The sequence below is a fragment of the Myiozetetes cayanensis genome, unplaced genomic scaffold (assembly GCF_022539395.1).
Source record: "Myiozetetes cayanensis isolate MyiCay16 unplaced genomic scaffold, myiCay2020 scf16, whole genome shotgun sequence".
NCBI lineage: Eukaryota > Metazoa > Chordata > Aves > Passeriformes > Tyrannidae > Myiozetetes > Myiozetetes cayanensis.
The window spans coordinates 15,005,683-15,077,771 of NW_026087270.1; the positions used below are offsets into that span (position 1 = coordinate 15,005,683).

General features: G+C 42.0%; 3 long non-coding RNA genes across 4 annotated transcripts; 2 read left to right on the top strand and 1 right to left on the bottom strand.

The window, feature by feature from the left end:
- The first annotated feature begins 4,446 nt into the window (after positions 1-4,446).
- Positions 4,447-12,971, top strand: LOC126637928 (uncharacterized). The gene is made up of 3 exons (XR_007628469.1): positions 4,447-4,683; positions 9,282-9,341; positions 10,757-12,971. It is a non-coding gene; the product is annotated as an uncharacterized LOC126637928 (long non-coding RNA).
- Positions 10,328-22,095, bottom strand: LOC126637927 (uncharacterized). 2 transcript variants are annotated; one of them, XR_007628468.1, is made up of 5 exons: positions 21,918-22,095; positions 16,163-16,243; positions 15,399-15,637; positions 11,114-11,179; positions 10,328-10,809 (listed from the first exon to the last, which is right to left on the bottom strand). It is a non-coding gene; the product is annotated as an uncharacterized LOC126637927 (long non-coding RNA). The 2 variants fall into 2 exon arrangements; XR_007628467.1 differs by having other exon boundaries at positions 16,163-16,254.
- LOC126637924 (uncharacterized) lies at positions 16,175-41,459 on the top strand. The gene is made up of 7 exons (XR_007628465.1): positions 16,175-16,811; positions 24,701-24,885; positions 29,052-29,131; positions 32,046-32,179; positions 34,214-34,373; positions 36,352-36,540; positions 37,166-41,459. It is a non-coding gene; the product is annotated as an uncharacterized LOC126637924 (long non-coding RNA).
- The last annotated feature ends 30,630 nt before the right edge of the window (positions 41,460-72,089 follow it).

Genomic DNA, 72,089 nt, shown 5'->3' on the forward strand with positions numbered 1-72,089 from the left:
CCTGTATTATTTATTTTACTATTATTAGCATTTCTGAGACACCAATCACTATGGTAACTCTGTGCCCGTAATAACTTTGCATTTATGTGATTTTCTTCACCAACAGTTTCTCTGTACTTCACAGTTCCTGATTACTTTCACCCTGCACGAATGGCCCATTGCACTCTCTAGGTTATTAAACCTGAGGACTTTTTAGAGATGGGAAGGCTGAGGTGCAGAGGTTTTAAGGGATGAGTCCTTATGGGTCTCCTCACTCCTGGACCTTCCTCTCCAGGATAAATCTGCATTTCAGCTTCTTTCCCTGGATTCCTAGAGGTGCATTGCGATAGGGACTTAAGCCATCAACCCCTTGTAGGCTTCATCTTTCTCTTTAAATTGTGCCTATCGCTTTTCTGCTGCTTGCTGAGCCTTTGAGACCCAGTGCTGGGAGCCAGGGAAGGCTTTGGCTGACTGATCTTGATGAAAATGTTTCTCACAGCTCTTCAAGACTGCATTTTGCCCCAGCCTTGCATAGACTGACATAGCGAGCATCGTGACCCCATGGCAAATGTAAAGAAGGACTGTGGGAGGACTTCAGTGGTCGTGCAGCTCAGCTGTGCCCCCTGCCAGCCTCAGAGATGCAGCCAGGCCCGGCTCCGTGGCATTCAGCATCGGAGAGGTTTGCTGAGGGACCACAGTGATGATCCACACAAACCTGCTGGCAGGTTAGCTGGGAACACCTCGGAGGAGAAACCCCACGCACGGCCAGATCGCAGGGCAGAAATCTCATCCTTGTGTTTCGCTTCAGTTTGTAGCAGCAGCCGGGACTCTGTGGTTGCAGACACCCACTGGCACAATAGTGTCATTTTTAATCCTTTTAATATTTCTCTTTTTAAGAGCATCTTAGCTCGGGGGCCACATGGAGGCTGAATGGCAGGAGGCCTGTAAGCTCTGGGGTTGTGGGAGGGGGAAAGACACAGTCTGCAGCAGTGCCAGTATGCACATCACAGGAAGAATTATAGTTGATTTTCACATATATCTATAACATCTGTGTGGCTAATAAAATTGATGGAGTTTGTCATAATCAGCCTGTACTCTCCAGTGAGAGAATTATGTCTGAGCATTTGGAAATCTCATGCACAGGCAGTTACTGAGGGAATGCTGTGAAGATTAAGTTGTTTCTGCGTGGCAATGGATACTCAGGCTGAAATGCGGTGCTCGCTTCTGAGCTGCTGAATGGGTTCTCAGGAAGAGCATGTTGTTAAAGGTATTTGCTAAAAAAACCTGTGTTTGTGTGGGTGCCTGATGTCACAAGTGTGTATTTACAGGCATGCAGTTGCACTGGGGTAGTAGGTTTCCAGTGCAACCAAAACTAATCCCAGAAATGCTGCATGGAACAGCCCAGCTCCCCAGAAGGGCAAAGTCCCTCCAGAACAACATAAAGGCACTGCTCTCATCTCCAACCAAACCCTCACCCTGGCTTTGTAGAAAATCACACAGTAACATTTTGTAAAAGGTTACTTAGTGTGCTACTTGACATGGTTTTTTTTTGGTTTTGTGATGAAGAGTTGGTAAAATCCACGTTCTGTTGCTGGATCAAATGTAATCAGGAAAAAAATGGACAAATAATGCTGCGATGACAAATTCCGATCACATTTGTTTTATAAGCAGAGATAGTTGAAATTTCATATGTGATGGATTGAAAAACAGTACTCAAGAGGGATTCATACATTCTGTATTTATTTACTGCATTTTGTTGGCTATGGGCTTAAACAAAATTGGTTTTGCATCCAAAATGTAATCTGAATGCCTGTGAACACAAGAAGGCAGATGAACACAAGTCATTTGGGCATCCAATTCCTTTCCATGTGCATGTAAACACTTCTTGAAATATCAGAGTGGGCAACATTTAAGCAGTCTGTTAAAAATACCACCTCTGATTTTTCAAGATAATGACTTGATTTGCTATAAATCTGGAAAATGTGTATTTCTGACTGTGGCAGTTCTGTATCTTCTGCCTCTTCATCGCCTTGTCAGTGCTGTGGCTTAGAAAACCTCCTGGAGCAGAGTGTGATATTGCTCATTTGGGTTCGGAAGGAATCCAAACCAGATGAACCTCTTTCGTAACTCCCCTGTCTTTCTGGGATGGATATAGCCATTCCTGCCCCACCTTTTGAGAGACTTTTGGGGTCTGACCCAAAACACATAAATTTCTGAGGATTTCAGCTCAAAATCACATTGCTGTAAGAAACAAGCACTGAACTACCATTTAAAAGTGAGTGTAAGACTTTTATTGTTTTAGATCCAGTGATAATAAAGGCAAAAAAATGCATTGGATTAATAATGTTCCTACCTTGAAATTTAATTTAAAATCTCTTGTAATGTAATCACATTTGGGTGTGCCATTACCCAGATGGAGAGAAATTTGTTTTGTTGAGAAATTGCTTTAGCATAAGAATGACTTGAGTTTATTAACAGGGAAAAAAAAACATGACTCCCCTCCCCAGCCACTCCCCATGCATTCCAAAAATAAGAAACTCATTTCAACATGGACATTACTGGTTAAAAAATAATTACACATAATGAAATGTCATATTTCACACATACTCCCTGCAACCCATGCTTCTTAGTCTTCCCCAAAACACTGCAGGGTGTAACCGGCTCTTTCTTCCTCCTCCATGAAAAGAATATTTCACAATGGAATTGTGCGATGACAAAAAATGGTGCTGGAAAAGCATCACTACCCAGAGAGACATAAGGAATTGCCACAGGCCACTGCCTATAATCCCACACAATATTAAGTAGTCATTGTATCTCTTTCCAAGGCTTCATTCTTCTTTTGTGACCTACAGCCTCAATGAGAGTTTTTTACAGAAATAGAACGCCACGGAACAGCAAATTTGGGATCCCTGTCATTTGACAAAAAAAAATGTTTGGCTTAGAATGGTGTTTTCTTTTAAATGTATCTTTCAGCCGCTGTCATTAAAATTGTTAAACGGCATTAGAAACGTGTTTTGTCAATTACCTTGGGGACAAGTATGAAATACAGGGCTGTTAAACGTGTGCCACAAAAAATAAACTGCACAGTGCGAGTGCTGCAGGAGGAACGTCCGCAGGGCTGGACTCGTGTCGGCTCACCTCAGCTCCTTGTGGATCCTTCCCACTGCTGGAGCAGCTCTAATTAGTTGGGATTAGATATTCCCAACTCGGGGAGATGCTCTCCATAAATATTTGTTTGCATTTAAAAGCAGATTCCTGCAAAGATTCTGGTGCTGACAGTTCCCCTCCAGCAGCACTGGCAAAGCGTGGATGTGGTGCCCAGACGAGCGCAATGTGTGCGGCCCGCGTTGTGCACTGAGGCCCCTTAATCAGCTAAGTTTTGGGTTATTACTCTAAGTAGGCATTTGGTGGGACTGATCCTTACATTATTAAATATATTTCATATGTGAAGAAATGTGTGCATCGTTCTGCATTCGCGTGAATTGCACAAATTAATTTTGTGCCCGAGAACAGGAATATTTGGTGTGTAGATTAATGCTATCTCATGTCTAACTGCGTGTTTCTGAATATGGGCAATGCTGCATATCTCTGGAGGAGAGGTATTGTAGTTCTATAAGCTTAGGTTTGGAGGGATACAAGCATTTTATTTCTACAATATTCCTTTTAAAATAAACATATAGAGATAAGCCTGTGATGTTACTAAGAAAAGAGACTGGCAGAGATTAGGATTATCGTGACTGCACTAGACTGGAATAATGGTGCTGAGTTAAAAGTTTCTGTGGGAAGATTTTTGCAAATTCCAGGGATTTTTGCAGATATCAAGAGGGAAATCAAAGATGTTTGTGGGTTTTTACTCCTTAAAGCCCCATCCTGAAATAAAATAGGTAGAAATGAAAGGAATAAAATAGGCAGGTAAAGAACTGATTGGAAATCCCAGGAACAAAATAAAGATAGGGAAGGAAATCTGACAAAACATTTTTAATTCTCCTTAAATGAAAGAGTTATATGGGGGAAAAGAATGCTCATTTTAATACTGAAGTTTTTAAAGTCCTCTGATCTTAATGCCCCAACCTACTCCTGTAATTAACGGTAGTCAAAGGTAGCACCTATTAACCTCAGTAACACTTGGCTTAAAAAAATCTTTTGCACAATTGCAGTCTGTATTTTATTGCTGGATGTCTGGGAGAGGTTATACAGCCACCCATAACCCACTCCATCCTCAAATCCAGGCATGTTTTACATTCAGAGCTTTGAAAACCAGCTAAATTTACACCCAGCTTGCTCTGGAAATAAATCTGCTCATTTAGATGAGGTCTCATTTGAAATGAGCTTAGCCCAATAATTAATCATTTCATTCTCTTTATATATTTGTGGGTATTTGAAAGAAGTTTGATTAGTTACCAGTGATTACACTTCCCAACACCCTGCAAAGGAAATAATAAAATAAAACCCGTCAGGCTTTTGGAAGAATTGCTGGGGCTGAATTTGGGCTGAATTTAATAGCGACTTACTAACCGGCAATTATTTGTCTGCCTTTAACAGGAACTCCATAATGAAAGAGGTTATCACCCAGGAGTTATACCCAGCTTGTTTTTCAACCCTGCAAAGGGAAGATACTGTGCTGTGAACAAAGCAGTGATGGCTCATGAGTCCTCCCTGGGCATGAGGAGAGCGGTGGAGCTGTTTTGGACGGCACATGCACAGGTACCCACTGGCCCATGGGACACATCCTCCTCCTGCTCCATCTCTTGGGGATGTTCAGTAAAGGCAAGCAGACAAGCTTCCATTTGCTGATCTGTTGTTTCTAAAGGCACTAAATTATTTTAAGAAGTCTTGAGATTCAGGTCTGAAGATATTTGTTTAATTCAAGGGTTTTTTTCCTTGTGAGGAGCTGCAGAGGGTAAAAGATTGTGTCTGTCTGAGTAGATGTTACACCTCTAATGCTGCCCGTTGTCTCCTATCTGTGTTGTGGCCAAAGTGGATGGGTGTCAGAGTTCAACATACCCATGCTGTTTAACCTGGTGTTATTATCACAGTGACCTTAACCAGCTAGGCAGTTCACAGAGCAGGCACTAAACAGAGCATGAGATGAATTTAATGGATTACTAGGGAGTATGTTATTGCAAGGAGAAGCACCTGTGGAGCAACATATTTACCTCAGTTCCACTGAATGAGCATGTTGAAAGTGAATTGGCACAGCCTTCTGCTTTATGAAAGGAAGTATTTTGTCATTCTTCATGCTTTCATTAAGAGGATTTAAGGCAGAGGATGCTGAAATGGTACTGTGTTGGCACCAAAAAAAAAAAAAAATCACAGATTAATAGTGAAACTTGAAAATAGTAAAGCATCTGATTTTTGCTTTTTCATCAACAAGCCTAATAAACCAGGATGAAACTATTAACATACAAATAGACAACATTCTGATTAAAACAGCAGCAGCCAGCCCAGCCTGAAAAAGACCTCTTCATGCAGAAAGCAATTATGATGGCAAGTGTTGTCCGATTCACTTCCCTCTGCAACAAACCTAGGAAATCAAAATCATAATTTTGCAGAAAACACCGGTGTTATTTAAAGACTAAGATGCCATTGATTTTTATGATCATGATTAGCATTTTAGAAGCCCCCAAATGTACTGCAAGGTTGTATTCCTTTGAATTTCTACTCCAGGCATATACTGTAAATAGGGAAAAGGAAGCCCTCAGGATCAAGTATTGTGGGAAACCTCTCCAGAGGAAGGGCAGATATTATCCTAGATTATACTTCTATAGTGTACTTACCTTCCTTTCCTGCATCTCCCCTAAGATGATCTGTGGAAAGAATATACTTCCTGACTAAACCATCATTTAACAATCTACCTCCTGATGATGGTAATCTAGTAAAAAGAAGCTTCCCGATGTTAAAGTCAAGCCATGACAACTGAGCTGCTTCATCTTAGAATCTTAGAAATTTTGTTTTGTCACGAAATGAATCACTGGCACAGGAGGGTTCTCCCTCATGACAAAGCAAACCTGGTTTCCTGTTTACACGGACTGAGCGTTCCACGCACAAACCATCGCGGGAAGCCCGTCCAGTTTTGTTTGCTCCTCTGAGCAGGGAGGCCTTTCAGTAACACTCTGCTGCCTAATTCCAGTTTATGCAGGTGGAGTATAAGTGGTACCAAGCCCTCCTTAATTTCCTCTTTCCCCCATTCAGAAAGGGTGTAAATATGTGCCCAAATCCCTCCTCATTCAGCAGAGTGCAGAAGCTCCTCTGTAATTTAAAGCATGTGCTTGAGATTGGTTGTTTACTGAGGTGAACACATGGGTTTGTTGAGATTTATTTTTTTTTCCATATCTTGAACCTCGATACACCCTGCTCATTTTGGAGAAAAGAGTCAAGATGCACTTTTCCAGGTGGAGGTAGGAGTGGCTATGGAATTATCTGAAGGAATCCACTTCATTTCACCTGAGAGACACAGTTCTCTGGGATGATTTAGAAAGAAGTCTTAACATGGTAACCCTGAAATGTTGATACTTTTTTGGTATCTATCCTAATTTTGATATTTAGGCAAATATGCATTAAATGTGCCAGTGAGCTCATCATCCAGTTCCTTTTTCCTTTCATTAGGTTTATTTTGAATATTCCTTTTTAGCAGGAAATAAAACTGGCAGCTTCTCACTTGTTTGGGTGGTCCAAAACCTGATCATTATGTATTAGCAAAGAATTCAGGGTTGGAGCATGGTGGAAGATGATTTCTGCGTCACACAGAGCTAAAAACCTAATTAGACAGCTAAAGTAGCCTCCAAATGTGCAGACGCTCTTTTACGCTCCAAAATAGTTGCATCAGCTATCAATCAAGTGGATAAATGATGCAGACAGGCAACTGAGGGTTTTCATTTGTGAGTAATATTAATTGTGGGTGTAAAATGAAAGATATAATAAGTGATGAAGGTACCACTCAGTACTTGGATGAAACATTTTCTTAAGTTAACTCTAAATGGGACAATTGTATCAGCAAATAAAATTTCAGCTCGGCAGTGACCATTGTATGTTCTTGAAAAACCATATGGAAGTGCCCATTGATTATTGTTCTCCTTGATTTTGGTTTTCAAGACCTGTATTCTGGCTTGCTGTTCGTTAGTCTGTTGTAATGGGGCTGGGAGAGCAGCATTCAGACCTCAGCTCAATATTCAAGGCAAAAATATTATGCAGTTATATGATACAGAGTCACAGAGTTGCATCAAATGGAAACAAATGGTGCCAAATCAAGACCACATGTTTTTAAAGAGGATTATGAATTTAAGAGATATGCAGCTAAATGTCATCTATTTGCAAATAATTGAGGAATTTGAAAAAAAAATCCTTTAGAAGATTTTAGTGAACATAGTAATTGTAAAAACACTTGCCAGGATTTTTCTGAGGTCAGTCTCCAGAAGTCTGAAATTCAGACAGAAATGACTATGTTTCTGGTAATCCTTTCTGAATGGGACTCCTGATTGCCCTTCACTGGGGTCTTATCGTTTCCCCACGGAAGACTGGACATCTGAAACAATGATTCCAAGCAGGGGTTTCAGATGTTTAAGGTGTTTATAAATCATATGAAAATGGATAATTCTTTATTTAAAATCTAAAAATCTCACAGTTTCTTTCTGCTTGCTTTTTAATTTTTTTTCTTTTTAATAGTGCATTTAGGCGACTTCCCACCCTATGTTTGCAGTGCCTTGACTAAAGATCTTTATATTTTCCCTATTTAGATACCAAACAGAGCTCTTCACCTCGTGTCTGTCACTGAGGTCTACATGTGGTTGCTAAGCCTCCACTATCACATGGAAGGGTGGAGACAGGGTAGCAGTTTTCTCTGGAAAAGAGACAGATGGTCATGCCAAGTCGCAGATAAATATTGGCAGTGGCGTTTCTTGGGGCGAGATTGAGACACTCTTTGGCAGGAGCCAACACCCATTCTGAGATGAAAAATGTTCATCCCACCATCTAGCTCTGCAATCCCTTCTCCAGCAGACACTTCTCTGGGAAAACACCCACTGCTGTGTCTGAGGCCAGTGGAGGTCCTGTGACTTGCTCTGCAGTTCCTCAGTTGGCAGTACCCACCCTGCCCGTGCTCATTCTCTCTTTTTATTGCCTTTTTGCCTGCATAAAATACTATGAACAGCCAACTGGCTCCATTTAAACATAAGAATACTAGTGAAACAGGTTTCCCCTGCTTGCTGTCTTGTTTCTAGAGACTTTGTGGTGGTATCTTGTCTCCTTTGTCTCAGAATCTGGTTGTCATTTTGTATAGTCTGGCAGTTTGGGGTTTAGAGGGTCCCATCTGCAGGCAGCAGGACTCTCTAACAGAGCTCATCTCAGATTTGTGTGGGAGGATTGACAGGGAGCCCACTGTCAGTACGTGCCCTGCTGGTTCAGGCAAAATGAACTCTGCTTACACAAACAATGTAATTTTGGCTGAATTCAGGCCCAAAGGAATCACTATCTAGTGTTTTTCTCTCATGTGTGTATTTTTAGACTATCTATAGTTTGGATACTGGCTTGCATAAGTCCTGTTCTCCAAATGGGTTGAGTTTTGGTGCTGGGAGAGGGTCACGTGAACCTTTTATTCAGTTAACTCTGAATCACATCTGAATTTACAGCATTTCAGAGAGTTCTGCTAGAGAGACATGAAGCATATAGCCAAGGTGAGGCAATTCCCAAATCATCGAAAATCTCACTGACAGATGCAACCAAATAAATAGCCTTTGTACAGAAGACACTAAAGATCTTTATGACTAAGTCATTAAAATACATTGTAAGAGTGCAAAAGGATGAGAAGGTACTTCAAAATAGATGTTACAGGATTGCCAACAATTTTTGGAAATTGAGGAGATAGCAGTATCTCTCATTTGAATAACCAAGCAGTAAACAAGTGCTGTGAGCTTTGGAAAGCCTGTGGAGCACAGGGATGGGATCAGAAGGCAGGGGTAAGGGAAGGACACTTTGTGGGCTTTATTGTGTCCATAAGACTCTGCATCCTATTTTCTACACTTAAGGAACACACCGTGTTGGTTTTCTGCAATAAGCAGGATATTGTTTAAGTCCTTTTCCAACAAAGTATTATCAAGGTTTTTGTTTTGTTTTGCTTTGCTTTTAATTGGAAGCAGCAGCAAAGTTCAGGGCACCATATGAGGATGTTACAGTGACACAAAAGTACAAGATAAGGTGCTTCCTACCACAGGAAGGCTATTTTAACAGTTGGGTTTTACGATATTTACGAAGGAAGGAAAGTCAAAGGCAACAATATTTAATGTCATCATTATTGTCCTGATTTTCAGAGAAACATAGAGGGATGAGGAGCTCAATCACTTCAGCTTTGCAGAAGACTTCAACACAAGGTCAGACAGTGTTTGAAAGACAATGAACCCCAAAATCCAGGGTTTTTTTCCCTAATTTTTACATAAGGAAAATATGTTTTGTTCAAATATATGGATTGAGGATGGAAAACAAAAAGGGAAGGTAAATTCACAGGCCTCACCAACTTCCCTCATTAATGGTTCTGAGCAGAACATGCTGAGCTTTGTGACTTTTTATTTATCATTAAAACACAATTTTTGTTATTTGCTGAATGGTTAAAATTTCTTTTCCTGATAATTTGGGGAGGTAGCTGTTTATCATATGGAATGATAAACAAAAGCAGTGAAAGTCTTTTCAAATGGGTTAGTTTGCAACCCTATAGAGCTGTGCTTCATGAGTTTATTTGCATCGTCAGGAGAATCTAAACTAATTTAATTCATGGTAGGGAGCACATGTTAATGACTTTGCTGGGTGGATAAAGGTACTGCACACCTCCCTTCTTACTCAGTGCTCCTGATCTACAAGCAGGCCAATAGATCAAAACCACATGCTATCTCATGGTAAGGACCCTCTAGAACTGAATTCACAATGGCCATGCTCTCCTTAGATATTTTTATACATCACAAAAACTAATAGTATGTTTGCTGCCCTGTCAAAGTGTCCAGAGATTGAATTAGGTGGAGGTTGGATGAATCCCTGAGCAGCCTGATCGAGTGTGTGGCATCCCTGCCCACGGAGGGGGTCTGGAATTAGATGATTTTTAAGGTCCCTTCCAATCCAAATCATCCTGTGATTCTGTGAGCTTGATTCTATGACAGCAGAACAAGGTGCTGCTGTCCAGTGGGTGAGGAAGGGAGGCAGCTCTGTTGTCAGCTGAACAGCATTTCTGCTTTCCCAGCTTCCTCCCTTGCAGGCTTGTTCTGATTTCAACTCTCTGGCCTTCACAGGCTCGAAAAACTGTATAAAGGAAGCAAAAGAAAAGGTATTTCAAGGAATGAAATTAAGAATTGTAAAGATCTTTGAATAACTAGTGTTTTCAAACTGGGTTAAAGCAGACTTAGAGTAATCTGACATGATGTAATCCCAGTGAAGTTGCAGGAAAGCAGAAATTAAGTATTTATTTGGGGTATTACAGTGTCTAGTATAAGATATTGTTAAGTACTGTCAGTAACTCATTATATATTTATTTAAAAAAATAAGAACTTAAAAGAAAAAAGAAATTTGAGATTAGAATGCGGTTGCTGTACATGCATTATACATGCTTCTCCTTCTGTTCCACTAATGGATCCTGACTGCCAGAACAGCGAAACGAACCATTGAAATTAGCGGAACTAAGACCCAGATCTATTAAAAATTTTCATTTGCCTCCAGTGTAGAATTTCAGACAGATCCCTGATTTCTGTGAAGCATTTCCAAAGTATCTCAGCTCCGCTGTAAAATGAGTTTTCTGTCAAAGGGAACGAGCGTGGTGGTAGAAGCCGTCGGATCTTCTGCTTCCTAATGGCCACGCTGCAGAGACACGAAAAACAAAGGATGAAGCATCTCTAGTGGCATATCATTAATGCTGGTGGCATATCATTAATGCTGGTGGCAAGCTGAGGAAAGAGACATCAACAGCAGAAGAGGCTGAGATGAATGAAGCAGGAGTCATCAGCATGGAAATGCCACCTTAATTATACTACGTTCTGAAAAGAACTAAATCAAGGTGAATACGAAACTGAAACTAAGAGGCACCAGCCACCCATTTAGGCTTCACTACCTCACCTCATCAGGGGTATATTACAAGTCCCTACTGGAAAATAGTGCCTCACACCTTTCAGTCCTTGGTGATCTTCTGCTGCAGGAAGAGTTGCTAATCCCAAGATTTTCACGTTCTGAGCTAAAATCAGAGATGGAATATTGTTGCAGTTGGAAACTTATTTATTTATGGGTCATCCAATAGACAAAAGATACAATGGACTACAGTAGATACCCTCTTAAGGAGAAAAATATTTGTGAAAATATCATTAAAATATACTGTGGATGTGTCAACAATTCGATCTTCAGTACAGAGCACTTATCAGGAAACCCTCTGGTATTAAGTTATGTTTCATTTCTAATGCTGCCCAAGCATGCTCTATTTTTTGCCAAAATAATGGAAGTCTGAGCCTTTGCTGGGAATTTCCATACTTATGTGGTTTTAAGTTATATCCTTCAATTTTTTTTTTTTTTTTTGTCTGTTTTGGTAATGGGAAGTTTTAGTGCCTGGAAAATCTGAGACGCTGAAAGAACCTAAAAAAATGTACATGCAGAAGAGGGTTTGGTTTTCTTCTGAATCCTGGTCAGACTCTGGAAAACAGAACCAAACCTCAGAACCAAAAATTCCTTCATGAGTTTTCAACATTTCTGCTAATGCCGAGTTCCAGGATCTGGTTTACATCGGGAAACCTTGACTCCTGGCTCCAAAGGGTTCAATTAGTCAAAATGGTTGGCAGATGGAAAAAAATCATTAAGTTCCATCCAGTGTTTTGAACAATAAAAATAGACTCAAGACACAATGGCCTTACCTTGAACTTTGCAGGCCAGTGTCACATTATGATAAAGAGGGAGTCAGCTTTTAGAAGCTGGATTATCTACCAGCACACGGACAGAGTGTGAAGCTGGGCTGCAAGGGGGACAGGCACCAGAACCTTGCAGGCTGAGCTCATGATTATTAGTTTAATGATTTTTAGCCCAGATCCAAGATGCAAATTCTGGCGATGAGAAATAACTCGACGTGGATATTATGAGATTACCAAAACCTCACGACAGTAGTAATAACAATAATCATCTGTGATTTGAAGAGACGCTGAAATTCATGGAAATTTTAAAATCTTATTCTTAGAAATCTTTCTCCTAAATGCTTTGTCTTTCCTGAAGATGACAGAAAAGCAGATAGATAACACTTTTATCAAACAGATTTTTCTTCATTTTATGCTTAAATATAGACTTAGATGCCCAACTTTAGGAACTTGAATTTGAAAATACAATTATGGACCAGAAACATAACCTGTTCCATAATTGGACATCAAAGCTATTTTTACTTCAACTATCCCATAAGATAGGTGGGAAAAGGAATTATACCTGACATTACATACCTGATCATTCTGAAAAAAATGAATATATTCACAAAAAAAAAGCAGCATCTAGGGTAAATTTTCAAATTGGAAACTAGGACTTACTACAACAAATGATTTATTACAAAATAAGCTCTAGTGAAAATTTTATGTCCAAAGCAATGTTTTGGATAATAAATTATATCTTACAGACAATAAAAAGTGGACAGATTCTCCACCACTGTCAATGACAGCACCTGGCAGTACAGGGCACACGGGCTTGGAGATTAATGTCTAAGTTTAGAATGAAATTCCCAGCTGGTGGGAATTACTAAGACACAACAGAGGTTCTAGATTGTAATATTAATAAATTTTCCCAGAAAGTGTGAGAGCTCCACATATCCACACTTGTACATACACTTTTACATCCGCTCTTGGCTGTCACTCGGTGCTGGATGCAACTGGGTACTTAACATCTAAAGAGATGGAGAAATAAATTGCACAGCTCTCCATGCAAGTCTGATCAAGCTCAGGAAGGTGAGGTAAGTCTGCTTCCTATTGCTCACGTCCTTCCTTCTGTTCCCTAAACCTCTACCAGGTACGATTGCCATCTCTTCCTCTCTCCCTTCTCTGAGGCTGCTCTGCCCCTCAGGGGCTGCTGCCCCCACTGCCACCCCACAGTTCTCGGTGGCAGCAGGGCTTTGCTACGTGTTTGAGTGGCACTGTGGATCCAGGATGAGGACAGGACTACGTGGGGTGGCTCCTGACACGGTATCACAGAGTGTTTTGGCAGGGCCGGTGTGGTTGGGCCATGTAACTGGTGTCACAAGGCCAGAATTTTAAAGAAGTGATGTTGACATGTTTGCCATTGCTCTGATGGTTTGGGCTCCTCTCAGTGTGCAGCAGATGGCCCCCACCTTTATCTTCCTGGAGTGTCCTGTGCTTATTTGTGGTGGTAGTCCAGAAAAACCACTGATTCTATCCCAAATCATGTGGTATTTAGAGGGATAAAGATGTTGAACTAAGCCTGGGAATCATTAGGTGGCTGCCTTGGAGCCAAACTGTTTGGACAGGGCTCAGTTTCACAGCTGGCAGAAGGAGAATCTTCTTCTCCTTCAACTGCTGAGACTGTCAGCAGCAAACTTGCAGAATTACCTCCCAGCTCTTGGGGGTTCATGGGGTGGTGAAGTGGATGTCTTGTTTGGTGAACTCTAAAGATGCCTTGTTGGTTTGTGTGTGTTAGGGAGTGTCTTTAAATTTGGAGCCTGTTCTCTACTGTTTTATGGTTTAGGTCAGAGTATTGGATCAGGCTGACTGGTCTCTTTGGGATAACAGTGGTGGATCTTGCTATTTAAGTAGGATGTGGTAAGGGTGGAGGGTCTCAAGATGCAGAATTCTTCCTTTGAATCATAATGTAAGTTCATTCTATCTGAACCTCCAAGTGAACATTCAGAGCCCTGATTTCTCTAATCTCTCAAGGGCCAAGCTTCCTGGGTCCAGTCTGTCCCAAAGCACATGCTTCTGACTTTACACAGCTGTCCTAGAGGACAGGAAAAATCAATGTATACTGTTGTATTAAACACAGGGAGGATTAGCAGAAGGGACGTGCTAACGAATTCCATGTGAATACGCTGCAGCAGACCAGTGTTGCAAAGCACAGAAATAATTTGGTAGAAAACCTGCCTGGTTTGCTTTCCAGCTCAGGCTGATGGCCGAGCCTTCTGTTACTCAGAGCCAGGGCTATTTCCTGCGGTGCCGGTGGCATCACCAGGGTGGTGTGAGGTGTGGTACCCAGCCCAGCATGGGCAGAGCTGGTGCTGCACAGATCAGAGCAGGCAGCACATCTTGATGTCTGCTGAGACTCATGAGGTGAAGGCTTTGATGTAGGTCCAGGGCCTGGCCCTGTGATGCAAGTTGCACTGTGAAACCTGCTTTTCAGGGAGCACATCCGTAGCCATGGGATCTTTAGAAACAGAATCTTGTCCATCAGGAAGCCTGTAACAGTGATCAATCCTCAGGACTTCCTGAAGAGGAGTTCCTTGTCCTAGATTTGACACTTGTATCCTCCACCTCCTGGGAGGCCCAGGCCTGTCTCATGCTCTTACATGAGCAACCCAAGCAAAGGCTTTGGGTTTTGCTTCCAGCTCGAATGTGCTTTGGTTCTAGCATCAATCATTGCTCCCATAGAAAATGCTAAACACCTTTCTGTGTGATGTTCTATAATTCAGTTTAGTTGTAATACCTCATGAAATACACTGCACTGAAAGCCTCTCTGTTTTCACAAGCAGAGCAACTATGCCAGCTGGTTAAGAGCAACTGGTGTAATAATTTTTCTACTTTTTCACCCACTTTCCCTATACCTCACTATCCTCACATTTACTTCTTTTCACCATCCTGGTTCTAGCTCTTCTCTTTGGCAGCACTGCCAGTTTCTCTCCTGTGGCCATGTGCCTGTGCACACACACAGGCTCAGGCAGATGCTCGTAACCTGACGTCACAATTCACCCCTCCCTTGTTAATTGTAAGAAAAAGAGGGAAGGAAGAATGAAAAAAAAAGAAAAAAGTTTACACGGGGGAGTGAGGCAAAAATAGAAATCCAAGGATATGGTGGTTGCAAGGAATGCCCAGAAATTTCCTTCTGGAGTCTCTTTTAATCATCTCTCATACTTTGCTTCAGTGCTCTTCTTTCAGCTGCTCAGGCCAGGTTGCTTGGTAGACTTTTGCTGCCAAATGCTATTATAACCAAACTTCTCTGATCTTTAGCCAAATCTTAGGAAAGAAGTGGGTGTGCTGAAGCTTTGGTGAGGGAACTCTTTACCATTGCTGGAATGGCAAACACGACTGCACAGATGAGAGCTGCTGGAGCAGGGCTGCAATGCTACCACGGGGTCTGGTTTCAGCTGCTGCCATGCAGGAAAGAGCAGCTCTGAATGTCTAGAATATACAACTGTTTCAGCTGCAACCACCCAGATATTAGCACAAAACACAGATAACATCAACAACATCCTCTAAGGTACTAGGTACCTGAGACAGCCATCTGGGTTTTGCTGACATGTCCCCGGGCTGTGCTGACTCAGGGCAGATCCCCAGCAGGAATAACTGAGGCTGCACTGAAACTCGTGCCCACGCCGTCCTGGAGAGGAATCATCAAGCAGGCAGAAAGGGCTTTTCTTGGACTCTCAAGGCTGCATCTCCCCTCTTCAGGGCTCAGGGTGGGCTTCACAGCTGTGCCTGGCCAGCTCTGGGGAAGGGCAAATGTGTGGCTGGAGCATGAGGAGAGACAGAGCTGGAAACACAGAGCCTTTACAAATTCATCCTCTATGGCATGTTAAAGAAGGGCTGAAACACCATACACCACTTAAATATCCTAATTTCTGCAAGACCTTGCTCTATACTAATTATCAAAAGGAATGTCTGAGCAAAAGAACAAAAAATCCTCTAACATGCTATTCACAAATGCAATGAGCTTGTTGGTTGCCAGAGCTTGCACCGACTCCGTGCCGTACATCTGTAATAAAAGTGTCTCTATTTGCTTAGCAGATGCACTGGAGTCATGCAGAGTTCAAATTTACCATACCCATCAAGATGCAAATCCCAAATTTCGTTTAGCATTGTCCCGTTGGTAAGGATGTTACACGCAGGTCAGGATTCTATCTCCCCCCCCCAAGCCCTTTAAATGTGTTTATTCATTTTGTTTATTTTCATTTCCCAGTTTCCACATGTCGCTCAGTCAGATTTTCTGTTAGCAAGACTGAGAGACGAATAACATATGTTACCCCACAACTGACCTTGAAGGGGAACTGAAGAAACCATCTTCCCTAGGGCTGAGATTCAGTTCAGACACGAGCTTGCTCCGTAGAGGTCTTTTCCTGAAAAGACACTGCCAACTGAGTCGTAAGCCCTGGAAACATTTCTGCCTGCATCGATAGCAAAGCGTGAAGTATGTACCAGGGGGATGTTGAGGATTTAGCCTTCTGTGCCATTCCTCCCTCGGCTCTCATAAGCAAAGCAAACAAATTCTTTGTGTCTTAGAAGACTCGGGTAATTCAGCCAACTTGAGTCGTTTCCTCGCAGGCCTGGCTTTTCACCTGGGGGACGAGGTTTGCTGATCCTACCCAGGTTAAAATGACTGAAAATCAATGTGGTTTGACAGCTGTGGGAAAAAAATAAATAAATGGATGTACAAACTGTTGAGCAACAAAGGCTCTTCAAGTGGATACAAAGTGAGGCACAAAAGGAAACTGTTGTCTGTGATCTTCCTTACAGGCTCTTCGTTCATGGCGGTCTGGCCAGTCCCAGCCCCGTCTGATGGGGTTGGTCTGACACTTCCATAGTGCTTTCCACTTCCTCACATGCTCTGCTCAGGAAGAAGACACAGGCAGTGCCTTCACCTCTCCCCTGTCCTTGGGTGGCTGAGCCGGGAACGCCAAACAGAAGGTGGGTATGCCTGATGTTGCAGTCGGGTTTGGTGACACCCAGTGCCCCACTGCTGAGCCTCCTTGGCCTTTGAAACAGCAAAATAGGGGAGTCCTCATCCGTGGAGTCACCTCTTGAGGACATCCTGTGAGGGGGGTCTTGATGGCACTGTGAAATGGAGGTGGTGTGAGAGAGCCTGTGCAGAACTGGCAGTAATGCCAAGGCTGCTGGTTAGACCCACTCGCATTTCTCTCTTGGACAAGTGGTGCAAGGTATGGAAAAGGAAATCTAGGTTTAACTGGGAGTCAGTTAGCTTGTCATGTGGCTCCCACAGGCCAGCTGGCTGCTCAGAAGTTGCTGAATTTGGAGCCCTCCATGCTGGAGGCTCTACCTGTCACCCCCCATAGACATCAGCTTTCCTGGTTCTGCCACCTGGCATCAACCTCAGGAGCTCAGATAATTCCCCCTCTTTTTTTCCAGTATCACTTCTTTCCTTGGGGAACGTGATCACTCTGTTTGCTACAGCAATTTGGAATTGAATTACATCTTTGAAATGTTTGGACAATGTTCTCAGGCATATGGTGTGATTTTTGGGGCTGTCCTGTGCAGGGCCAGGAGCTGGACTTGATGATCCTTGTGGGTCTGTTCCAACTCAGGATATTCTGAGATTCTGTGATTTGCCCTGAGGGCTCAGGCAGTTTGGGAAGTGGCAGTGTGTGTGAGCAGGGATCAGAGCCTTCCTTGTTAGCTTGTTGTCACCCTCCAATGAAATCCCAGATCAATGCTGAATTACAGCACAGAGGGGAGATAAATGTTACATTCAGCATGACTTGCCAGTTCTGACACACAGGAACACTAAACATGTACCTAGACAAAATCTTAAACTCATGCCAATTTCAATCCCAAAACCTGCCACGCCAGTTATCGCTTAGTAACAACTTCATATAATTTTCCCCAAGTAATTAAAATGTCTTTCCTGAGCCAAAAAATGAAATTTTCTTTACAACAGGCAAGTCTTATGTAAAAACCACTTTTCTCTTTAGTTTCTGTCAGTTTAATGTAAATTTTTAGCTGTATTTGGAGAAATTCATTTTGGGAGTTATGACAATTCTTAGTACTGTGGTTGAAGGGAAGGAGGGAAGTTAACTGTGCACTTAGATTTCAGTGGTATCACCTGAAGTGCTAGATTCAGGAAATTTTTCCACAGGTTTATGGATGCTACCTATGGCTGACATGGGATACAGGCAAAGTGTCACTAGTGAAGTTTTCAGAAAATGTTTGTTAATGCCCATGGCAGCCCAGTAATACCTCCTGTTCTGTTTTAAGGAGAGGTGAACAGGGTCATGTGCACATTTTCTTCATATTTTCATTCTGTGGTTGCTGATTTTGACTGCTTTCACTCTTTTCAGCTCACCCAGCAGTGCTCATCAGCTCTTGGGAGACCTGGAGCTTTTGATGGCCATCGCCTGCCAGTTTGGTGATGAGATACCCTCCCCTTGTTCCTTCTCCCCTTCACCTCCTCCCCAAATAGCTGCATTTCAGTTCAGGAGCCACTTTGGGAAATGTGGGTTCCTGTGATCTCTCAGATGTGCCAATGGGCTCACTGGCATTACAGGTCAGGATTTCTGTCACCACCCTAAAAATGGCCTTACTGGCAAAGGAACAAAGCTCAGAAAATAACATTTTAAACCTGTCAAGTCTGATTTACAGAAAGCTTCCATGATCTAGAAAAGCAACAAGCAATGATTACGTTCTGCTCCACCCTAATTTTAATTATAAAAAATGCTAGTATAGTTTTCCAGTTGCCATCCCTGTAAAGGAAATAAGTAGAGTTGGAGTAAATCTTCCAAATAAACATCTTTCTCAGACATAAACATGATAAATCTTTTCTTTTGAGAAAGATATAAAGAATGGTTAACTTAAAATATGCATATAATAACATATTACCCACGGCTTCTCATGTTTAAAAAGATTCCATATGCTGGGAAAACCCATAAAATAAAACCCAAGAAATGCTGCATCCTCTTTCTATTAATTTGAAACAGTCACTTAATGGGAAAAAGGAAAAGAAAGAAAAAATAAAGAAAACTGGTGGAACAGAATTATTTTATTTTTTCTTAGAAAATCCCAAACAAATCAGTAACTCCAGCATTCCAATCTCTTCATCCTGTTTTTAGTGGTGTATTAATATGTAAACTCAATACTTCTGTTGAAAAATAGCTTTGGGTAAGGAAAAATGGTAGCAAATTCCAGGGTGGCCTTACTAGCATTTTTGATTGAAAAAACTTGGAAAAATGTTGTTGTTTTAGGATGATGAGAAGTGCTGCCATCTCTTGTGGTTTACCCAGGATTGTCCCAAGTTTGACTGTTGTCTCTGGTTTGGTTTAAAACCTAAAAAGGGGCCAGTAACCGTAGCTCCCTCTCTCCCACTAAATTCCCTATTCTTGCCCCATATTTAATGAGTAATTGATTTTAAAATAGTCTCACTGAAGAAGCTTTCTGTTAAAGTAGCATGGATAAAACAGTCTGCTTTTCTTAATTAATTTTTTTTTTAAGAGGCATTTATCTCTCTAGAAAGGTTTGTTCCATATGACTCTGGGCTGCAGAACTGGGGTGGTGGGAGATGGTGAATAGACTGGGAATCAGAGGACTTGGACTCTGGGCTGATTTAGCCCTTAACTTCATTTATGACTTGGAGAAAATCATTTGTGTTTCCATTGATTTTATCTGTGACTCCCCTTATTTCGTCAGATATTTTCACATGGAGAACACTTGGTATACAGATGCTGGTTGCTCCCTGGCAGGAGCTTCCAAAACTGTTCCTCCAAGGAACAGAGCGGAGTCCAAGACTTTCAAGACCTTTCCAGAGGTTGACATGGAGATGATGACTGTCCTGTTTCATATCACAGCCCAATGGTCAGGGCCCTTCCTCGCAGACCTCACAGACCAGCTTTTCAACTGTCCTCCTTCAGTTTGGGCTTGTTTCCAGATCTCACACATCACTGTCCTGTGAACCTCTTGATCATGATCAACTGGGGATTCCCCACTCCTGGAAGTGTTTCAAGGCCAGACTGGATGGGGCTCTGAGCGTGCTGGTCCAGTGGAAGGTGTCCCTGCCCATGGCGGGGAGGTCAGAACTAGATAATCTTCAAGGTTCCTTCCAACCCAAACAATTCTACAATTCTGTGCTATTTGAGCTTTTGGCTTTGCAAGGGCTTGAGGCTCCCACCCAGCTGCGAATTCAGAACTCCTCATGCCCCAGAGAGGCCACGAGCATGAGCAAAGCTGGGGACACGCCAGGCAGGGAAGCTGGAGCTCTGCCCTAGGAGGAGAAGCAGCAGCACGCACACCCTGAGCTCAGCACCTGCAATTAAATGATGGGGGGTGTTTAACCAGTCCCATGACAGCCTGACAGGTGCTTTCCCAACCTGGGCACCCCAACACTCTCTCTGTGGCCCCTGATGGGGATCACCTCTGGCCACGGTGTAGGGGGTTAAAGAGGGCTGAGCCAGGGCTCCAGCTGCGTGCACCGGCTGTGTGGGGAGCTGGGCTGGGCCAGCTGTGAGTTCAGCTCTTCCCCCCCCCCAAGTCAGCTAGAAAAGGGCTGTGTCTCCTGCACTGGGATTAGTGCTTGGGGGGAGGTAGGTTTTTATGGTAGGAAAGGAGGTGGAAAAAAATTGCGTTTGACTGATTCCTCACTTGTGCAGTGTCTGGGGAGGGTCTGGGCTGTGCAAAAGCTGTCCTGAGAGGGGCTCTCTTGGCAGCAGGGTTAAGAGAAGCCTGACCCACTGCCTTCTTTACTTAGCATCTAGGCTGGGGAGATGCTTGCTTAGCCCAAAAGCTTGGGTGAGGCAGTCAGCTGGAGTTCAAGATCCAGGGACTTAATGTCCCATGACTGAATGTAGCTTGTTTGACCTGTAGTGCAGATCTTGAGAGTGGGGAGCAGAAGTATTTTTATGGTATGTGCTGAGCCTGCTCTCCCTGACTCAAACACCTCCTGGAAAATGAATAATTGAACATACATGTGACTATGTATAGCCCCTTCTTCAAACAGAACCTGAAAAGGGGAAAGAATATCTTCCAGCTTCATAGACTTTTCCTCCTGCTAACTGCACAGGACTGACCATAAAATCTATAGGGACACAGCTCTATAGCAGGGAGCAGGCTTTTCAGCCCACGCATCTGAGCAGTAGCCTTCTACTCTGAATTCTTTAAGCTAAGCAGGGTAGTGGATTTCTGCCTCCAAACTGAGCTGGAGTAGAAGGAAAAAACAAATTAATTCTGATTTTATTTTTTTTTTTAAATTTTATTTGCCAAGCCACACTGCTCCCTGCTAAAATCAAGAGATGTTACTGTTGGCACAGCGGGTTTAAACTCACTACTGGGTTTTACATGTTTTAATAAAGGAAGAAACTGATTGAATGAGATTGTCTATTAGTTGCATTAGATCAGCAGTTTCTCCTTTGTAGTGATGCAACAGATTGTTTGCTGAATAATACAGTAAGAATAGACTCAGCATGCGAACCCTGTAAACTGTCTGAAGAAAAAGCTGTCCTTTTTTTCCCCAACTGTTTCCAAGCCAGTAGCTGCTTCTAATATTCCTGTATCCAGTGCAAGCCTGGTGCTGTCTATAACACACATCTACTATCTTTCAAGAGCTGTAATAGTTGGTTAGGAGAGAGGGATGTTGAGGAAAGCAGAGTGGGCACAATATAGGAGGGCTGGTCGTGTGAGGAACTCCCTGGACTGCATTTTGGGGCAACTCGTTTCAGTTCCTGGCTCTACTGCATCCTCCTCCTGTGACCTTGGGAAAGTTTCTTTCTAATCTGCTGTTGTAATAAGAGGCACCATTTTGTCTCATGTAGTTGGTACTAAGGTGGTAAAGCAAGAAGCAATTCTATAAAGACTTGTGTGATGCCCAGAACACTGGCAAAGCAAAACCCAGATGAATTCTGCCCTTCTAGTTCTTGACAATTTTTGTTGAGTGCTGAATTTAAGTAGATGCTTATTTTTAGCCTGCACATTAGTGGGCAAGGGAATGAAAGGGGAGGATCTCCCAGACCAAGCATTTTGTTTTCAATATAAATACATGTCGCATAATATTATGGACAAATAAAGGGTTCTTACCACTCATAAGGTGTTATGGTAATCCTTCATGGAGTCCTTTTAATGAATAAACCAGGGATGCTTCATAAGTCGTTTATTAAGGGTTAATGATGTATCTTCTCTCTTTGGCATCATTCCCAGCCTAAATCAAGCCTGCTTCATCTCATATGGATATGAAAGACAAACTGTACAGATTGAAAACATCTGTATACTGAGTGAATGAACCACATGGCAGCAGTGTCATGCAGAGATTTACTTAAAACTGTCCCCTTTTGTTTGACTTTAGAGGAACAGCACAAATAAATACAGTAGGTTCTGTTTAAACAAAGAGGACTCTGATCAATAGAGGTTTGTATAGCTTACGACCTTCAACTATAAACAAAAAATTGGGGTAAACCCCACATGTCTCAGGTCAATTGCCATCTTATTTACTTTATTACGCCACTAATGTTCTAATCTGTCTTGCATATAAAATGCTTTTTGCAAGCCATCTTGCTCTGCTTCTCCATTTTCACCAGAGATAAAAAGGAAGGTTGTGTTTGATTCAGAGCAACCTGTGAGTGTGGGTATGAGTGTGCTGTGAATTCAGAGTATCGGTGTAAGCACAGAACCCAGACAAACCAGTTCAGGCAAATCTCAAATTATGGCAAATTTTGGCTGAGGTTTCTGATAGCTTTTGGTGCTTTTTTGAGGGGGTTCAGGCATCCACAAAAGAAAGGAGAATGGTTTGTGGCTCACCATAGCCAGACCTGGGCACAAGAAACAGGACAGAGAATGTGCTCTATAGAAAGTGTTTGCTCTGTTCTGGCTGTGAGCAGAGGTTATCCCTTGAAAACACTTGTGAGTATCTGCTTGGGACCCTAGCTGTGAGTCTTTATTATTATTATTTTTGTTACTGTCTCCCAGCAAGATTAAGTAATTCCAAATACTGAGGGGATGACACTCCTGCATGTGTTCTGCCCTTGTATCTCCAAATAGCTAACTTGAATTGTAATTACTTCTTTTTTTCTGGCACATTTTCTCATTTTCTAGAGGGGAGAGACTGTTATCTTAATCTTTTTCTGTCCATTTTTTATCTTCCCTGGCTAACTTTTAATCCTTTTGGTCAATTTTAACAGAAGACAAAAAAAAGAGGAAAATGTGCCTATACTGGTTTATGAAAATAAGACAAGAGAGGTAGAAGGGAAATACCCCATGCACAGCTTCCCAGATGGATGAATCTACAGCAGAAGCCTTCATGAGACAGCAGAGGAGCCAGTGAAGACACAAAAAGCCAGGAGAACCCAGATTTATTAGCCTTGCTGCTCAGTTATTCAGATGTTTTTCTTTGCTGAGAACATTCCTGTTCCCATTGACTCCAACATTTTCAACTTCAGTGTTATCTGCACTAATCTAGGAAATACTTCACTGCTGCTTCAACTGCTTTTTCTTGTGGAATTCGAATACTTTGGGGGGCAATGAAGGGGTAAATCCCACTGGGCATGTGCCTTTCCTCAGAGCTTCAGTAGATCTGGAGAGATATTTCTGGTTGTTGTTTGGTTTTGAATATATGTAATTTTTTTTTTTTTTTTTTTTTTTTGGTTAAAATGAAAAGAGCAACCAAACTGCTTGCCTATCTACATTCTCATTCCACTAGCCCGGTGACTTCTGATCCACGAAGCAGCGTCTCAGCCGCCTACCTCACTGGAGGAAAATCTTACAGGCCTTTAGGTTTTGCAACCGAACAGTTGTGTGTGCTTGTCTTGCTTCCAGCATTTCCTCACAGTCCCCACTTAGGCCCAGAAACTAGAGCTGCAAGTTCTAGTCTCAGCAGTAACGTCTCCCCCATCATTAAATAATTGAGTTAGTCCTGCAATCTCGAGCCCAGCAGTCTGTGAGACACTACCTCATAGCTGGTGGGTCGCTGGCAGCAGGTTTGACAAAACCCTTCGGGGATGGCTAGTGGAGGCTCTTTCCTGGCAGGTCCCAGCTTGGTTTGTTAGGTCAGTGGGGAGACAGACGGGGCTCACCACGCCACGCCCGTGCCAAGCCACACTGGCCAAGATTGGTTATGTTTTGGCTGTACCTTCCAGCACAGGGTTAGAAATACTGAAGGAGAGGCTGTGGTCCTTCCTTGAATAAGGGAAGGAAATTTAGGTATTGGAGTCCTCGGGAGATGCTGTTTTGCTGCCCTCTAGGCAAAGATTAAAGCTTAAAATGTGGAAACTACAGAAAATGCTGTCCTGAGCACGCTGAAACAAAGTAAAGGGTTGGGAAGGTTGAAAGGCTTTTCATGGGACTTCATTAAGGTGTGAGTATAAAATCTGTAAAAAGATCTCTGGGCTCGGATAAGGAAGATCCAGTGGTGTACAACAAAGAATAATCAGTAAAGGCATCATAATTACAAAGTTCTTTTATATTAAAATGATGTCATGTAATAGGTTGAAGAGCAAGAAGTAAATAAGCTGTGCAGATCTCCTTTATCTAAATAATTGTTTTCTTATGCGTTAGGCTGAAAACTTCTCATATAATTTCTGTCCTTTAATGGTAAAAATGCATTCAATAAGGACTATGAAACTATTTTAACATTTCAGTAGTAGCTTCATCAGGAGGATCCCAGAGTGCATCACTGAAATGCAAATTTGAGGGAACCATGGAAAAAGAGACCAAGACACAGAACGAGGGCTTAATGGGGAGTGTGTCACCACAGGGCTCTATGGTGAATATATAACCTCATTTTTGTAAGAACTATTGTATGGAGATTCCGATTTTTTAAACTAAGATATATAATTGTATGACTTCAAGTGTTGAGTATTCTCTTACAGAACTGTTCCTTGAGGATAAATCTTCATTTCTCTCATGTGAAGAACTATGCCGAGATCTGCCCGTGGAAAATTACATTCTAGAAGCAAGAATCACAAAGGACCTTTGCTTTCAGACTTTTCTTCAAGAGGTCCACAGCATAATGAGCAGAATGGAATGAAGTGTATTAACCTTTGAAAGATGAAAGGTAATCAGGACTGAACCAGTGCTCCCCGTGGTTAGACCACAAGCTCTTATGAAAGCTTTATGATCAGTCTGCGTGTGTATCTCAACAGTTCCTAGGGAGACATTTCCATAGGTCATATGCTACTGGATAGAAAAAAAAAAAAAAGTTGATCCTGAAGTGTTAAAGTCTCATCTGCTAAACCAAAACAGTGACCTTAGGAACAATTGGCTCTTGACTGCTACCCACACAATGCAGAAAATGTTAAGGAGGTGGAAAATGAGCTCAAGTTTCTAGTTTCCATTATTTGTGAATCAACACATTATTGTATTGTGAATGTTTGCTTCTCTTCTGTCTTTGTAAGCGAAAGATCAAATTATTTTCTCAGTTTATCAGGATAGAAGGAATGTTTTGGAGGTAATTTGGAGATTACCACTGGGAAACAGTCTTTTCAACAGGGCTTCAGTGGTTTCTGTGCCAGTCTAGGGCACCGAGGCAGCTTTCCTGAGAGCTGCAGGAGAGCTGTGAGCTGTGTGACCTTCCTCTGTTTGCTCGGGGGGCACATCTCCATGCTGCTGTTGGATCTTTTTATCTGCTTATGCCACTGGTGACCATGACCCCCTTCTTTCTCATCTGGGCTTGAGACTGATCTGCTTGAACTGCTGAGCTGCATTAGGTCTCGTTTGACTCACTGTATTTCCTTGGCTGCCAGGACTGGGAATCCCCCTCGTTCAGCAGTGCTTACCTTGGGCGACAGCCGGTGAGCAGCTGTCCTTTCTCTCCTGGTGTTATCTCCACAAGAGCCATCTACGTCATTTTTAGTTGTTTGTGAGCTTTTCAGAGCTTTCAGTTTGTGCACAGTCTTGGAATGTGCTTCTCATTCCCTGCATTTTTCTGAAAACAGGACGTTAAAATACGCTCTTTGTAGCTGGATTCATGCATACTTATATTTAATTTGTCCTGTGGCTCAGGCACTTTGTTTCAGGGGGCAGTATGGATGTATGACTGTGGTCTGGTGAACCAGAAGTGCACTTCAAGAGCAGGAACAGGTTAGGAATTATGGCTGTTCTTCACTGAAGAGAAGATGGATGTTTAATGAATGCACAGTTGTAAAAAGATTTGTATGGCAAGAATGACATTAAACCACACTTTTGGAGTGTGTGGGAGGATGAAGGTGGCTCCTGGGGAGAGGATACATGATACACCTCTGAGATGCTGGAATGTAATAATGTTTCTCCAGAGGTTCCTCTCAGCATAAATTTTCCTAAGAACTGGGGTTTGAAATTAATTCCCAGCAGAAGTGTGGAAATAAGCAAAGAAAGAAAAGTATTCAGGGAGAGCTGCTGGAAATGCAGAAGAGTAAACAGTCACTCAGTCTTCTCAAAACTCCATTGTCTCCTGTCCTAAAATTTCTCCTCAAGCAACAAAGTCTGTATTTTCATAGGTGTGTTACCAGCAAACAAGCAGTTCTTATGAGCCCAAACTCACTGCTGCAGCCACGGTTTTTAATCAGGAGCATCTCTGTAGAGATCCATGGAGAACAGAATAGTCTTCCTTGAGGCACAAGCGTTGGGATTGTACCCTCAGAGGCTGAATTCTCTCCACCTGAAGAGCTAAGTCCCCAAACACACAGGAACAACTCTTTGGCATCTTGAGATACCTCTAGACTTTCCCTCAAGCCCTTGCTGTGCTAGGGTCTGCATCAGCATTTGGGGTATTTCCAGATTTAAGGTGTGCGAGAACTTTCTCTCTTACCCTTACCCCAGACCCTTGTGGACTGATTTCATTGCTAATGATCTCATAGTGACTAGACTTTCAATGCTGGGAAGGATAAGTTTAAGTAAAGGGAAAAAAAAAAAAAAACACAAAAAAACCCCCAGAAAATTCAGTATCTCTCAGGAATGGTGGAGGCCTTGCTGCTGGCAGGTAAAGGCAATGGCACACATTGCTTGGTTTTTTGGCTCCTCTAGTTGGTTTAAAATTTCAGCAAGGGGTTATTGCAATGATGGGACAGTTCAGTCCAAATTGCTTTTACCCTGAGAAAGAGCTGTTTATCTGTTTGGAAGAGGAGGACTCATCAGTGCTGGAAAGATTTCATATACCTGGTCTCAGGATCTCTTTTCCCCTCAGCTGCTGGAACGTGAAACCTTCCAGCTGCCTCTCGCCACACTTTGCTCAGAGAGGAGAAAATATTACGAATGAATGTTTCTAAATCCCTCATTCAGTGCACTGAGGGCCAGAGCCTGAAGTAAGACTCCTGATAAATATGGGGATCCAAATCTGGCCCTCGGAGAGCTATCATCTATTACACTCGAGCAAAGAGCGGCCTGATGTTAAGATCTGACTGCTCATTGCAAAGCTTATTTTGTTACATCAGCAGGCCACAAGGTTCAATAAACTATGTGGCCTTTATCCGTTCCATATGTACTGGCTGCCTCCTGTAGTTTCTATGTATTTACCCTGTATATGAGCTTTAAGGGAATCTGATGCCTTTAGACAGCAGAAATGCAGATAATTCTCCAGTTTGTAAAACCCCATTTAAATTTGATTCTGCATCAAAAGATAATGCCAGTAATTGCAATTTTTGTTTTCGAGATACAGGCTTCCAGAGGGGCCTGTGACTCAGAGGATTTTATAGGCATTGAAATTTGATGGATTAATTGTTAATAAAAGTTAGATTGGGTAAGTGAATACAAACATCATACTGAGTTTAGTATTTACATTGGCTCCCAAACCTTTTTAAAGGGCAGTTTTGGACTGAGATGCCAGAACAGAATTTTTGAGTTTTACTCCTAGAAAGTTATTTAAGTGGAAAACAATCCCCACCAACAACACCAGGGTTTTTTTCTTTTTCTGGGGGGTTTTGATTTTGAGGTTTTTTCGGTTTTTTTTTTTTTTTTTTTTTTGTATCATGTTATCACTATCTCCTATCAGGATCTCATTGTACAATAGTGACCTCTGATGTAAAGGAATCAGGAGTGCCACTTGCAAGCCCTATCATACAGCCTTACTGAGCAATTATGAGCCTATTCAGCAAGAGCCAAACAGCTTAGAAGGGAAGGGACATGTGTGCATGTGTGCACACCCACACGTACACACACAGACAGCTGAAAAGCTGGTGATAAAATAAAATTGAAGACCACAACACTGAAGGATCTGGAGCTGTTAATTTTTATAGCCAATACAGATACTAATATTTTATGAGGTTTGGAACTATCAGTGTAAAAAAAATAATATCTAGCTTTAGCCTTTTTGTTTTAATACAAAGATAAAACCATCACTGGAATAGAGCAGCATTATAGTTAATAGACCTCCTCTTTATGGACAGACCTATCTTCCTGTTTCCTTTTGTCAATATTTATAAAAGCAGAAGGATATTTGTGCCTAATCCTATCCAAAATCCATGTGTTGGTTTCTTTAAAGAAGCATCTCTTCTGCTCACTTATATCTTATTTCAGTTAAATAGCAGAGTTGGACTGATCCTTTCCAGTTTTATGTGTTGTGGTCGGTGAAATGACTCCCTTTGCATCAATGCAAACTCTGAAGTGACACGGGGAAATTGGGTAAGAGACTTTGCCCTGCAGAGTTTACATGATGGTGAACATCTGAACTCCCCAAAAATGCTGTCTTCTTGCTCTAGGGACACACAAGGGTTGTCTGATTTGAGTGTTCTCCATCACTGTTTCAGAGGGTTACAGCTACCCCAGAGGGATCACTGGTGGGCCAGCTGGGCATCTTTGCAGAGGGTACAAGATAGTCCTTGAGGTCAGTGGAATGAGTTACAACAGGGTGGAAGGGAAACTGGGGAGAACCCTGGTCCCAACTGGTGTGAGATATCTATGTCTATGACCCTTTAGGATAAATAATAAATATTAAATATTATACCTTATGAGTAATAGCAGAAACATTTATTTCCATCTTACTCGACATATGATGCCAAAGACATAATACTTGGAAGAAGTGTGATATTGTCTTACTGGTTCTCTCAGTAAGATGAGGTTTTATTTTATGTGTAGAGCAACCTATTTATTTATGTGTAGAACCATCTCAGAGGCAGGATGCTGAACTGGTAGTTGGGTGATGCACCTTCTGCTATCATAAAACTTCAGACTTCCTCTGTGACTTTATTTATCCCTTATGACTGTTTGACAGCCTTTATAAATGTGAAAATCTTTTTTGTCATTCCACAGGAAAGTTGTATATCAAGACACAACAATTTGCAAAGTTTTCAAGTATTCAAGTAACAAAGGGCATGCAAACTATCCTATGGGTAAGTTCAGATTCCTGGAAAATGCTGCTAGTTCTGAGCTAGTGTGCAATACACTAAAACTTGCCATAAGCATGAGGACACAACACAATCTAAACTCTGATCTGTCCTTGTATGAGCTTGCCCTTTATGTTTTCTTACAGGATTTCATCAAAACTGCTAAAAGCCTGAGAAAAAAATTATTATGAAACAATTAATAACTTTTGAAACTTTCAGTAAAATAATCCCTGTTTTCCAGCTTCTGGAAAAGGAAAGAGTTTTCCAGAGTCTTTGCAATCCCAACGCAAACATTTTGGGAAAAACACATATGTTTAGGAAGTACTTTGATGATATGTAAGGTTGAGTGACTTCTTCAATATATTGAAAGATGTGTATGCTTTGTAATATGAGTCCTGGCCAGGCATCAAGCTTCCCACGAGGCATTCTGTCCTAGCAGCAGCCAAGAGACCTGATACTAATAATGCTCCAAGAATTCAAGGTGTTCGTTAATATTCAGCCATAATGAATGCAGCATGTGTTTTTGAATAAACTACATGCTTGAATGAGGACCTCTCATTCAAGAAGGTGAGGTGCAGAGTGGAGTGATTAGACCTGGCAAAAAGCAGTTGTTCTGTCGGGGGTGATGCCGGGCAGATAATTGTCAATGCTCACAGCGCCGCTCCTCCAGCGTCGCTCGTGGGAGCAAGAGGCTGAGCTGCTTGGATGTCCCCAGCCACGCTACACTGGTAAATCCCAAGGGAGTTCCATGACTGGGAAGTTCCTGCAGGTTGGCCCAAATCTGCTTTGTGTTGGAGCACCGTTGTTTTCAGGCTTGGTACATGCTCAGCTGAACGCTGAGCCTTTTTCACTCCGTTTGATTTGTTAAAATTTTACTCACTTCCACTAAGCTGAAAATGGCTCAGCCTTCTAGAGACCATTTTGTTTGAGCTTCAGAGAGAGCTTCAGTTGCAGCAGGTCAGCCCAGTAACCCACACAAGCAATGCAAAACTTTGAATTTATTACAGAAGAACAGGGGGAGGGGAATAGAACCTAAGCATTTGTTCTTTTGAGACCTAAAGTTCCACCAGCCTCAAAGAGGCCTTCAGTCTTCAAAGCAAGCAGGATCTGTTCCCCAGTAATCCTTTAGATCCAGCAGTATATTTCCAATGGTGAACACACAAGGGAGGTGTTTCCATCCTGATATGTGCAGGTTTTGGGCCAAAATGTCTTCAGTTGCTTGATGGGATATTTGGGTGGAGGCCCTCATCTCCATACTGTTGAAGAGATGAGATGATCTTCATGCAAGGAAGTGAGATGTTCTAATACTCTTATCTTACTTTACATAACTCCAGATGTTAATCATCAAAAAAAAAAAAAAAAAAAGATCCAACCCTTTTTAATATTAGGAAATTAAATGATAAGGCTTGACTTAATTTTTCAGTTTTCTCTTGATAAACCTTAACTTTGAGATGCCGCAGGAGGTGGATTCACTGGACTTCTCAGTAACCTTCAGATGTAATTGCATCAGCCTAAGTGTATGTATTCATCTTTTCTCCTTATAAAGCATCTTTGCATTAAATTTAGAGTAGAAGTTCTTAAAGAATTAATTGGGAGAAGGTATTTGGTGCTCTTGTTAGGAGGAAGAAGGTAATGTTTTTAAGAAACAGCAATCTGGAAGAATAATCAAAATATATTCATGGCATTTAGCAATAGTTTAAAGAGTTTTCAGCTTTTCCATTTTCAGTCAAGTAACTTCAGCAAAACTCCTAAAAAGTGATTTGAAATGATTATTTGTTTCTGAAATTAGTGTGGAGGGGATTTTCAAAGTGAAACCATTTTATTTTTTTTTAAAGTATGACTGCATATAAAGTTGCTTATGGTTCTGCTTTCCACACCCTATAAATAATAATAATAATGATTGAAAATAACAAAATCTTCCCACTCAGACCAATTTACTGCAATTTTCTTTTCACTGTACTATTCAGTTTATTTAGTCTTTGCGCTATCTCTGAGCTGCCTCTGGATTTCAGACACATGTATGCAGATAATTAGCACGGATGCAGATATTACACAAGATGGTCAGGGTTATCAGATGCAGGCGTGTCTAATCCGTCGGTAATTTACAGTTCCTTTTTAAATTTCCACTTTCTAATAACAGTAGGAATTTTTCAGAGGACATACCCCTCGTCTCCCATCTCCAACTGGAGGAAGAAAATCTCACGAGGTGGGAGCTAAATGCAGAACGAGCACTTAAGGGAAGGCTCCGATCTGCGTGCCACACCTCTGCCCTCTCTTGTATACAACGAAAAACCCGTCAGTGTTATTGTAAATCATGATGTCCCAGCCCAGAAAAAAACATATTTTGCACCTCATCTGGTCTAAATATTGAGTTTACGAGTGAATGTTGCTTTGCATTATGTGTTATAGATGCTTTATGTTTATTTAAGAACTCAGTTTGCAGGAATGTTTTCCAGACATGCGGTTTACCGCAATAGACAGTTGTTGATATTCTGATCCCAAGAGCATTAGAATATGTTTAGAAATTGCGACACTTTTAAAACCAGATGTTCTACATAAGCTACACAAAAAATGGGGGTGGGGGAACAAATAGAACTGTCATTTGGCATGAAAACAGCCTGTGTTAAAGCAAAGGCAAACACATACCAAGTGAAATAAACGTGGTGAACTGCCCTCAACCCTTTCCTCCTTTTGTAAGGAACTATTTTAACAAAAGATGGAAAATCCCATCTCCCAGATGGTGTGGGAAGGGAGAAGGGAGGCTTTCAGGTCCAGGTTTGCATCTGAGGGAAGCTGCTGGATCTTGTTCCTGGGATGGATCAAACCAGAATGACAGAACTAGGCAACTTCAAGCAAGAAAAGAATGTAAATCTGGATTCAAAGCCCAGCCCAGAAATTAATTTTCTGTGTGTTTCTAAAGGTAAATGATCCTCGCTGAGGAAACAAAGTTATGTCCTCGTGGTGAATGGCCACAGAAAGGTTCTTCCCAACCAGAGGCTGATGACACATCCTACCCTGTCCTTCAGGATTTGGTGAAGACTTTGCTGTAAACAGGTGGGGGATAATACTGCATCAGGCACTGTCTCAGGGGCTGAAGTGTCTCAAAATATCCCTGCTCTGGGTCTCTGGTGGGAAAGCAGGGTTGGGCAGCAGAACAATCTGGACTCACAGCCGTCATCAGTTGATGATAAACTGTCTCTTTCCATTTAATCTGTTGCTGTTTTTTCCTTCTGAATTTGAATTCTTTCCCTTGTTTATTATAAAGCAGAAGGCAAAAGAGTTTCACATACACCAACCTTAAACAAGTCGACTTGAGTCATATTACTCTGAATTATTTTTCCCCTCCTATCGAAAGTTAACATGCATTAGGGTAATCAGTGATAACACTATAGGTTGGGACCTCTAATAAAAGGAAGACCAACTGGCAGACCAAAAGAAAAGATAATCACAACCCCTCTCCTTTTCGTTACAACAGCATCTCACAGTGATGGAAACGTTATCAGCAAGTCTGGAGGAATTTGCCTCAATATATGTTGTTTTAAGTAACTAAAGCAGTGCATGTGTTTGCCCAAAGGTTGAAAATGTTGTATTTTTAATATGAAAGTCATGTAATGTCTGACAAATAACCTTGTAGGAAAGCCATAGGTTTGCCAGCAGCTTTCCTCAGCGTTGAGAATCAGAGCTGCTTGGACCCTGCTGTGTCTCTTCCAAGCTGTAGCAAAGCTACTCTGCACATGGATGCTGCATCTTAGCTCTTTGCACAGCTGCATAGGAATGAGCTCATTTATGAATGTGTGGTTCGTGGGAAGGAAATTTACTTACATTAGTAAAAGGACCGAAGTGCCCGACCAGCTTAGTCACCCTGCCTTCATTGAACAGGAGGCTCCTGCTGCCTTCAGTGGATGTTGGACCAGTTTGTTAGTCCAGCTTCAAAGAATTAATGCAGTAGTAGGATCTGCCCACTGACTCACTGTGCTCCTCATGAGTACCTGAAAAGCCAGCTCTGAAACTCTTACTAGCTCTGCCTCACCAAAGACAATTTATGGCGGAAGTTCATGTACATATTTATTTTGTTGCTAAAGAGTTTGCTGGCATACTTCAAAGTGTGGGCTATTACCTGTTCAGGTTTATTGCCTGCTCGAGTGAATTATTGCCTACCTGAACAGGCCTGCTGAGCAATAGTTCAAATTAAAACGTGTCATTTATCATGTTCACACCAATCCAAAATGACCGCAAAACCCAAGGTGTAATTATTGCCAGGCTCTGACTGCAGAGCTATCGTAGCAGGCTCTCAACCAGTGGGGAATACTGGTTTCCTTCTTCTAAGGAAATCTGCTTCCTTCTTCATAATGAACAAATATGACCCTAACATTAGCATAATATTGTTTCAAATGCTGATATGCACCACGGAAACCAACTGAGAAATATGGGGGAAGAATGTGACATGGATTCCGTCCAAGATTAGTTTTTCTGCAGACTGCAGTTTTAGACCCAAGGGTTTTTCATTAAAATTTATTCTAAACAGGTCTTGCTCTTCTCAACAATATCCAGAGAGGAGGTTGTCACACAGGCTGAAATGATGGTGCTATTTTTATTGTTGCCGTTATTATTTTTGTTACCAATATTATTGTTTACCCCAATTCAGAAAAATAAACAACAGCAGGGTCTCAGTGCCAGCGTGGGCTGTGAATGCTTCAATGTGCCTACAGCTGTAGTAAACCAAGCCTGTACATCCATTTTCTGCTCCATCCTCTTCTATCCCTGTTGCCTGCTGTGTCATCTTTTCGTATTCTTTGATATATCCCAGGGTTTGTGTTCCATTTTAACCTAAAACTTGTAGAGCTGCAGCTGCCTATGGTATGTATATGACAGCAGTGAAGAGCAGCAATATATATAGTGTGCTGTTCCCTCACATCCCTCCTCAACCCTTCCTGGCTCATCCAGGGCTTTTGAGCTTTTCCTGGATAATGTAAAGCTCCTGAAGTAAAAGAAAAATAAACTCTTTTGTCTATGTCTTTACTGAAGCACTGTAAATATATATTGTAAAGCTTTCTTTTTTTTTTTTTTAAACTTCTTTTATTCTTGTAGGCATGAAAGGACAAGGAATAATCAGACAAGAACAAAATAGAAAGCAAACATAAGAAGTCTTTGCTTTAATGAAAGCATGTTGTGATAGGCTGATCAGAAAACTCCTCTGGGGTTCAACTGCATGTGCCCTGGGATTGAAGAAGGACCAGCACTGCAACAGGTAGTCAGGCTGGCCATAATTCATATGCAGACCTGGTTCTGAGCATCCTGATTCCTGCCTCACTTCTCTGTGAACCATTCCAGGTCCCTGCAACTAAACACTTCCCAAATTATGGAGTTTGCATCCTGATCTGAATTTTGCAACTCAAGCCTACCTGTGGTTATACAGTCAGACAGAAAAGCCAACAAGCCAAGAGCAACGCCTAGTCACTGACTTTGATCTAGAAATAGTTATTATCCAGCTATCTCCATTACAAAACATCCAGTTTGCTAAACCTGGGTTATCTTCTGATTTGGCTTCATTTGATAGGCAAGAGCAGGTCTAGCATGGGAGAGCTTCACATCCCGAAACGATGCATCTTTCAAAAAACTGATAAGTGATAAACCTTGCAAAACCCCTGAGTAGGAAATGACGTTCCTGTCCACCTCCCAACTCTTGTCTCTGCAGTTAATCCTAAACAGCACCACTGGCAGCCTTTGCAGATCAGATGGAAAAGCGAGTGAATTAATGCTTTGCCCTACAAAGCTGACAGTCATCAGTGGGCAACAAGAGGAAATGCACTACTAAAGACAACTCCACCAGTGAGGTTATACAGAGGAGTTCAGTTCTCAAGCTGTAAGCTTATGCAGATTTTACATGACTGATTTTCAAACTATTTCTTTGAATTTCTGTTTCTTGGAAGCATAGTAGGAAGTTGCTGAGAAAGGAAGTCACTTTGAATTCTCTTCTTTTCGCTCCAGATTAGAAGAAACTCTGCTTTCTCTGAAGAGTGAATTTGGGTCACAATGCAGTAGCGTTCAGTCCTCATGCTGAATTACTTGCTGAACATGTGGTAGTACTTTGCGACATGGTCTGTGGACTGGGAAGCAGGCTGAGCTCACCCAACCCATTTCATTTATGGCTTTACAGGAGTAAATAAGTATGTTTTCAGCCACTCAACACAAGAATGGCTTGCAAATTGCAACCGCCATTGCCTGGCAGGTCAAAGGTTAAGCTTTTCAACAGGTCAGACTGCAGTGCTAATTCACCTCAGCAGTGAGTCCCAGGCAGCCTGTAATGCATATTTGTGGTGGTTGTGTTTGTATAGCATGCACATAAAATGAAAACCGTATGACAGAGGTTAGTCCTCTTAAATGGTTGTCACATTGGCTTGGGTTGTACTTTCGTACAGTTATCCATATGCTGGCCAAGATTCTGGTGGTATTTTCCTATAAATTTTATTGACGTGGTGAACTAAAATTGGGTAATTTCATAGCTATTATAATCAGCTAGTGGCCCAAGAAATGCACTGCCATGTTTATCATGAAAATGTTGCTAACTGGTCTGGCCAGGTTCAGCTTCTAGTGGTGGCCCTCTTCCAAACGTGGAAAACCCCTTTTTCTGACACAGAGGGTTCAGACAATCCTTGTGTGCTCAGTCCACACTGAATGCTGGTGCTGTGGGCTGAGGGCTCAGCCCCTGTCTCCAGATTATTTCCTGAATGTTACACAAACAAGGAGCTTGTGAGAGCTTCTTGAGTTCTGTTCAAAGCTACCAAAGCTTGGGCTAAGGCCTGGATTAAATGAAATGTCTAAATTAGGAGCCTAAATTAGGCATCTAAACTCCCTTATATATTCAGTTGGGAGAGATAGGCACTCCCAGGGATACCCTGGGGAAGTGCAGTTGTCCTCCGTGGGTTTCTGCCCAGCCATTGGCTCTGCAGGGAGCACAGGGTAACAAACATCCTAATGCAGGCATCTTAGTTGGGCACATGTAGTGCTGTGGATCTGGACCTGGATAGCTACACACTCATGCAAAAAAATTAATCTCAAATTGCTTCTCCAAAGGGATTTTATTCTTACATGACCTCATGTACTATGTGGTGGCCATTACATGCAGACATAACCCCATGGAGAACGTTGCCAATGTCAGCTCAGCGAGCCAAAAGTCTGTGTGTCTGAGTGACAAAAAGAAATCATTTACTGTCTTTTGTTGGCAGAGAAGTATTAAAATTTCCTCCTCCGCAAGGCAGGAAGAGCAGACACAGCCCTGGACTTCCTCTCCCAGATCCTTCCTGACCAGGGTGCCCTGCTCCAAGGGAGGAGCCGTGACCTTCAAAGGCCGTGTCTTGGCACATCAGGACATACTCGTGTGCACAGCACACGCTCGTTGTTCTGGTGCAAAACAGGTAAATTAAAAAGCTTACCACAATAGGCCAATTTCAGAAGATTTCTGCTGAAAGGTAAAATCTCAAATTGAAGAGAAATTCCTGAGTGCACATAGAGGAGACAACCGAGGTGTTTTGGGAAGCTCCCAGTTCCATCTCCCAGAGTTCCTCTACATCCCCGAGAAAATAAGATGAGTGCCCCTCATCTTTGGTGACATGGTTGATGAAGCTGGCAATAGCACTCCAGTTTAACTATGACTATAAATGATGCTTACATTTCAACAGCGTTTTTTAATAATATTTTTCATAAGTATAAGCTAAAGGAGTTACTTTCCACCAGGGTCATGGAGAGTTCACTAAATGCTGATAGACTGTATTCTGTATTAATGGTGCTAAGTTAACTGCCTCACAGAACTACCAAAGCCCTTTATTTAAAGAAATAGCACTGTATTTCATAAGAAAATATTTTTAAAGCTTTTCCTACTGATATTTTTTCTAAAGAGAGGGAGATCTAATTATTTATACTGAATCTGAAAGGCGTGGCATTGGATGTGTTCAATAAGATACATGGTTTATTTGAATATACATTATAAAGCAGCATGCAACACAGATGATTAAAGTATTTTGTTTTCTTTTTATTTAACAGAATATCAGCCATTAACTTCTGCAGCTAATTACTGGATTTCACAACCAACTCTTCAGAAACAGCTACAAGAATTTGGTTAAACCTTTCTACTGAGCTCTGGGTAAGGGTTTCCATGCAGCAAGAGAAGAATCACTGTATAAATCACAGTTTCTTCTCTTCAGGAAAGCAAGGAATCCTCAGCTCATCTGTATCAGCTCACCTATAGCAGCAAGCAAGGTGACAGAGCTGGGACTTATTCCTTGGCATGGGATGTTTGTTTGTCAGGCCAGGAGTTGGGAACTCATATCTGCCTGTACATAAGATTTGTACTCCCTTGCATGGCTAAAGCAAGTTAAAAACCATCCTGGCTCATACTTGTGGAAATTCCATGGTGGTGGTGGCTTGAAAAGTGGGGTACTAATTAGAAACCAGTTCTTGTTACAGTGACAAATGTGAAGAGACCTTAAAGCAAAATTACGGGAAAAGTGGTGTAGGTTGGACCGTGAAAGAATCACTAGAAATAGTTTCTGCCTATCAAGGTAGTGCAATCCACTGAAAACCTCATGTTTGCACTGATAATTAATTCCTTGACTCCCCATTTCCAGAGTGAATCTATAAAAAAACCCTGCTCACACTTCTCCCCTACCACATCACATTTCAAATCTATACAGCTTTAGCAGAGCTAGTTCAAAGCAGAAACCCAAGGACAATACCAAAGAGCTGCTGTTTCCTGCAAGTCTTCTGCCTACTCATGATGCACCAATTTATGAAGCTGACAAAACTCACCAGTAAAACGTGAAGACCATGAAAGTGTAATGTGTAATACCCAGCAAAACAAAACGACTCTTTTATCTCTGACTATTTGGTTTAACGACCGTAGCAAGGGTGTACACAAATTTTCAGAAATATACTTAATGCATATGCCTCTCCACTAAGGGCTGGCAGAACTGAGGTGGCATCCAGAACCTCTGATGTCCTCAGAACTGAATGTTCTGCTTCTCAGGTGATAAACTGTCCATTAATGTGGTGATAGAAATTGAGTGTCATATTTAATGAGAAAACAATTCCTAGGACACTTACCTGTTACCTTTCCAGCGTGTGAAAACTGGTTCCTTTGTATTGTTTTATTGTCTGTGCTCCTGCCAAGTGTGTAAGATGGCACCAAGTGACCCCAAACAAACTTGAAGTACACAGGGAGAGGATTAATCAGTCAGGCACTTAGGCATAAGCTTCATGTTAAGCATGCAACATAATGTTGTTAAAGTGAATGTAGTGGTATTATTTGTATGTTTAAAGTTAACCACTGAACTTATCTGTTGTACTATATCAGTGCCTAATAGCTTGTGCACTTACTTGCAAATTTAAGATACTTAATGTGTTTATTCTGGACTCTTCCTGTTGTTGTGCATGTGAAATTGTTGCCCTCAACCAAGCAGGGTAGCACAGCCCTACAGCAGCAGTGCAGGCCAGCTCTTCCTCAGCCACGGACAGAGTGACAGTAGGGAGCTGGATGTGGGCAGGGAAATGCTCACAGCAGCTCTGCAGCAGCTCTCCAGCAGCAGATCAGGTTTTTCAGAGCCCTCAAGCAAAGGTACTTAGTTCTGTCATTGTGGTTTCTCTGCTGCTGTTCAGAGACAGAAGAGCTGAGCTCTGGTCATTCTTCACTCATGGATGTTCTCCATTTGTGCCAGCCCTCTCACCTCATCCATAGTCTATTTTGCTGTCACAACTCTTCTTCTCTGTGCATGCAGAGGTCATGGACCCCAAGACCTAGAAACATGAAATCTCCATGTAAGAGTGGCATGTGAGCTGGACCACCCCACCTGGCTCCTGCTTGGTTTGTATGGAAGGATGATCTGGGGAGATTTAGGCAATAAACCAATATTGCCACCCACTAATAACCAAAAAATAAATGTTCCTGAGTGATGTACTCAGCACCTTCTATTCTCACCGAAGTAAGTAGTTCCTTTGGGACTACTTTCATGTGTCTTTAGGGAACGTAACCAAATTATACCACATGAGAGCCGGTAATTTTAATGTTATGCTCTAAGGGGAAAACTATAAACATAACAGGAAAGACTGGATGTTTTCCATTCATAATTTTAGAAAGGTTTCTTCTCATCTGTACATATTAGCTTTTCAACATCTCTGGCAAGATTTAAATGAATTATTTAACTGGAACTGAAAAGCAGGTCTTACTTTTAAATTAAGGTGATAAAAGCTGTTGTATTTTTTTAATTTTTAAAATATTACTGTAGAAGATAAAGATCAAAACCAGACCCAAGAAGCGATAAGGCCAAGAAAATACCCAGCCTATAACCTCCTGGCAGGAGCTGGAATAATTTGGAGAAATGACTGGCTGCGATCCGAAGCACGGTCAGTAGAGATTGGAGAATCCAGAGGTTTTAATCGGAAGCATTTCCATGTTGTGTCAGTCTTTTGTGACCGGGAGTGCAGGGTGTGTGGAGCTGGGAGTGGTGCAAGGCCGTGTCAAGGAGCTCCTGCTGCAAGAGGCACGCCAAGTTTTGTGCAAAACACGGAGGAAAGCTGAGAAAAGGCCTTGTGAAGAAAGATCAGCTTGAAATTTCGGTTCCTTCTCCTCCATCAGTAGGAAATGTGTAAGGTATGGTGAGCCAGGACCCAGCAGGAGATTTTTGGTTCAGAAACCAAAACTGGTCTGGGAGAAGCACTCAGGCAGTCAGGTGAGTAGGGATTTGGCCAGTGTGAAAACAGGGATGTTTTTACAAGCTAAACTGACCCCCTGGAGGGCAGCAAGCGTGGTGTGTCTTGTATGAGAGGTGGTAGCACCCACTCCCTGCTCCACACAGCTGAAAACTCCTGTTTCCTTGGATGAGGGATCTACTTTACTGGAAAAGTCAATCATCTGAATTATAGACCAGGAGAGTTTTTATCCCCACATCCACCATCCCCCAAAAAACCTCTCCCCAGTATTTCCATGCTTCCCCTTTTGCCATTAAGATGAGATTTTCCCCTGCAACTGAACAGTAAGTGCTTCATAAACAGTTCCTCCGTCTGCAAGTGGACCTTGAAAATTGATTATTTTTTGTTTGTTTCTTTTAGTCTCCAAATGTTTCTGCCATTATAAGGCAGGCAGTTATTTTGCCAGGAAGGAATGTGAAGAATTAGAAAAGTTGAAAGCGATTAGGACTCTTGTCTTTTAAGACAGAGCCTTTCACAAAGCCTGGCATTCAGCCTGCTCAGAGTGAGCATCATAAGACACCCTGAAGCCTTGAAATCCCTCAGTTTCAAACCCCATGGGGTGGCTTTTGCATTATCAGGGAAGAGATGATATTGCAGAGACTATTTTCTTCATATTTTAAAGGCCTCTGAGTTAATATTTATTCTAAGTAGATGTTTATTTTTGGGTACTTTTATTGTTTATAGGAAGGCCACAAAGAGTTCAATGTTATGGAGAAATGGTTACTTTGTATTTATGGTTGAAGAAAAATAAGAAGAAAAAAAAAAAGAAAGTTCCAAACAATCCTGCCCCAGTTCTTTATTTCAGGAGACAATGTACTTTCCACCCATGCACAGGCAGTGCTTTACAGGCTGTATAATAAAATGCTGTTCCAGATATTGTCTAAATAGAAACAGATTTAACCCTGCTGTTGTGACTTGCATTGCTGGGTAATGAAAGTTTTCAATCTGGTTTTACTTTGTTTTATGCTTGCTGGAGAACTGCACATCCAAAAAATCCTGCCTCGTGCACAGAGACCTGTTGTTCCAATGCCATCTGTTTGTATATAAAAGGTGAACATCCCCACAAACAAACAAACAAACAAAAAAAACCCCTAGGATTTGGACTTTTCTGGTAGGCAATGAATTGCAATTCAAACCCAAGAATTTCTAACCCTAAAATACTTTGAGAAAGAGTCAAATCATCTACCTATGCAGTCATTCACTAATGGCATACTCAAAACTGCTGAAAAGACTCTTTAATTTAAGTTGACTGTGAAAATTACCCATTGCTGTGTTACCTAAAGCAACCTCCAAGTGTTTCTCCATAGGGGAAAAGCCCTGTGATAAGAGATAGTCCCTGAAGATCTGAGAACAAAAGATGGGCTGCAGCATCTGCATATCAGGAAACGGTCCATTACTCATTAATTGCTCCATTTCCGTGCATCAACGGGGGTCACCCTGTCACTGAGGACCAGCAAGATTATAACAATAATATAAATACTGCTTTATTTACAATTTTACAAGAAAACAACTTTCCATGTTTGTTATTATATAGAGACTGTTGGTTTGGTTTTTTTTTTCCAAGTTTCCACAAATAAAACACTCTCAGAGGACAGTAGGAAGTTTGTAATTTGAAGCATTTTGCTGTGGGACTATAAAGGCGTATTTCCACATGTCACAGAGCCGTGTCCAGCTGTTGGGACACAAACTAAGGACTAGGAGGAACCACATTCTCCTCTTTGCTCTCCCACAGATTTCCTGCATGACCTTGAACAAGTTACTGAGTTTCACTGCCTGCGTGTACAGGCAGTACCCTGTTATGCTTCCTTTTATAATCTGTGATACTCTCTTTTACACCCTTAGGTGTTTTATATCCAGAAATGTGACCCTAGTTCAGGTTCCATTAGCTCTTGTGTCAGCTACCTACTGACTGTGGTCTATAAAATTCCCTGCTCCAAAGCAGCCTGGACCCCAGACTGGTGCTGGGGAGGATGGAGAGAGGGCACCAGTGCTCAGCTGCTCCAGCATGTGCTTTACCTGGCAGGGACTGCCAGGAGCTTGCTGGGCCTGGGGTCACTGTGGTTTTCCCATCTGCAAATCAGAGGTATCAGGATTCACCTGCTACCTGAGAAGCTCGGTGGGGCTACACACAAGTGACAGTAAGGGCAGGCATTATTATCATAATGTGTGTCCTACAAGTGCTTGAGGTAGGCACTGTGACAACTTCCCCTAGAATTTGTGTCCACTTGAACTGCTCTGTCTCTGTAATCACAGAGCAAGAATGGGCAGGTATGACTCTGATTCTTATCATGGAGGATTTAAACACAGCAATCACCCCAGCCCACCTCTTAGTATTCATCTTACTTATTAAAGCTTCCCAACAAGTCTCTGCAGTGATGTTATCTGCTAAATTGTGTGAGGTTTCTGATCATTAAGTGGATTGGTCTTCAAAGAGCTAAATGAAAATGAGCAATAAATATCAGTGTTACTTAGGTCATATGGTGCAAAATGACAAGGAGACCGAAAGACCTTCTGGCAACTGTCGAAAAACAAATATGCAATAGATTCACTAAAGCTTTTTGTGGGTTTCTGTAAAGTTTCTCATTCTTTTAATTAATTTTTTGAAAGCAAGTTAAAACGGAGAAGCAGGCACGGTCTTAAGAAGCAGGAGCTCCCTGAATCCCTCTGGCTGTTTTGTTCCGATGCTGTGACCTGAAGTGATGTACTTTTACTCCTGCACTAACTTTCCTCTCTGCAGAAGGGGCATTGTAATATTTATGTATGCTCTGGGGAAGGTATCATTATTATGGCAATTTCTCCAGTGCTTTGCACATAGACAGATGTATTTAAGAAGGTGAGCCTCCCGCTGGTGGGTGTAAACAGGAGCCTGAAGTTCTGCACCTGCAATTGTGTTTCCTGTATAAAACTGAGCACTTGTACCAGTAGCAACCTGACTGCAGAGATAAATGAGGCAGCAGTGGTTGCAGTAACTCCTGCTTGTATCTGTGTTTTCATTCATTTGGAAAAATAACCAGCCCCAACTGCTGCCAGGGCAGATTGTATCCTCAACCAAGTACTGTGAAACTCTTCCACTGCAAGTAATAATAAACGATTGCCTGATTTCTTAGATAGTATTTTAAGGACTTATTTTTACTCAGTGAAAAAGTAATGAAAAAGAAAAATCAAAATGCTGCGACTTCTTATGTCTTGATTACTCTTTTTAGTCCTTTTGTATAAAATTATGACAGCAACCTCTGTGAATGGTGGCTTTCTCCTTGCATAAGCAGCCTAGCCCTGGGAATATTGCTCTGGTGAAGCCACATGGTCCTCCTTTATATTGTGGCAAGGGAGCAGCTCTTGTTTTTGTAGCAAGAGCTCTGAGAGCCTGATTATCCATGTACACTCCAGCAAAGCAGGGACAAACTCCTCACCCCACTACAAACCCACTCACCCAGTTCTCAAAGCTTTTGCTCTGGCCAGGTGAAAGATTTTCCCTGTCTCTTCATGAGCTTTTCTCCTTCTCAAGAAGCAATAGTTGAGAGGGAGAATTCATCTTTTAATAAAATAACAAAACTTGACTGCACTCGTTTCTTTGTCTCTTTTGCTGCCTTATCTGTTGGCATCTCCTCTGTGGTGACTGAAGCACTCTTGAGTTAGAAGTGGGACCAAAAGGAAAGAGGAGATTCGATTCAAATAGGGTTGGAAGACTGAAGCAGAGAGAAATGGAAGAAAGTCAGTTTTTTAAACAGAGGAGAAAGAAGGCTACAACCTAAAATCCCACAGCCTGAAGGTAACAGTCATTTCCTATTTCTGTGAAGACTGTTGGGGTTTCTTTAAAGGAAGTGGGGGCTGGGGAGAGGACAGTTCCTGGTATTTTCCTCGGCTTAGAAAGCAGACAAAAGTCATCAGGCTTCCTACATGACTGAAAAGGAGTGTTACAGAAAGTGTGAGCTCTACTGTATGGCATCGTGTGCCACAGGGTCAGGTACTGCAGTGGTGGCTGTCAAGCAGACAAGGAATCTTTGCTCCTATTACACCCCACAGTTCTGTTCCCTCTGAATAAGGAAAAAACTCTACTTGGATTCTAAAATGATTCAGGGAAGGGTTGGAAGTGCCTTGACTGCATTCCTCCTGCTGCTTAAATCCTTTCCACCTGGGAGCGTGCAGTCCTCTGCAGCACAAGACCTTCCTAAAACATCTGGGCAATGGGCCACATCTGCTGTGTGGTGATGTGGACTAAATACATCTGAAACCTTTCTCCACCTTGGTAAAATCCTAATTCACAAAAGGTGCCAGCAACAAAAGAGTCAGTATGAGATTGGTGGAGAACACACGTTAATGGGTTTCAGAGGATCTTCAAACAGGGCTCAGAAACAAATCAAAGCAGTGCAAGGTAACTGTAAAATTTATTGTTCGAAATTAAATTATGGGATACTTGTTAAACATAATATTTTAAGCCTCCGTGGAAGCATCATAAGGCTTCTAAATTATTACTGTGATCAAACATGATATAAAATACTCCAACTCTCATTCTGCAGAGAGGAAAATCAGGCCCAATGCAGAGGGATGAAGGCTTGAATGTGTTTCCTAGGTGGGGACGTAAGGACACACATCACCTGGGCTCTCCTGTGATTGATGTCTGTCTCCTATCTCCCTTTTCCTGGTGAATATAGAGAATATCCATCTGCACAGCAGAGGGAGGGGGGCCAACTAGAGAAGTTTTTGTTGCTTTTATGGGATCAGATCTCTAGTAACTTGGACAAAGACACAGAACCGAGTGGCAGCATTAGGATGAATGCCAATGGGTTCTGCTCCCACCTTTCAGTTAATAGGTATTCAGCTGAGGAGGGCAGTTCTGTACAGGGAAAAATTCATTATGTAAATATGTACTGAGGTGAAGTAACCCAGAGTGAAGATTAGAGGGAAGAAAATCCTGGTCTTGGGTCTCAGCTCCTAAAATACGAAATTCTAAAGCTGAAATGGTTTGACTTGTGCTGGAGGCTGATGTGCAGGGCCCATGTTTTTAAGGATGTCATTTTGCATTTGTTGCATCAGTTAGGATTTACATAGCCTTCTATGAAATCTGGGCCATAAATGTTGATTTTAAACAAAGACATTTCCATAGGATCTTTACTGTCTGTGTAGTGGTAAAGTGCTATGAATAATTTTCCCCAGGTGCTTAAACAGGTGGTGTCTTCAAGGGAAGCAGGGCTTCTTTCATGTTCCCTATAATTTGTGCTGTCTTAAGCCCTCACTGTCAATGTCTTGGGTGAACATTTATGTTCCTTCCCCACAAAGATGCTGGATGCCCAGCTCCACGATTGGAATACAAGTGTTACAGTTATTTATTTACAGGGAAGGAAATAACACAGTGGCTCTATTTGCTGCTCCTAAATTTATTTTCTCTTCTTTTGTGCAGTGTAAAAATGTTAGTCATCTCCAATGGCCCTTGGAAATAAGCTTTCCAAATATATTCTCATACTCTATATAGATGCACTGATGACACTCCAGCAGTTCAGCAAGAGGAAATCTGAAATAGTGGCACTAAATGAGAAGGGAAAAAAATCACTAGGGAGAAAACTCTCCATAAAAGTCTGGGAATGATTATGGAGCATTGGGAAATGTTGCCAGTGCTGGACTACATGCTCACTGAGCCTTCATTTCTCAGACATCATCGATTAAAGGTGGATGGAAAAGTGCCATTCAAAAGAGGAGACTCACGAGCTTCAGCTTCTGTTTCCATCTGCTTTTGGGCTGTAAGTGCAAATCCATGTAACAAAATTGGGGTTTTTAATCTTGTATTTAGGGCTCAAGCAAAAGTGGCTGGGCTGAGGAGGGGCTGTGTCGTCACCATTAGCACATGATGCTCATGAAGCTGTGCCACCTCCATTAGGAGCTTCATTCAGACATGGGAAGCAAACTGTGGCAGCCAGGTTTGAAAATGGGGATTGAATATGATTGCAAGTTTCCATTTCCTCATTCAGTTTTTTACAAAGCCATAATACTTGCTTTCCTAAGAAACATGTGTCACGGACTTGGATTTATCAGCATTTTTAAAAGCAATGGATGTATATGCTTGCTGAGATCCATCAATTATGAGGGCATATATAAGCTGTTTAAACATTTCCATGTGGTTTTGGGGTCTCCCTCAGTGATGTTCCATGTCCATTATGTCCATGCTCATTTATTCTGACACACAGAGAATCCTCCCTGACTGATGACTCTGCAAAAGTGAGTGATTGACCTTTCCCTCGTGTGTGTGTGCAGAGATTATCCATCTGCACAGAAGGAAAGGGGAACTGCAAAGAGGTTTTGTGGGGGGCGGCACCTGAAAGAGTTTGTGCTGAGATGATTCAAGACACTGGTTGTTCAGCCAAAGGGCTCAAAGAAATAAGAGGCAGAAATATTGTAGTATACGAAAATACCACAAAATAAACAGAATCACACAGAATCAGAGAATATGCTGAGTTGGAAGGGACCCACAAGGATCACTGAGTCCAACTCCTGGCCCTGCACAGGACCATCACCTTTCCTTCTCCAGCCACATGTAGATCATCCCCTAGGATAATACTACATATATATATATTTATTTATATATACATATATTTATGTGTGCATATATGTGAATCTAAACTTTTTTCCATTAAAGAAAAAGCTGTGATTAGGGCACACAAGCTGAAGCAAACTACCGACTATCTATTTTGTTCAAAAACTATGAAATAATTTTTTTTCTTCTTCCTCCCTGTCATTTTTCCAGCCATATGGATTTGCCAGTTCACTGCATCATTGCATGTTTATAACACAGTGTTTCTTCAGCAGCTGTCACTCTCTCATAATGCCACAGTACATCTTGTATACTGAGTTGCAGGCCACAATACGATAGAAAACAGCTTCCACAGTTTGGCAGCTCTGACTTTCAGCTCAGGCTTATCATTTGACCATCACCAGAACAGGAAGAAAGGTTTGGCTTTTTGTGTGTGTGTGTTTGTTTTGTTTTTCTTTTCCTTTCTAGTGAATATTATGACATGATAGCTTGAATTATCAGAGTATCACATACCGTGATGCAGATAGTGGTTTAATGATGTAACATCCCTTCACAGAAAGTAAAACAAATACCTGGTAGTTAGATTGAATGGGATCAGATAGCACTAGGTCACAAATTGGCATTTCTGGCTCACCTCATGTGAGCCCGTGCGATGAGATTTTCAAAAACGAAACTCAACAGGGAAATATTTCTTCCTGTAGTCAGTCATTAGCAGAGAAGGAGCAATTGTACAGTACTAAGATTATCCAGCAGTAGAAAGAACATCCTAATCCCAGACATGAGAGACAGGATGTCCATTAGGAATGGTAGCCACTGATCAATAGTCTAATTTAGCATAGAGAGGTTTTATTGCTTTGGGAGCTGGAAGGAGAAGAGGGAGGTATTGCAGTGTCTTCAGTTCTAGTCCTGCCTCTGCCGCTGATGTGCCCTAAAGAAACACTGGCTGACTCCACTGCTTTTCCACAGCCGTAGGATCAAGCAATAATTTTAAACTAGCAGACCATTATGTATTTTGAATGTGCATTTGATTATGTATGGGGAAGCACAAAGCAAGAAAATCCATTTCTGACAATGTCAGGAGTAAGCTGACATTTGCCTGCAGTTTATTTCGGATCAAATCCAGCAAATTTCTAGGCCATCAGCAAAGAAAATAACTATGAAAGTCTTTCTTTTTTCAGACGCTTCATGCCTTTTTCTTCTTCTTCTTTTTTTTTTTTTTAAATGAAAAATATAGGGATAAAATTCCAAAGAAGAATTAAATGTATTTTCTACAAATATACAAATATTTTCCACAGGGTATTTTTAATGTTTTCAGAACAACTCTGTCCCTCATTGCCCTCCCATACCTCACAGAAATGAGATTTCAGGCTGCGAGCTGGTGAAGTGCATCACCTTCAATGGTGAATTCGGCTGCCAAAGGTGTTCCTAACCAGATGAAGGGGTAAAAGTTGCCATTATGACATGAACTAGCTAATTAGGAGTAAGCATTACCAGTAAACCTTTATGTGCTGGAATTTCTGCAGGAGTCAGGTAATCTCATGAGTTGGAGGTGGCAGGCAGGGTGCTGGCACACCGAGGCTCTTGCTCCTGCTCTGCCTCCTCCCAGGAGCTGCTCCCTGTCTAAAGCTCAAGGAGGGCATGTCTAACTTAACACAGGGAAAGTGATAAAATGGTGGTAGCAGAGCCTAATAGATTTTCAAGGAGATTGAGCAGGAGCCACAGAAGGCAGCAGTGAGGCATAGAAAGCAAAAGTAAGCCAGGCCTCGTTTAATTATCTTTTTCACACTGCATTAATCATCACAAAAACGGGATTATGCCTATTTTTACATCAGTGTTGGAGGGTAATACAACTGTCATTTTGTGCAGTGTCTGTCATTAGCAACTGTTAAATTAAAGGTTTGAAAAGTAAAATAATGAAGGCAGGCTGCTCCCTTGACCTATTTTTCACCAAGAACTCTTCCCCCTTTGACCTCTGAATCTGAATTTCCTTTATCAAATCATCTTGCCTTCCCCGGCCACAACAGGCACCCTGGTATTTGTTGTTCCCATGGCCTCTCTCTTCAGCTGTCTGGTTTTATGTGCTGGTTTGACAGTAATTTTTTTTTCTCCCTAAGCATCCCTAATTCCTTGCACTGCAGTAATCTTCCTCCTTCTCCAGTTGCTCTTCCAGCAGCTCTGCTGGTGCCTCCTGTGACCACAGGCTCCTTCACTGTCTGCTCTGGGGATCTGCTCAGACCCTCTCACACCAGCTCAGTGACCAAGCCTCCATCCCTCCCTCATGCCTTGTCCCTGTTAAGGTCTCTACACCTTGTAGGTGTAAGAGGTACCTTACATGCACATTCCCACTTGCCTCTCTGATTCCGTTCACTTCTCCATTCCTATTTTTCCCTCGAACTTCCTCACTCTCCTGCTCTGTCCCCGTTTCCTCCTTTCCACCTCCACCCTCGAAATAATTTAAATAACTCAAATTTTTGCCATGGTCTCCATCCAGATGTAATGCTTCTTAAAAGAGGCACACAAATTTGGCTAGCTCTATGTTTAGAGCATGGTTTAATGATGTGGGATGTCTTCTCACCCCCACAAGGGCAATAAATGAGTTATGAAGTTAAATATACCTGTTACTACACTTGCATAATTATTCTTCCTACACTCAGAGAGGTAGAGGTTTTGAATTAAATTTAAGAGTGTCAGTTGTCTCATTGATGGCTCAGGCTGAGCATGTTGGGGCAAAACATGCAGTTTTTGGCGTTCTTAAAAAGACTGACCTTGTACTTCACCAGGCATTCCCTTGGTCTGAATTTATGGGACAGGGCTAAAAAAAAAAATAAGTGCATGATGTCCTCTTGGGTGACATTTATCCTGAGCTTTTCAGCTCCTTACATATCAGTATAAACCCTGGCACACAGCTCACCTGCACACACCTGTGCTTGCTCTGTATTATTGCTGGCTCGGAGGTACAGGGGTGTGAGAATTGCAAAGTTAGGCAAAATTCCAGGCGGATGTGTAAGAGGCCATGGATTTTTTTTTATGGGGGTGAAATAGCAGGACGTAAGTCTGAAATCCAGACTATGACAATTTCCAGTGATTTAAGGGTACGAGATGAGTCAGATCAGTCACAGCTCCGATTTGGGAGGAATGCGCAGGAGTAAATCTTCTCACATTAACATCCCCTGACTGTGATCAGTCTTTATCACCCATACCTCGGCCTGAACAATGGACAATCGACTGCAGCTGTTTCTACTTTACTAATTTGATCTACCTAAGGAAACCACTCTTGCAGGAACTCTAAAGATGAAAAATAGCACCAATTATATTCTCTAATACAATTGATTTCTTAGTACCCGTGTGTACGGTTCTGATTCTGTACAATTCTGCTGCCAACTCTGTAAATAGGGATTTTATGATGGTCTGAAAACTTTCTTTCCTAAGTCTGTGTATGTACAATCTGCAAAGCCATATATGTAGGCAGTTACTTCAGAACTGAATTAATAACATTTACTATATTCAGATACAAAAATTTATCCATTTTTACAAAAGTGGATCAAGTCAATGTAGCAAAATAACGATTTTGGTTCTTGTTTTTTTTTTCCATTTTTGTGTTCCACCACGTGCAACCTTTGTTGCAGTTGGCACTGAAGGCAAATTGCTCTTTTGCTACTGCACCCACAGCAAAGGCATTGGGAGGCAGCTGAGATCTCTCACAGAACAAAATAAAAAAAAAAAACAACAAAAAAACCTATATTCACACAGTGTCTAATAGTACAGTGCAAAAACCAGCACATTTTAAAATTAACCAAAGCAGATCCCTTTTCCTGCCATTGAGAAGTCACCTCCGGAACTCGCTGACACATTAGCAAAGCTCCCCGCTGGGCGTAGTTAACACAGGTTTGCATTATGATATTGCAGTTCATAATTCAGGATTTTATAAAAGACTTAAACCTTGCTGGTTTATTCAGGAAACCAGTATCTGGTTAGGCTCTGAAGAAATGCCTGTACGAGTAGGTTACTCCATCAGGTCGGAGCAGCAGGTATTTTTCACCTTGCTCCAGAGAAGGGTGGGAGGATCTAGTAACTGATGAAGACAGGATACCAGACAAGATGGAGTGTTGGCTTGATTCCATATGATAATTTCAGTGTAATTGTTTTGCCTTTAGGCTGCTGTATCTGATTAGACCAGTCTCTAGCTGATCCAAGGTTAGGAGAATGCAAAACCACTGTAGTGTTGTGCTAAACAATGCAGCCAGACCAAATAATCTGGGCCAGTTATCCTTGCAGATCTGCAGATATAGGCCCACATGCAGTTTTGCTTGGGGAACATAACACACAGTAGCTCCAAATTTTGGAGGAGAATTAATAATTTGCTTAGTTAAAAGTTGTGGTCTCTACAGTAAGTTGGGTAATCATATAAATAAATGTAAAAGTCCATTTTAGAGCAGCCTGCTTTTAATACTAATTGGATGCAAAAATCTTATCACATTACTAACCTTCATACCTTTATAATAAGTCTTTTATTGTATTAGCCAGCTTGGTTTTCACTAATATGATACGAAAGACTTGCTAATATATTAGGAAAGTCACTAACACTATTAATTTACTAGATAAATTACTTCTCTATCTTGGAACTTTAAATGAAATGGAATTCACTAATCCTAATTGGTTTGCCTTCTACCAGAATTATTTCCCATTAGTTCAGCATGTTTTCTTTTTTCATACTTGAACAGAAGAGATTTCTTAAACTCAAAGCCTTGGGGTACAGTATATGGGTTTATTAATTATCAGGTATTCATTCAAGGGGGTTAATTAAGCAATAACTTTCCATTGACTGGAATATACAAAGGAATAAAAGGCTTGACTTGTCCTGCTGATTAAAGCACTGAGGCCGTTGTGTCATCATTTTGCTCCATTTGGTTGTGGGGGAATAAAGATTTTTCCACTATTTAACATAATTGGCCGAGAGCTCCAAGACCCCATTCCTTATGTATAGAAACTTTGTTGGTTTGTTGATTTTTGTCCTTTATTTCCTCTCCCATCTCTGCCTGGCAGTGAGTTCTGTGACCTTTCCTCGTGGCTGTGGACCTTGGTACTGTTATCCATGCTTTTGTCACATGAAGATTTGAGAACTGCAATGCAGTAAAGGGAGCTAAATCCCTTGGGAAATGAGGAGCCAGTGCCGAAGGCAGCATCCTGCTGAGTAAGTTGGGTATCTAGCTGTAAGCACATGACAGTGATGCTGAGGAGTTGGTACTTGGCTCTGCACTGGCTTCCAGGCGGAGTTTATGGTGTTGGCTTTGACGTTTGGGCCTAATTCAAACCTTTTTGGAATCAGTGGAAGGACTCACCATGTACTTCAATTGATTTTGGATCTGTCCCAGTAGTCTTGGAATAGCTTGTCTATGCAAGAGACACCCTCTCTTCTCAGGGGACATTGCCTCATTGTTTGAGAGGAGCAGCAAGTCAGTTTGAACAACTCCTTTTGGGAAGGGGAATGAGCTGCTCTCAAACAAGGACTTGAGACTCTTGCAAGGATTACTTTGGTCTAGGGCTCACCCTGCAGGAACTAGAATCTGTTGCCTTTTGGGGCACACCTTTGAGAAGTGGATCCTTTGAGGACATATATTAATATATTAGAATAGGTGAAGAGAAAGGGGTTTTTCCTCCAGCCTCCCTAGGTCCCCCTGAACTCCATTCCATGAAACAGCCTCCCTGGGGCCGTGACAATCTGTTTTAATTAGAGCCATCTCTGAGCATCTCTCGATTATGCTGAGGAATGGGGCTTCTCTGAGAATTCAGCTGACCCAAGCTGTGGGAGCGCAAAGGCCATCGTTGCGCAGGCCTCCCACGTACCCTCATTTGCACTGTGTGAGGCTTCAGCCCAAGCCAGCTCGCTGCTGGCCGGGCTCTGGAATCCATTTATAAAAGGAGCTTGTGGTTGTGTCTGTGTGTTGGTAAATGCATATTATACACTAGCTGGAGCTGGCTGAAACTGCCGCTCGCAATCAGCCGTGCATCACTGAGTCAGCGCATCCCGAAGCCTGAGCACATCTCTGCCCAGGGGAAGCAGGGCTGGTCCCCACCACGCCCGGGAAGGTGGGGCCTCCGGGTACCGGCCAGGAGCCCACTCGTCCCAGGCAGAAAAGAAGATGGAGGTGGAGCTGGAGGCTGGAAAAATGTGTGATATTAGAGTGACTGCTGAGTTTATTCCCCAACAAGCGTTAGCATGCTTTTCTTCTCGATTGTTTTGGTGATTGTGGTAAAGTGCAGCTGTTATGCAATGGTAGGACTGGTAACACTGGCCACTGCCAACTACAGTGCCAGGAATCATTTATAAGCTTCCCAGCAACGAGCTCTGTCAGCACATGCTTCACCTCCTTGTTACCATTGCAGGCACCACCACTGAGCCAGACTCTGTCGTGACTGAAGTGGTGAGGACTCTAGCAGTCTTCTGGAGAGGAGCTTCTTGCCCCCATGAAACCACTGTGCTGTGCCCTCACCACCCTCTGTTAAATCTTGCAAATGAGCTCTGCAGCTCAGCCAGACAAGCCAAAATTACAGCATCACCTTACCAAGAGGGACGTTTTGGTAAAATGAAAAGATTTCGAAATCCCAACAAGAAAGGCTGTGAGATTGCCTTGAGTGTTTGAAATAATGTATGTATGCATATATCTAGGTATACCTGTATAACTGCATGAGCCAAATGACTTGCTTTGGCTTGCTTATCATTCTAAGACATAAAACAGGTAATCTAGCTTTATTTGACACCTACGATAATCATCCAAGAAAATGAGAGGCTCTGTAATGGAGGTCTATAAACAGGTCTTGCAGGTCATTCACACTGGCTGGCTCTGCACGCCAGGGCTCTATGGAAACGTGACTATAAACACTGTCTTGGATCAAGAGCTTCTCTACTGACAGAAGAGATGAGCACTAAAGCTGTACAGAACTGAGTAAGTCTCAGAAAATGATTCACTCTCTTAATTAATTTTCCATTTTGGTTGGTGGAATGCCCTTAGGTGGCTGCAGTAGGCTCAAGTTTCTTCTTTATGGGCAGAGTTCACCTTTGCACAAGGACTGGGAAACTCTCCTCTCCCACTCTCCACACACTGAGGAGCCCAGGCAGGATCCTTTAAGGGAATATTTTCCTCTACCCAAATCATTCTGAATCACACTAATTTCTTAAGGCACAATCACATGTGGCTCAGAGGCTTATTTAATTGCCAGTTCACTGGTATGCTGGGAAGCCTGCAGCCTTGCTTTGTTAAGCAATGCCCCGTTCCCATCTAGTAAAAAGTATCCCCAAGTGCATCACTGCAGTTTTCTGTCATGACAGCCCCCAGTAAAAGCAACTGTATGTATGAGCAACCCTTCTTGAAAAGGATGCAGCATTCTCAGTTGTCTTCCTCCTAGGGTTCTTTATTCCCTGAGTGAATCAAACATTTAAAATAAGGCAGAGACAGCGAGCAGTCAGACTTGCATTCTCTGACTCTGCAGGATTCAAATGCTCAAGGACTGCCATCTTGTACCAGTACAGCTGGAGCAAATTCCTGCTGCAATGCCAACATCTGCAGACTTGCTTTTATGTCAGGTTTGTGTGGTCATCGAAGTTCAGTAGAAACAGTTTGCTTGCTTTCTTTTGAGTAATAACAAATCGAAGGCTCTGCTCCAGCTGTTTCTTCCATGATTTACAACTACATCCTTAGGCACAGTTTTCCCACTGAAATCCTTTGCTCTGATCAGGAGACAGGACGAAAGGAGTGGAAAGAGCCCCCATGTCATGCCCCAGGCCATCCTAGGGAGGGGATAGGCAATCCTGAGCCTTATCTCTCCCAGCTCTCTCCCTGTGATATGCTTGGAGAAGTGACTAAGCTGGGGAGAGGAGCTGGAGCAACATGAGGTAGTTGTGTAGGAGGTTGCCAGTGGGGTTGTTCCAGCTTATGCTGGGAGTCACCTTGACCCAGAGCTACAAAGGAAATGTAAAACTGAATTTCTTTCCATTTCTGCCCCACAAACTGCACAGCATAAAATGTATCACTTTCTTATTTTCAAATAGCATTTCTATATGCATTATTAATGTAACTAAAACCCAAACCTTCAATTTATCACTCCCTGGATACTCATGCTTGGAAATGTGTGTTATATCATTGTCTGTTTAGAGATGGTGTTAAGTTCTAGCTCGAAAAGAAATGTGTGGTGTTGGGAACTGTGTCTTTCCCGAGAGGACACCAAGGCTGGGTTTGTTCTTTTCAGGACAGCAGTTATAAGAGTCTCCCCTGGCATCAGGGGACATCAGGGTAATGAAAGGACATGGTCTATTTAACTCTACACCAACAGGCAGGACCTACAATTTGGCTACTTCTGCCACTGAACATTGATCAGTGATTTGACTTTTTCTCCCTCTGGTATTTTCCCGATAAACATCAGTTTAAAACCCAACATGTAGCTCGCTAATAAATCATGGATATTTTGTCCTATTAAGCCTTCGTCTGGTTAAGCCTTAGATTTCTACTGCCCCGAGGAAGACTTAGCTTAGGGTGCTCCTTATGGTGCCAGAGATGGAAGGTTTCTGTAGCTGGGGGTTTTTAGCAAACCATTAGAAGATGTAAGGTTTCACTTTGCTTTGGAGAAAAGCTGCCGGCAGAAAAATATGTTCTCAGATTCAGACTGGCAGAGAAAATACTGGGACCCCTAAGGAGACAGGTAGGGACTGCAGTTTTTGCCCAGTGAGAATTTTGATGTCAGGATTCCCATGAAAGCCCTACAAAGTCAATGGTGATATTTTCATTGACCTCTAAAGGCTCTGAGGTATATACCCCATAGGGCAACGACCTCACAGATCCTTCAAAACCTGTGTTGGGTGGATTTGAGCAGTACATCTGTGCTAAAGGAGAAGGGGGCACCACCCTTTTTCCCTGTGAGGAGGAGAGAAGATGCAGGGTGTGTAGCTGTTGGCTTATCTACAGCGTGATGTGGCCACAGGGCAAAGGACTGTCCCCTACAGGGAGCTAGGAGGGATGTGCCACCCATCCAGCCATTTGTCCCCATGAGGTCTCACCGATGTGTTCCCTGGGCAAGGTGTGCTGCAGTGGAGTCATCAGGCATCACCAGTGCTTTGGAGCCCATCATGGTCTGTGCCATTCAGGGGTGGAGGTTACAGCTCCTTGTGCCCCAGTCTGTCTTCTGTCAGAAGGGGAAGCATCTCTTTCATGGCAGGCTGAAGGGTGGGACCAGCCCAGAGTTCACACGCACAACTCCTGGAGGCCTGTGCCTTCAGGCAGCAATCAGACAGGATAGTTGAGCTGAAACTGGAAGAAATTGCTCCTGTAGCACCCTGTGGTGGGGTGTAAGGTTTCCCTTCTAATGTCTAGAACCTGCATTCGGCTGCACTTGGGAGAAGCTGTTCAACTGTGGGTACTGTCAGCAGGGCCAGGATTCGCCTCCCGTAATTAGCAGCTAACGTCAGGACTTTGGTGTGCCAGGCAGCAAAGGGGTCTCTTCTCCAAACATCTGCCCCCAGCACCCCACTAGAGGAGAAAAATATGAGCACAGGGAATTAAAGTGACAGCCCCTGTGATCTGGCATATGTCACTGCCTCCGAGGCTGATTCAACTGGGCAGCAGGTAGAAAAGACAAATATTCACTAGAGAAACTGGAGAAAATGGAGGCAAGGAAGAATGAGATATAACCTACTAGAGAGAGTCTTTTACAGTGTGGTTCCTTGGGGGGCTGGGAAGAAAGGAGAAAGTTCACCATAAATGGAAAAAGGCTTGAACTATAATTAATTTACCTTGTCTGAGCTTTTTACCACATTTCCACTGCATTTCCATGCATAAGAAAAAAAAAATAAAAAAACACACCAAAACTCACATGTTCTGTATTTTTTAAGTACACAACAAATAACTGTCTCACAACAGATTGACTTGGTCATATATTTGCTTAGAGCATGGAAGGGCTTGTGATGGTCTCGGACTTCAGCTTCAGACGAAATAATCAACCCAGACTGGAAGGGCATTTATTGGAAAGGTAATATGAGAAAAGATGCTGCTGCTGTCTGAACTGCCTGACTGCTGCAAATTAACAACTTAAAGGAAAGGTTTTCTTGGAAATCTGTAGGCAAGAGGCTAAGCTCCACTGTTTGCAATCAGCCAAATGGGTATTAGGAGCCGTGAAGGCAGCTCCCCTCTCAAAGCTGCTGGTCACTCAAAGTCAGTCTGGGATGTGACAATCAACCCAGGCTCTCTCTGGCTCATACTTTGCCAAAAAAAGGTTTCAAGCTCCAGCTGTAGTGGATTCCAGCTCAGTTACCTGTGTGGGTTCTGCAGGTAAATGTATGCCTGTACCAAACGTGATTTGTGCCTCTCACAACGGTGTCAGTGGCAGAAGAGACACTGAAAGATTTGATCAGCCTGAAGCCAGAACTCACATAATCACTTTTGCTATGTAGAATCTAGAGTGGATAAAAATGACAGAATTCCAGTGGAGGTCTGAACTGTGCCCAGGTTCAAGGATTCTTGGATTAGGGGCTGGAGTCTGATAGGAAATCAAGGATAAATTTTGCTCTTTCCCCTTTGTAGTGTTGACTATACAAAAAACAGGAGTATATGGAAGGAAGCAAACTGTATATATATATATATATATATATATATATATATACTTCTGCAGCCTAAGAGCTGGTTTCAGTACTGCCTACTTTTATGTGGAACTCAATAAAATGCATTTGCAAATATAATTACAGATGCAGCAATGTTCTCTAATAATGGATTATATAAAGCATGTTATGAAATGCATTCATATCAACTTCTTGGCGAATTACACTGCCTACTATAACCAGGTGTTATAAAAACAATTATGGGTCTGTAGAAATTACCAAAACAATGCAAGTACCCTTTATATAAAATACAATTTCAGGTAGCTGTAAAACATTCTGTAGAGGGTGGTGGAGTTATTTTGAACGTGCTGGAGCCAGCAGCACAGGAGGGGAAGCTGTTCTTGGGGAAAGCATGGTGATAAATGGTGCTTCAAAGTGTATCAGCTGACTCTTGGCTCAAGGCCTACAGGTTGTTCCAGCTGTCCTTATGTGCCACAATATTTTGCCCTGGTTTGTCATCCTGTAAATTCTCATCAAAATATATAGCACTTCTCTTGCCTAGGTAACGAATGAAAAATAATTAAGACCCTAGTCCTGAATTAAGATCAAACATTTATGACGTTGCTTCAGTTTTCTGGATTCCCTCATGAAGGCTTTGTCCAAGGCCTTTTCAGTTGAATGGAAATTTATGGTTGAATTGGGCAATCTCTGGATAAAGTCTTGCTTTAATTTTGTGAGATTATTTCTTTAGGGCAGAAGGGATGTTATTCTGAGTTATTAGGTTGTATATTTTGCTGTGTCATGAGGAAAACAAATGGATTTCTTTTACTTCCTCATCACTAAAAACAGCTTCTAGTAAAAGATAAGCAGAACCAGTACAGATAAAAAGGAAGCCTCTTCCCTTTTCTCCCTGCACTGAACCTTTACCCAAACTCCCTTTTTTTTGTGTGTGGTTCCTGTTGTTGTTCATATATTTCCTAGTTCTGCCCAGGACAAGGAGCAGAGTCACATCCATGCGTGTTCCCATCACTGTGGGTTTTTTTTGCTATTCAGAAAAAAATTTTCTCCAGTCCTTTTTTTTTTTTTTTTTTTTGCAACAACAGATGTTTGGGTAGTTTCAGAAAGCAAATAGTGCATGGACCATGGCTGCCACATCAGTGAACTGGAGTTCAGTTTAAGCATCCAGCTGCAGAAACACATCCCTCAATATATCAGATGGCAGTTTTGGAGAATGAAGTGCACCATATAACATGCCCAAAGCCCAGCTCTCTCCACCAAGGACCTGCATGCAAATGAGCGAGGTGCCCTTTCAAGCTGTTTTCCTGCATATTTTTCCTGTGAATTCCAAGTAGATTATGGTGTATAACCACTCTTATGCAGACATGAGATTGGGATGCAGCTGGGACATATGCTTAGACACAGAAATTGAGATTTATTTCCGTGTAAGCAGCTACCCTGTTAATTTGCAAGTACATCTTTCCTCCAAGGACCTCAAAGCACTTCACAAATATTGTTGGAGGCTCAGAATGTTCTTGCACTTGAGTAAACTTGTTCTTAGAGAGGTTAAGTGATTTATTTGAGGTTTCCCAGTAAATCAGAGGTAGAGGTAGGAAGTGAAACCAGATCATGACTGAGAATGACATCCTTTAACCTTTGGAGGTGCTACTGTGTGCAAAGGCCTGACCCCACCAGCCTCACTCATACGAGCAGTGTCTCTGAAGTTAATGGAATGACTGGTGTGAGAAAAGGGCCGCAATATTTGCCTCTTTAGGCCTTTCTCTGTGAATTGTTTAATATTTCCCAAGAGGTCTGTTTGGCTTCACCTCCTACAGAGAGCCTTATAGCAACAACAACAACAGCAACAGAAACATCAATTTAATTTTCCTCCTTTAGCGCATAAAAGTCAAGGTCCAAGGCGAGCGCTCTCACTGGGTAGGGGCTAAACCACAGGGACCTGGACACTTGGTACTTCTTTGAAATGGCTTCTCTGCTTTTCTCCTTCACAGGGAAAGAAGAGATTTTGGGTCACGCTACAGACCTGCACATTTCTCAGCTGGTAAAAGCTGTAGTCCATATTTCTTCTTTGCAAAGGTTTGGCGCTACCCCAACTTCAGCAATCACAAAGACTAATATGTAAGAAAGACTGCATTAAAAATATAATGTAAAAATATATCTTTAATAAAAGGAAAGTAGAATTCCCAAATTCTTTTTTTTTTTTTTTTTCTTTCTCTGCAGAAAAAAAGGTTTGTGGCTACAAGCCACTTTTTGCCTATTTAAATCTCTGTGCTTCTTATTCCACTTCTTTGGCAGGCTTGAAATGAATGAAGAGGTAGCAGATGAGAGAGTGACAGAGGTAGTAAATTATGTAAGTTCTGTAAATGCAGGGCAATGGCAGGTTTCAGTGTGCTAATGCAGCCGGCAGAGATTTCTGCCATTAAGGAAGAAAAGAGGGAACCTGCAGCATCTGAAGAGAAATGGGCTCACTGACTCCAGTGCCTGCTCCAGCCTGCTGAGAGGGGAGCCTGCCACGTACAGGAAAGGCGAAAATACTCCTGAAACCTGCAGAAGGGACAATTCCCTGCAGCTTGAACTTCGGTGACAAAGGGAAAGAGATCGTTAACTCTGAGCTAGGAGAGTTTGTGGAGGAGAGAAGAGAAAAGGGAAAAAAAAAAAAACAACCCTCTTTAACTCTGGAGTTTTTAAAAGTGCCCTTGTTTGTTTTCTTGGCAGAGGAGCGGAGCGTTTGGCACCCATCCTTGGAAGGTGGCCCAGCTGTACAAACGCTGGGGTTGGCCCTTTCTGTGCTGTTGCTAAGCTGATGGCCCAATAGCCGGCGGGGCCCTCCACACCCCACCCGCGCTCCGGCCGCATCCAGGCTCCAGCCCGCCTGTATTAAAAGCTTCTTTTCTCCCACTTGCTAATAATAATAATAATTTAAGGGGAAGGAAAAAAAAAAATAAAAAAAGCCAAAGATGTGCCGAGTTTATGCAAGCAAACCCGCCCCAGCCCATGCCAGGAGCTGAGCAGAGGGGAGCTGGGGAGCACCAGCCTGTGCCCGGCTCCCGCTGGGATGGATGGGGCTCAGTGCTGGGCTCCGGTCGGACTCGTTCTCCGCTCCCTCCCTCTGCTCCCACAGCCTCAAGGTATAGGGCAGAAACAAAGGGATTTTTCTCCCCCCTTCCTTTTTTCTTTTTTAATAACTTTATCAACTCCAAACCCCAGGATGATTTGTGTGTTTCATACTCTCTCTGCGCTTTTACTCTTGGTTAGAACTTGGATCCTTTCCATTTCTCAGTTAAAAACTCCTTTTTTTCTTATTCTTTTTTTTTTTCTCTCTCTCTCTCTCTTTCCCCCCCAGTTGTTTGTGGTTTTGCATGAAAGGGCATTGTTAACTCCTTCACCGCCCAGTTGGAAAGGCCTCTCTTGGCTGAGCTGGAAGAACAGAATAAAGTGCTGGGTTTCGAAAACACAGGCTGAGAAAAAAGGAGAGCAGCGATGGAAAAGATTTACATTGAAACTGCTACTGTAGGATAACCCCAGCTAGAAAAGCAGAGTGCCTGTTACGTATTTACAGGAGACCTCGCTGCTTCTTCAAGGCACTGGATGAGGCCGTTCCAAGCTGTTGCTCCAAAAGCATCAATATGTGGGAGAAGGTGAAAGGTTTGGGAAAAGAAGGGGAGAAGGCAGCTGTCCTGCATGGGCAGAGGAGCCAGGCCACCACGTGCTGCTGCTGGACAGGGCTGACACTCCTCCCTGGTTCAGTGTGTGCACAAAGCCTTGCTTTTTGGTGCAAAACTGGGAAATCTGGGCTTTTTTGCTACCTAACTACAAAAACAGGCAAAGGGTGCACCTTTACACTGAGGCTGTGTTAAGAGCAGAGTCACACTTGCCTGTGGGTGAACAGGAGGTCCTTGACACACCAAGGATACACATAAAGTGTGGGAAGAGCTGGGGAAATTGTCATTGGAAGTTGCAAAATGTAGGGTTTTTGTTTTCCCTGCTGTCCATAGAGATGAGAGACTGGCAAGCTGGCATCTGTCATTTAAACTTTTTATTCCTCTCCTTCAAACAGTTGCAGCTCTGGACAGTGGGTATCATCTCTCTCCCCCAGGGAGGCTGCCCCAGGTGCACATATCTGTGCCTGCACTACTCCAACAGCTTTCCCAGATGAAGTCCTGGAGCTTTGAGTGAATGCTAGAAACAGAGATCATTTAAATATTTGGCAGCAGCTAGGATAAGTTATCTTTTTCTTATAAAAAATAGCATGTTGTGCAAGCAGGTTTTATTATAATTATGGATATTTATTATTTCTGTAGATCGTGAAGTAACCTTGTTGGAACCAATAGGAATGTAAATTTAATATCTCAGGCTCTATGTGCATTAAATAACACAGCATTTCTTCTACATGTTCTAAAAGCACAAGAAAAATTCCTTCCTACATTTGCACACCCTGTGGTAATTAGCTCACAGTATTTTTCGGTTTCAGACTTTGAAAAAAGCCCTGTTATATTGGTTAAAACAAGTGCATTTTTTTTTCCAGCATCTTCCCCAGTATGATTGCTGTTCTTAAACATTACCATGCATGTAAGTATGTATGTTTGTTTTGCCTGTTAGTTCAGTTTTGTAGAACAAATGGAGAAAACGAAAATATAGATTTTTAACCACAACAAGATTCCCTGCAGACAGGATTTTTTTGTACAGCTATAGAAATGCAGCAGCTCGGAGGAAGAGCACAGCATGTAATTCTACATACATCACAGCCCTTTTTTATTACTCTTACCACAGCAGCTGAATGGGGAATTACAAAAACTGTGTCCCTGATTCTGTAAAGATTTTAAAAAGAGGCTTAACTTTGGGCACACAGGTAACTTCAAAGGGAATTACGTGAAAATAGAAGTGAGTATTTCATGACAGATGAATGCATTAGAGAAAACGATCTACACAAAACTTCCTGCAGAACTTCTGGAATTACGTTAATTGACCCCGGTGAGCTAAACAAAAGCTCAGTCAAAATTATTCTCAGAATTTAAACCCAACACTTTTGCAAAATAAACCCCAGTGTAATGGATATTCCTATTATTGCATATCCGCTGACTTTTCTATAGGCAAAGGGTGAAATCCCAGCACTGCGGAAGGGAGTGGGAGTGTTGCCGTTGATTTTACTGATGCCAGAATTTTGCCCAAAACACTTACACTTCCTCTGGCTCTGAGGTTTTTTTGTTTTGTTTTGTTTTGTTTCTTTTAATCAACTCTGACATGGTTTTCTGCATCTGTGCTGTCACATTGCACGGGGTGCAAGAACATTTTAAAATAAACAGGGGGCTTGAGTTGCAGAGCACAGCTCATCGATCAAACCTCTGAATCCACCTGACAAAGTTTGATCAGATGTTTGATTCAAGCCTTCCATATAAACACATCTCTTCCTGTGCTCACAATCTCCTTGGCACACCTGTTGTGGCCTGGGTGGGAATTTTTTTGTGCATCCAGCAAATCCTGGCCTAGTGGGGCAAAGTAAGCATCAATTTTGTTTCACCACGGAGGAGCAAGCTGTGTCAAGCACTGCACATCACTTTACGATCACGCTAAAGCCACTCCGACAACAAGCCACCTCAGCAAGCTGTCATTTTAATGTTTTATCCACTTTCTTTTCATGTGCGCTCGCTCCACATTTCAGTGAAGCCTCATCTCCCCTGCCCACCGCCATAGGCTACGAGTCTGCAGCAAAACTCCGTCTCAAACTTGTCACATATAATGAAACAGGAACATTCCACACAAAACATTCTGATCGCTGCCTTTCACGGCGAAATTCCCTCCTGGCCAGAAACAGAAGAGGACAAGCGAGACAGTGGTGGGTGACACCTGCAATACTCGACCCCCTGAAGCCAGGAGCAGTGTTCTGGTGGTTTGCTGCAGGACAGGGACACCGTCCCTGTGCCGTGGCTGCAGTGGGAACCCCTCTGTGCCTCACTGCCACAGCCACATGTGGGATGGCCGTGTCCATTTATCACTTCGAGCTAAGCTGAACAGTTAAACTGTAATACTGCAAATTACAGGCCTTCTAGATCATAATTTTAAAGCACTTAAGGTTGTGTTATCTTTTAGGGTTTTATTCATCTAGCTGGTTAAGATTCTGAAGACCTAATCTAGTTTCCATTAAGACAAAGAGGAGCATTCCTTTCTCAGTGAAGTGTTATACCCCAGGAAGCCAAAATCTTTAGTGTCTGCCTTAGACATGTATATCTTACAGGCATTAACAGCTCAACCTATAGCTTTTTCTTCATCAGTGGAGAAGTTTTATTCTTATCCCCATTTTACAGGATGAAATCTCTTATTCAGTAAAGTATGTGAGCATGTGCCAGTTTCAACAGAGCTGGTGGAATCTTTCCAGGACAGACTGAGTTTGCCAAAAGTGCAATTTGAAGTGGAAAACTATTCACAAATTCAGGTTGAATGTAATGCAGAGTTTTGTCAGAAAGAAAATGAGGGGAAATACTTTTCTCAGGGAAGTTTAAATGTTTCATTTCTGTATTTTCAAAGTAAACTATAAAATTTTTACCTTTCTTGTACCACTTGCTTTTCAAAGTCATCCATTCTTCATGATTATTTTGAAAGCAATGTGGTAAATTGAAAATTGGACTTCTTAGTAAGAGAGTGAATTGTCACTGGTTTAAGTTCCACTTTTGATGTTTTGAAATGGAAGGTTTTCTCAGCTAGAATGTTTGTTGTTTGAACTTTGGGTTAAAAAACAGCACGAAAACTCCCATTCTAAATCAACCAGCGCGTTCTTTGTCGACCCAAACCAAAAAACTGGGGGGCTTTTGTGTCTATTCCACCAACACACCCTGTGTTTCGGGTTCAGCCTCACCTGGATCATTTTCTGAGTTCGCCGTTCAGCCACCAGACCGAAGGGAACACGTTCGTACAGCTCCGACTCCAGCAGCTCAACAGCCCTATTGTTTTCACTTGACTCCTGTGAAACTACCTGTGCTGGGAGTCAGCCACGTGGTTTTGAGTCTCCCTGAACCCATGCCCAAGAAAACTTTGGGAAGTCAAACAAGGTGATGGGCAGAGCCCGGTGCAGAGCCTGGCTGGCCCTTTGGTGCTCTGAGTTCAAGACCCTTTTTCTCCTCCAGGTTTGCTGAGCTCTCCTCAACACATCAGGCTTAAAAAGGAAAAATGGAGGCTGGAAGGGGAATTATTTCCTTTTGCAGCTTTCAGTGCTTATAACCCAAACTGGGGAGATGTGTAAGCTGAAAGAAATACCTGGGTGAATTTGAAAATGAGATCAGGGCTAAATTTTTCAGTGTTTCCTATATTAGTCTAAAATGTTCTTCTTCCTCCTTTGAGCATAACTACCTTTAAATAAATACACAGATAAACTTCTCCTGGTTGCCAAGGGCTTTCCCATCTTCTTGTAATAGGTCCTCATAATAATGCAAAATAAGTGATAAAATAAAAATGAGTTGAAATAATTTTGCAACAACTAGTTTAACAATTAGTCTGTTCAGGGAACAGTGGGAACAACAAAGACATAAAATTAAACACCCACCTCTAAATAGCTTAATTACCTTTTAGGTTTAAAACTGTACACATGAAAAAAAAGATAAATTCCAACCAGCCAAGAGAGAGGGAAACATGATCCAAAGGATGCTTACTACACACCAGAATATTTTCCACCAAACTAAGTTTTATTAACTTCCCAATGCCACACGATATGTATCTGCAGCTCACTCATACTGCCTTAATTTGTTGCTCTGTATGACAAGTTACAGTCTGATCTAGCCTGACATGCCATGGTATGCACAGTACACATATATCATGATAAGACAGTTGAAAACCAAAGACAAACAGCCCCAAAGAGAGAGTTAAATAGCATGATCCAGCAGTGGCCTGCATCCATCAGAGGGAGAGTATTTGAAATGGCACACCTTCCACTTGCAAGTAAATAAAACCTGATTGCATGCTCGAGCTGGGAGTGAACAAGATAACACAGTGTTCCCACGGACGACTTTGTTTCTTTTCCTCCCTTTGTATCAGTTACATTCTTTGTAATGACATCTTTTTTATCAATGGGTAATAAAAACAGGGTGTCTCAGACTCATAAACCCCAGTGAAATGAGAAGACGGAACCTTTTGCTGCCCACTGAAGAACGAGATGAACCCAGCTGCTGCTGCTGCTGCTGCTGCAACATAGTGCTTCATCAGTGAAGGTCTTCTGTTCTTTATTACATTGGTAAAAGCATCAGTAGTTCAACTATCTTCATTTCTGGTCAACTTCAGGTTCCTCTTCTAAGGACACAATATATTTCTTGGCTATAACTAAAGTGTCCAGGATTCTTCTGTCAAAGCGTTTGCAGTTTCTGAGAGAAACTGCTGTCCAGTTGAAGTAATATTAGTTGCATTCACATTACTAATACTTTGGTGGGATACAGGTGACTTTTTGTCATTTAGTGACTGAAGGTGTTGGTAATTATGACAATGAGCTCATGTTGAAGGGATGGTTATAAAACACCACAACAAAAACACATCTGCTTTGCTCCTCATGTCTCAGGTGTCACCTTTGAGGTGCTTCTGGGGCCCTGGGATCCAGAGGTTTGGGGCATTACACAGATCTGATTTTCATGCCTTGAAAACTAACACACGCTAACACAATGCTTTTTATCACCTGTATTTGGGCCACAAAAGAATATAAAAATCCAAGCAAACATGGCAGTAATTTATAACATATTCTTCGGTGGGTCTTTTATGAAGGCTGGTGTTTTGACCAAGTGAAAGCACTGTGAGAGTCTAGCTGAGAAACTGAGAATTTCAGTGGTTATCAAAGTTTATCTTAAAGTTTTCTCAAAGCTGTGTCTGTACTGTTGAACTGCCCTGCTCTGAGGAACTGGGACGAAGAGCTGGGCGTGTGCTGTGTCTGCTTAGTGTTTCTACAGACTGTGCAGGATGATCACTCATCCAGAAAGAAACACTTTCCACTCTACGTGGGCATCAGTGGAAATACTGATAGTTTCAGTGCTGTTCTCTTTTTATCATAGAGAAGTGACGTTCTCTATGGACCTGCTTCAAAGCCTGATCATGTCAATGAAAAGACTCCCATTGACTTCAGTGTCACTTGGAGTGGTTCCTAAAAGTGGGAACAAAGCAGCAGACTTCATAAATCTTCTGATGTGGTCCTTACAGTAAGAATTCAGACCCCATGGGGCAAAGGTTTGTGATTAGAAAGACTATTTGGCCTCTCGTTTTTCCTGAACTGAACCATTCAGGTCTTACTGAAGATTCATTCTTTTAGAAAAATCATATGCCAGTCAGCAAGGGGCATAGTCAGTCTGTTAAATGCTACATTATGCCTTTTACTTCTCATTATGATATGAGATTTGATCAAGGCAGTCAATGACCCTGTGCTTAGGAGCAGAAGGGGAAAAAAAAGCAGGGAAAAAAAAAAAAAAAGCTAATGGAGGCACAGAACTAAAATATGTTGCTGAGAAGTGAAACAATTGAAGGTGTGGAAGAGAGAGGAATTACCACAGCATTGTTGGCACTGAAGTGGTCTTGGGAGGCTTTTACCTGCCATAAAGCATACGCTGGAACTATTTCACCCCCCAGCTTTGTCATAACGCAGACCCTGTTTGTGTAGGACATCTTCCCAGCATGAGAGCAGAGGTGCACATGATGCCCACACTCCAGAATCGCAGGCAGAGCTCACCAGCAGCTGTTTCTGCCTGCAGTCCAGGGCCTGGGTGCAGCTGCGCTCCTACACCTTTCCCAGGGAGGTTTTCAAACTTAGTGCTTACCTCAGTGTTGCCCTCGAGTGTGTTAGAGCCCACTGGGCAGGGAATGACTGCTCAGTGCACAGTTTTATGTCACGACTCTTTCAGCATTTAACTCAAGAGTAGTTTGGCTTCACTGCTCCCAGAGAGCACTGTGGGTGCCTGATTCCCAAGGCGTGTTGACGTGCAGAGCCTCTCCTCCACTCTGCTCTATATATGTCATTCAACCTTTTAATTTGATTAGGAGGGTAATTTGCGTGGTTCTGTGTGTATTCTTTTACTGGAATATATATATATATATATACTATGAAATGTATGATGTAAGTTAATCCAAAGCTAAAGAGGCCAATAAAAGCCAGTTCCTTAAGGAGGAAGAAAAAAAGAGCAGGGCTCAATGGAAGAAAAGCTTGGTCTCAGTCCAGAGTCCTGACTCACTGTTAGCCTCAAGAGCGTCCTGACTAGCATCAACGTGTTCTGGAAGCAATGTGATTTTCCTACCGTATTAACGAAAAAATAATAAAATGTAATGCTAAAACAATAGGACATACCAGAAAAAAAAATTTCCACTGAGGGACAGGGCGCTGCAATAAGCTCATGTCAGAATGATTTCCACCCTGTTCACAGAATCTGAGCATATGGCAGAGTGACACGACCTTGTGCCAACCGTGGAAAAGTGAGCAGCTCTTATAGGTGTGTAGGCTGTTTTTTCTATACCAAGCGCTTCAGAAAGCTGGGAAACAGAATATGAAATATATTTCTATTATTGGGAGCCACCCAGTCAAGAGGGAGGGCTAGGAATGTACTGTATGGCTGCAGAGAACCATTAAGACCTCATGGAAATCTTAAAAATGCCTCAGTGGCTCTCTACCCGTGTCTCTCCATAACTATAATCTCAAAAATACATATAATTTGGAAGTGACAGCGCCCTGGAAGCTTGACTAGTGTGAGCTCACAGTTATCTTTTGCTTGATCCTGTGAAATAAATTATAAGCAGCAAATCCCAACTGCAGATAAATTCTTCTCCATCTGTTTTCCTATAAGAGTAAAAAAAAATGTAGAATTGCTTTCATGCAACAATTGCACAAGCAAGTCATAAGCTTAGAGACGAAGGAGAAGAAAGCTAGAATGTTTTCTGGTTTAATGCCAAAGATTTTTGAGATAAAAATTCTCTGAAAGTAACTGCAATAAACCAATGACTGTTGAGCTTAAAAAAGAATCAAGTCAAGTTACATTCAATTTCACTTAAATATTTCTTAGGAGAAAAAGAAAACATAAATGCAAGAAAACAAAATCTTTATGTCCTAATCATCATCTTTTTCCCACAATGTCTCCTAAACTGAAATGAGGTCATTTGGATTTTAGTAACTGGTCCAAGTATAGTGTAAAATATGTTTCAAGGTAGAACAAGAGTTCACATCTCAAAAAAAAAAGGAGTTAGCAAATATATAAAACTGCATGAGACTGAAAGAACTCAATGCCTAGGGAAGTATAGTTTTACCTATCAGAAACAAAAAGTTGGTCTTCATCCATAGCACAGACTTAAACTGATCTCAGCAAGGGCTGCACAACAGCTAAAGCCTGAGAAAATGCAGGCTAAACTGAACAGAAATGTTCCTACACCAGAGTTGTTCTTTCTCTTTGAGGAAAATGTTGCTACATTCAAAAATAAAACAGGTACAATCTTGTGAGTCAATAATGTGTGGGGCAAAAGGGACAAAAGATGCTTATTACAGCTTCAGGTCACTTAAATGCCTTGCAGGGGCAGTCCATAAAGAGAACATGACCAGGCACTATGAATAAGAGCCTGAATAAATAGGAAAGATGCAGCAGTAAAGGTTAATGAAAAATAAACATTCTTGTTAGGAAATAAGAGTGACAGTAAGAATTAGAGTTTTAGGTATAAGTAAGTGAGCATATACTGCAGACTTTGCATATGAATATCTGGAAAGGGGTCTAAAAACCCAAAAATAATTAAGTGTTTGATGGTTACATCTGTCCCTCTTTAATCACAGCATGCTCATTTAAGACTTTTCAGGCGGTGAAGATTTTTTCCACTTTCATATGTGTTGCATTTCTCAGTCCCTGTTAAATGTCTGTCAGAAGTGCTTCAACCCCACTCAAAATCCAAACCCCAAAAAATACACAAAAGAAAATAATCCGAATGTCCAACATAACCAAGAGCAGTTAGCTGGAAGAGCCGTGAAAAAAAACGGGATGAGTTTTTCTTCTGATGGGACAGGCTGTTCATGACTCGTGGGCTCTGGGTCCCCACTGCCCTTGCCCACGTCCTCCCCAGCAGCAAGGGATGGTAACAGCGCCTATTCAGCTCACCTGCAGCCCCAGTTAAAGTGTGAAATCATAAATATGTTTCAGCAGGAAGTATTTAGGTGTGACAGTTGTGGGGAAAATGCTCAATTTTCTGTTGACAATCTTGCACCAAAGACACTGACAAAACTTCCCCAGAGTTAATTGGTGGCCACAGAGTGAGGAGCCAGGCACTGTCTGGGGACTTCATCTGCCAGACACTTTGTGGAGGTGATTAATCCCAATGAGCTGACCAGGGCTGCTCTTATGTGTGAAGTTAAATATACGCCTGCTTGCAGGATGAGGGGCTTTATGTATTTATACCTCGTGTCCTTGAAAATCCAACTTTCATGTGGAAGTGCTTAGTTAATGTGGTTTATTTCTCTGTGTGCTTTCTTGAGTGTGAATGCATCATGAATCTACCTGAAATAGTCTTTTGCAAATGTGTAGGTTTCAGTTGGTAAGAAAGTTGTTCCTGTTTGTACTGCTGGGCATTTCTTTTGTGCATTTTCCTTTGTCAGAGGCTGACAGCGCACTGGCTGCATTTTTCATGTGATCATTCCTGAAATTGCTTTGTGCTTGGACAAATGTGTAGGTGTTCTGTGCAACTTCTTTAAATAGTAATTGAAAACAGTACTTCAAGAATACAGGAACACACCACAAGATTCTGTTCCTTTCTGCCATTTTCTTCTCTCATTCATCTAATGAGCTTATTTTTACTCCCTGTCTTTCATCCCCCACTCCGTATTAACAAGTTCTTCCTTGATTTCATTGATTCCCCTTACCCACAGTGGCCTTTTTTAATAATTTATTCAATATGTTTATTCTTCTGAAAGTACAGGCTGCCAAGAGAGGTTGTGGAATAGTCATCACTGGCTCACCTAGACACCCATCTATTAGGGATTATTTAAGGATAATGAAATCAATCCCCCTGTGATTCAAGGGGAGGAGGGAATGGATTAAATGACCTGGTAGAATAGTCCCCTCTAATTCAAATTATTCTTGGTTTGGGTTGTTGGGTTTTTTGTTAGGTTTTGGTTTGGTTTTGTTTGTTTGTTTTTTCCTAAATTCTTTTTGATCTCAATTTCCTAATTTTTTAGATAATGTTCTCTTGTGTTCATGTTCTTTGAAAGTATGGAGAATTTGCATGAACCAATTTTTATTAGCTCCCTTGAGAATGTTAAAAACTTCAATTAGGTCACAGTGAAGTCTCTTTTCCAGAGTGAAATTCCTTAATCTTCCTTAATAACTTAAATCTTTGAGAAGTGATGTTGTTCTGCAATGCATTTTCCTCAAAAGTAATTATATACCAGCTAAGTTGCTGCATAATAGTCAGTGCTGTGTTGTGCTCTAAGCATAATCAGTCCTTGGGTTTTGTAGAGCCTATTAACCCTGATGGGCTGGAAGCACATGACTGTCAGGATGGAGTTGCAGGCTGGGAGATAGGAATTTCCAGTTTCCAAGAAGCTGGCATTTTCTATTTGCACAGGAACCTCTCACAGTGTAAGCTGATATTCTGGCTGTATTTCTTAGCAGATCTGCTCAATTGTAATTTTAGGATTATTTTAACAACAGCAGGCAAGGAAATCCATGAGGCAAATATGAGTTAACAGGTTGAGGAATGATGCAAGCTCTGCCTTTTGCTTTGTGCATGTATTATCATCTTTGCCCAGTGTTTGCTATATTTTCCAGTAGAATGCATCAAGCTGTTTAATACTGTAAGCAATCAAAAGCTGAAATCCCAGTATTGATCCTGGTGCAGTAGGAAGCCAGAATCTCTCAAGCCTGGAAGAGACTCCCCTTTGTGGCTGCCCTTCTGCTGTTTCTCCCTTCACTTATGTCAGCTTTGGGGTCATTGCATAACTACTCTGAAACACTTCTACTTTCTGGAATTAAGGGAAAAGAGCCATCCAAATCCTCTTAAGAAGCTTTGAAAGTACTGCTTGCTTTCCTGGGTGCAGCAGTGAGCCCACCGTCAGTGCATCGCTGGGAGAGGGAGCAGCTCTACTTGATGTCCTTTGCCTCTGTTTTCTGACTGTGAGCTCGATGTGCTCCTGTGTCAGACTCCAAAGGGGCAAAGAAAGAGACACACTGGCCTAAAACATAAAAATAAAATTACCAAAATAGGTTGTTTCTTTGGGAATTTTGGTGTTACATCAAGAACAGTTTTATCTCAGCTGAAACTACGTGGTGGAAATTATGGCAGGCTCCATGGTCCATATAGATTAAAAATTGCCTACCAGCTCTATCATAACTATTAGGATAACTTGCTTGTCAATCCACAAATAAAAATGAGGATTGAAGATGTTGGGAGGAAGGGTGAGGTGCAGAGATCATTACATGTTCAAGTTTTACCTTGTTTGTCTTATGCACCTTATATTCCTCCTTCTGGTCTACATGATCCTAAAAAAGTATACGATTGAGGCAAAATCTTATGGCCCAGACACTCTCCACCCTGAAAGACTGCCATTAAATAGCTTCTCTGTTTCCTAATCCTCCAGTTTTATGAGTTCATTTCTTCCCTGGGTGTCTTCAAAAAGTTTGCTCATTTTATGGACAATGAGATGCAGATGTTTTGCAATTAACAGCGTAAACATTCTGCTTAAGCAATAGCAGTTTATAGTACCTCTTCATCTCAGCTTCATTGACACTCTTCATGGGCACAAGGTGGTTCATGTTGAAGTTACCTGGTTGGTCAGCCTTGTCCTCATTCCACATACAGTAGAAAAGGATGGGTTTGTTTGGAAAATCATGAAAAGTTTGCTTACTTTTCTGGAGTAAAGACTCTTTAGTCATTCTATAATAAGTACAGTGATAGTTTCCCTCCACCTTAAAGACATTATTTTGAGGGCAGGCACTGGTGTGGCACTGACTTTATGGATGTGTATGACTTTGGCCAGAGAAAATATTCAAATATTTCTCCTCTCAATTTGCTGTATTTCCCATGAATCTCCATGCACAGCATTTCCACTTTGCAATCTGTGTTCACATTTCCCCACACATATTTAGTTACAGCAGCCTGGATGTGGCATGATCAGAACTGTTCCT